The 68788-nt window shown below is 58.6% G+C and overlaps 3 protein-coding genes across 3 annotated transcripts; 1 reads left to right on the top strand and 2 right to left on the bottom strand.

Moving 5' to 3' along the window:
* Positions 1-43617: 43617 nt before the first annotated feature.
* LOC115641295 (calpain small subunit 1-like) lies at positions 43618-48598 on the bottom strand. Its single transcript, XM_030544342.1, has 5 exons — positions 48484-48598; positions 44810-44886; positions 44012-44090; positions 43793-43924; positions 43618-43670 (listed from the first exon to the last, which is right to left on the bottom strand). Exons 1-5 carry the CDS (start codon positions 48596-48598, stop codon positions 43618-43620), a joined length of 456 nt encoding a protein of 151 aa, XP_030400202.1.
* On the bottom strand, positions 47835-59008 carry MED29 (mediator complex subunit 29). Its single transcript, XM_030544441.1, has 4 exons — positions 58793-59008; positions 53618-53676; positions 51616-51700; positions 47835-50416 (listed from the first exon to the last, which is right to left on the bottom strand). The coding sequence occupies exons 1-4, from the start codon at positions 59006-59008 to the stop codon at positions 50189-50191; spliced, it is 588 nt and encodes a 195-aa protein (XP_030400301.1). The 3' UTR covers positions 47835-50188.
* Positions 59009-59568: 560 nt separating this feature from the next.
* On the top strand, positions 59569-68328 carry PAF1 (PAF1 homolog, Paf1/RNA polymerase II complex component). The gene is made up of 14 exons (XM_030544424.1): positions 59569-59669; positions 61147-61176; positions 62185-62277; positions 62425-62546; positions 62870-62936; positions 63179-63280; positions 63746-63851; positions 64048-64116; positions 64540-64643; positions 65282-65398; positions 65658-65786; positions 66149-66254; positions 66855-66942; positions 67552-68328. Exons 1-14 carry the CDS (start codon positions 59620-59622, stop codon positions 67956-67958), a joined length of 1590 nt encoding a protein of 529 aa, XP_030400284.1. The 5' UTR covers positions 59569-59619; the 3' UTR covers positions 67959-68328.
* The last annotated feature ends 460 nt before the right edge of the window (positions 68329-68788 follow it).

Raw genomic sequence — 68788 nt, 5'->3', positions numbered from 1 at the left:
GTGTAACTTGCAATGTTGTGATTTCTGGGCAATCTGAGACATTAGCCCAATGCCGTGATTTTCTCAACAGTGGGAAGGGCCATCCCCTGCTTCCACCTCGCCAATAGGGGAAAAGTCATGGCCTCGGGCTAATGTGACTCTTCTCACACACCTGCTGGGGAGTGGGGCCAGGCTGGGGCACCTAATCGCCCAGTTTCAATACCCCTCAAGAAGCAACATTGGCAGAGGCATCTGGTGACACTCCCCATCCCAGCCCACCACTTCCCTACTAATGGACGCTGGGGGGGGGGGGGCAGAGAATAGTGACAGCTCAGTGTGCCCCAGCCACACCCCCAGCCTACCCCCTACCCTAGGGGCTAGGTGCGCTGGCCTGAGTTGCGTCAGCCTTTCAGTTCTCAGTTAGCTCACCAGAGACTGTTCACGGTGCCCCTCGCCCTATAAGTCGGGGCTGCGTCAGCACCCGGGAAGCGGGCAGTTTCCGGAAGCAGCCCGGCACACTCAGCGCAGCAGCTGCTCCGGGTTCCCCTTTCTTGCAGCGAGGCGCATCGTCAATGCAACGCTTTTGGGAAACAAACCAACGAGCAAGCAGGAAGTTTCCCACGCGCCCGCTCGCGTGCCGGCGCACCCCTCTGCAGAGAGACAGCAAAACTGAGTCGGCCCCCGAGCCTCAGGAAATGACAAACCTCAACCAACCGGCAGGGCAAACCTAGACCGTCCTGTGCAGTCATTGCAGTGTTATGTCTCTTTCCAGGGCTTTCACCCGTCTGCTTTCAAACAGGCCTAAGCCAAGAGCAGCACGGTCCAGTTCCTGCTGTAGGTGGGGGAGTGGGGTCTAGGGGTTAGAGCACAGGCTTGTGAGGCAGGACTCCTGGGTTCTATTCCTGACTCTGAAAGGGGACTGTATGGCCTGCTGGTGACCGCAAGCATCCCAGGACTCCTGGGTTCTATCCCCAGCTCTGGGAGAGGAATGGGGTCTGGTGGTTTGAACTAGGATGACCAGGTAGCAAGTGTGAAAAATCGGGATGGGAGTGTGTGTGGCCAGGGTAATAGCTAAAACAAAGCCCCAAATATTGGGACTGTCCCTATAACACTGGGACATCTGATCACCCTAGTTAGAACACAGGGACTCCCGTGTTCGATACTTGGCACTGGGAGAGGAGTGGAGTCTAGTGGTTAGAGTGGGAGGTGGGCAGGTAGACAGGATGCCTGGGTTATTTGGCTTCTTTGCTCATCTGTGGCATAAATAAGGCAGAATCTAGCCTCCTGTATATTCAAGAAGCCATCCTGGCAGTGTTACAGTGCAGCTGTCTCTGGGGAGGAATGTAGCAGAGGTGAATAACAGCAAGGGGTGAGGACAGGTCATGGCCACGAAACCTGGTTTCACTGGCTACCCGGGAATCCCCAACAGCATGTTCCACAGCTTCTGTTTATGCTGGCTGCACCCCAGCTATTCCTCGATTCTGGGAAAGCCCCTTGGGGCTGTGGGCAACTGGGCGTATCTCAGAGCAGCCACTGGGCTGTTCTATGTCAGGTAGCAGACGTGAGGGAGATCCCCATAGCTGAGCCATTCTTCTCAGATGACACATCTGAGGAACTGTCCCAGATTGAAGTGTCGATAGAGGAGGGTTTGGAAGAAATAGATAAATGAAACACTAATAAATCACCAGGACCAGATGGCATTCACCCAAGAATTCTAAGGGAATTCAGATATGAAATTGCACAACTACTAGCTGTGGTATGTAACCTGTTGCTGAAATCAGCCTTTGTACCGGATGATTGGACACTAGCTAACATGAAGCCTGTTTTTCAAAAAGGCTCCAGAGGAGTTCCTGGCAATTACAGGCCCATAAGCCTAACTTCAAGTACCAGCCAAATTGGTTGAAACTATAGTAAAAAGCAGAATTATCAGACACAGAGATGAACACAATTGTTGAGGAAGAGTCAACATGGCTTTTGTGAAGGGAAATCACGCCTCACCAATCTACTAGAATTCTTTGAGGGGGTCAACAAGCATGTGGACCAAGGGGGATCCAGCGGATATAGCGTACTTAGATTTTCAGAAAGCCGTTGACAAGGTTCCTCACCAAAGGCTCTTAAGCAAAGTTAGCAGTCATGGGATAAGAGGGAAGGTCCTCTTCTGGATCAGTAACTGGTTAAAAGACAGGAAACAAAGGGTGGGAATAAATGGTCAGTTTTCCGAGTGGAAAGAGATAAATAGAGGGGTCCCCCAGGGATCTGCACTGAGACCTACCACTTTGCACGGGCATAGACGATACCCGGGGGGTGATCTTGCAGGGGGACCAGTGATGGGGGGAACATGTCAAAGTAGGCCGGGAGGGGAGCCTGCACGCCCTCTCGCGCCCCTGGAAGGACGGAGAGCCCTGACGGGGCTAGGGCTTCTGGTCTGGCTCTGCATCAGGATCCCAGGTGTGAATCACTGGCACCGTGCCCCAATAAACCGGGAAATCCCTGCTGAATCAGCCGCGAAAGTCCAAGGGTAAATAACAACAAGGCACTAATGAGACAGCCCCGGGGAGGGGATACTCCAGCCCTACAGGGGAGTGCGGGACAGGGATAACCCAGATGGGGCAGGGAGATTGGGATATCCTGGGTTAGAGGGGTGGGGGCGAAAGGGGTTATTCTGGCTCTGAAGAGAGATGGGGATTTCCTGGCTCTGAGAGGCTGGGGGTGGGGGGGCATGGGATGGGGATTGTCCCAGGTCTAAGAGATCCGGGATGGGATGGAGGGGGGGATGGGGATTGTCCCAGGTCTAAGAGATCCGGGATGGGATGGAGGGGGGGTTGGGGATTGTCCCAGGTCTAAGAGATCCGGGATAGGATGGAGGGGGGGATGGGGATTGTCCTGGCTCTGAGAGGCCCAGGATGGGATGGGAATGGGGGAGGGGAATTTCCCAGCTCTGAAATGGCCAGGATGGGATGAGGGGATGGGGCTTTCTCTGGCTCTGAGAGGCCGGGGATGGGATCGGGGGATGGGGATTGTCCCGGCTCTGAGAGGCCCAGGATGGGATGGGAACGGAGGAAGGGGATTTCCCAGCTCTGAAATGCCCAGGATAGGAGTCGGGATGGGCGTTTCCCTGGCTCTGAGAGGCTGGGAATGGGAGGGGAGTGGGGATGGGCATTGTCCTGGCTCTGGGAGGCCCAGCCTTGGGTGGAGTATCAGGGCTTCACAGCTGCTGCCTTCTCACAGTCTCGTGAATGTCCCAAGACCTGGAGCCACCAGGCACCTCACGCCAGGAGTCTGATTCCACTCAGGTAATTTCCCCAGCACTAGAAAGGCAGCAGGGCCCAGAGGTTCAGGCCTCCACTGCAGCGCCAGGACGCCTGGGCTCTATTCACAGCCGCTCTGTTGATGACCTTCCACAAGGCTGGACCCCTGCCTCAGTTTCCCCTCCCACCCAGCTGTAAGCTCTCTGGGGCTGGCGTGCTCTGTGCTGTGTATTTGAATGTTCTATTTTAAACCACCATGTTCAGAAATCATTTGAAATCTTGTGTTTAACTTCCCCTGACTTTTAGGAGCACGAAGCCACAGTTCTGATTTGTTTTCCTGGGAGTCCAGATCCTCTGCTCTGACCTGTCATTCGGGGGAATTGGCTCCATTGACCTCAACTCAGCAGCCAACCCCAGCGTGACGGTGTTGAATCGGGAATGGTTTCTAATGGCACTCGCTTGCTGCCCGCGGCCTGGGAGGAGGGTCTGGCTCCGGTTTGGGGGAAGAGTGGGGGGAAGCCAGCAGCCCTCGCGCACTTCCCCTACTGCACCTTCTGCAGCCAGACGGTTGCACAATCCACCCGCATTCCCAGGAATCTCCCAGTGCCAGAAGGCGATGAGGGTGGCCCCCAATCAGGCAGGCCCCAGGCTGGGGATGAGCAGTCTCAACAGGATAGGGGAGCCAGGGGCTGGGGAGGACCAGGGTGAAATGTCGCACTTTGGAGATGGGCTGCACGTGGCTTCGCTAGCCTGAAGTGGGTCTCCAGGGCCAGGGAGAGAACTCAGGAGTCCTGAATCCCGGACTGTCTCCCTGCAACCTCAGTCTAAACCAGTGGATCTCAAACTTTTGTACTGGTGACCCCTTTCACGCGACAGGCCTCTGAGTATGAACCCCTTATAAATTAAAAACACTTTTTTATATATTTAACACCATTATAAATGCTGGAGGTGAAGCAGTTTGGGGTGGAGGCTGACAGCTTGCAACCCCTCATGTAATAACCTCACGACCCCCTGAGGGGTCCCAAATCCCAGTTTGAGAACCCCTGATCTAAACACTAGAGTCCATTCCCCTCCCTGAGCTGGAGTGACACCTCAGGAATACTGACTCCCAGCCCTCCCTGCTCTAACCACTAGATTCCACTCCCCTCCCACAGCTGGGAACAGAACCCAGGAGTCCTGATGCCTGGTGTCATCTGCTAATGCTAGTCCCAACTCCATCTCGCCAGCCAATGTTCCACCAAGTCCAACATCATGTGCCAGGGCACGGCCGATTCCTGGTGCTTTGAAGAAAAGCCACCCCCTCACACACAAGGCAGCGGGCCGGCTGGCGTCTGTCCTGCTGAACATGTTGTCTGAAGATATGACCTAGAGATGATGGGGCTGGTAGGGGCATCCAAGCCACGTCATTTGCCGGAGGGCAAAACCACGCAGGGAGGGGACTTCCCAGCTAGCAGGGGCGTGGGGAGGGGGGAGTGCTATCACACTCAGGATGGGATGCGGCTCTGGGCTGATTTTTTTGTTTTTTTCAGACTAAACAAAAAACCCTTCCGTTTATAAGAGGGGCGGGGGCAATTGTGGGTTAACTAAGACGCCTCGAGGCAGATTTATCTTCCTGATTCACAGCTGCTCAACTCAGCCCTTCGCCCGGGAGTTGGGGATTTCTTGAGTTCCCACATCTCTTGCTGCCCTTCTCTGCCAGCTAGGGGCTCCGTCCCGTCCTGGCCAACAACGATCTGACCTTGTCTCCTCAGGGCTTCTGAGCGGGGCTACAGTGAAGTCACCCACCTGTGAGTCCACGCGCCCAGCTTGCCCATCCTCCGCTCTCCGCATCGGCTTCCGTGCCCGTGTCAAATCAAGTCTCCAATATACACGCATGGCAATGGGCCTAGTGAGCGGCAAACCAAAGCAACAACCCTACCAAAACAAGACCCTCCAGCACGCCACGCGAGAGAACAAAGCACCCACGGCACACGTGCGGTCCCCCTGCATAACGCCCGGTTGGGGGGCGCTCGGATACTGTGAGGATCAGCGGGGTATAAAAACCCACATGGAGTAGACAAGGCCGCGCTGAGACAATGGCTTGGCTGCCCTCAAACATGGGGATAGACTGATCAGCATGAATTCAGGAGGTCCGTCTATACCACGATAAAAGACTCACCGGGCCATGCCACACAGCCCGGGTCAGCTGACTCAGGCGTACGATATGGTGGCTAAAAATTGCCACGTAGACGCAAGCCCGAACATCTACACTGCAGTTTTACAGCCCCAAATCCTGAGAGTCCAAATCAGCTGAGCCGGGCCAGTCTCTTATCGCAGTGTAAACGTAGCCACAGAGCTAAAGGCCAGAAAAGACCATTAAGTTGTCTACTCTGATCTCCTGTACAGAGTGCCCAGAGGATTCAGGGGGCCTGGGGTCTTCGGCGGCGGGGGGCCCCCACTTCGGTGGTAATTCAGCGGCGGGGGGGTCCTTCTGCTCGGGACCCGCCGCTGAAGTGCCCCAAAGACCCGGCACTTCAGCAGCGGGTCCCGCTTTGGCGGTAATTCAGCGGTGGGGGGTCCTTCCGCCACGGGGCAGAAGGAACCCCCACCGCCGAAGACCCGGAGTGGAAGAAGCTCTGGGGCTCCCGCAGCGAGTGCAGGACCCCACTCCAGGGGCCCCGAAAAACTCTTGTGGGGGACCCTGTGAAGGCCCGGGGCCTGGGGCAAATTGCCCCACTTTCCCCCACCTGAGCAGCCTTGCTCCTGTATAACACAGGCCATTAAATACCCCAGCTGGATCCCAGTAACTTGTGTCTACACACAAATCGCGCTAACCCAGAGTCCCAGGATCCATAGGCGCCATCTTCCTCCGGCACCGGTTGGTGCTCGCGGCCCCCTGCCCCTGGCCCCGTTCCAACCCGACCCTTTCCCCACCCCTGCCCCGCCCCCATTCCAACCCCTTCCCCAAAGTCCCCACCCTAATTCCTCCCCCTTCCCAGCCTCTATTGGACCCCTTCCCCAAATCCCCGTACCGGTCCTGCCTCTTCCCCAGCACGTCACGTTCCCGCTCCTTCCCCCTCCCTCACTGCTGCGCAAAACAGTTTTTTCGCCACGCAAGCGCCAGGAGGGATGGGGGGGAAGCAGGCCCATGGCACCCAGAGGAGGCAGAGGCGGAAGTGAAGCAGAGGTGAGCTGGGTGGGGAGCTGCTGGTGGGTGCAGACCCTATGCCAGGATCCCCAGAAGGTGAAGCCAGGACCCAAGTTTCAAGCCCTGTTGCTTGGCAGGGTAGACACAGCCCCATTCGGAGTCCTCTGGTTGAGCATTGGCCTGCTAAACCCAGGGTTATGAGTTCGATCCTTGAGGGGGCCATTTGGGGATTGGTCCTGCTTTGAGCAGGGGGTTGGACTAAATACCTTCCAATCCTGATATTCTGTGATTCTAAGTGTCCACAGGCTGAATTTCTTGGTCCTCCGGACAGTCAAGTCTGGTGGGTTCTCAAGTTTCCCCACACTGCACCAAGGGCTAGAGCGGGCACATTTAGGGAGGGCGCTAGGAAGCCCAGGATATGGCTGGTTGGACCCAGGCCCCCATAACGCCGTGTAGATGCTGGAGCCCCAGGTTGGGGCCCAGGGTTTGACAATTCCTATCCGAGGGTTACCAATGAGTGTAGATGCTCAGGCTCGAGCTTAAGAAGCCCAGGGTCTGCTCGCTCCAGTTCTACTAACCCTGGACTTACTTTTCAGTGTAGCCAGCACCTATGACTGTCCCGTCCTCGGTATTGACTCTTCTGCCAATCTTTCCTTTTCAAATTCCATCACCCACGATTTTATATTGACTTCCAAATCATTGATGAAAATGCTGACTAGAGTCAGGCCTGGTGCCGAGCCCTGGGGAACCCCGCTAGAAACACCCGCAGGGACGGCTTCTTTTCGAGATCTGTGTTTGCTTGGTCTTCACCCGTTTAACGTGGGTACCGTATCCTACTCCTGGGCAGAGCAATTGTCGGCAGCGGCTGCACTCCTAAGCTCTGCAACAAGGTTGGACTGAAGGGTGGAGCGCCCATCCAGGAGGCAGAAGAGCTGCCTCGGTCCTGATTCACCTCTGCGAATGGAACCACTTTTATTCCGAATGAGAGCGTTCACATGGGGGCTTAATCCGGTTTAACTAATCCAGTTTAATGATAGTCGTGCTGGTAGATTGCCCCGTATACATCAGACCACAGCCTAACACCCTTTTGTACCTCTGTTGCATTTTGAGGGGCCAACCAGACCAATGAGAGATTGCGTCACCACCCGGCCCATGACCCTGGGTGCGCTGAAATTTCCCCCAAACTCATCTGGGCCATGGCAACTCTGAGACATAATCAGGTTCGTTTGCTGCTTTCAAGAGACAGCTCGCCCCGTTACCCAGCCTTGCACGTGACTTTCACTCCAACACAGTGCTGGGTGTGCTTTATTAACAAGAGGACAGAGGGGCAGCGATGCCAAGTAAGTGAAATCAAAGCAGAGACGGTTACAAGTGAATAAAAGTGAGACGCGCGGTTAAAATGTTTCAGATAGTTTCGCTCTCTAGTTACTCCTGCTCCGTCAGGACTTGCCATAGGCGTTTCAGGGCCCGGTTTCCCTTGTCTCCTTGGATGAAGGATAACTTGGGGGTTCACTGCCCCTGTCTTTATAAACTGGCTTCTCTCTCTCTCTCTCAAAGTTTAGGGTGTGCAGCTTCCACTCCCCCTTGATACTCCAGCCCAGCTTGGTTTAGCTGTTATGTAAATATCCCTTCATTGTCTCCAGCCAGAGGACCAAGCTGGTTAGCGAAGCCAACCCGCCGTTCTTTATGATCTAGTCATAGGATCATCCTGCGGGAAGAGACCTCGATAGATCATCTAATCCAGTCCCCTCTTCTGATGCAGGACTAATTATTATCTAAACCAGGGGTGGGCAAACTTTTTGGCCCAAGGGCCACATCTGGGTATAGAAATTGTATGGCGGGCTGTGAATGCTCACAAAATTGGGGTTGGGGTGTGGGCGGGGGCAGGGCTCTGGTTGAGGGTGTGGGCTCTGGGGTGGCACCAGAAATGAAGAGTCCAGGGTGCGGGAGGGGGCTCCGGGCTGCAGCGTGGAGTAGGGTGAGGGTAGGGGTGAGGGCTCCGGCTGGGGTGCAGACTCTGGAGTGGGGCTGGGGATGAGGGGTTTGGGGTATAGGAGGGTGCTCTAGGCTGGGATCAAGGGGTTCAGAGGGTGAAAGGGGGATCAGGGCTGGGGCAGGGGCTTGGGGAGAGGCTCAGGGGTGTAGGCTCTGGGCAGCGCTTATCTCAAGCGGCTCCCAGAAGCAGCGGCATGTCCCTTCTCCGGCTCCTGTGCAGAGGTGCGGCCAGGCGGGTCTACAAGCTGCCCCATCCACAGGCACCACCACTGTAGCTCCCATTGGAGCGCTGGAGGGGGGGCATGCCACAGCTTCCAGGAGGCACATGGAGTGGCCCCCGACCCTGCACCCCGGCTGGAGCGCTGGCCTGTAGGCCATAGTTTGCCCACTCCTGATCCAGACCATCCCTGACTGGGATGCTCTTAAAACCTGCAGCAATGGAGATTCCACCACCTCCCTAGGTAATTTGGTTCCAGTGTTTAACTATCCTGACCACTAGGAAGTTTTTCCCAATGTCCAACCTAAACCTTCCTTGCAGCAATTTGATCCCCTCATTCTGTGGCCTGTCCTGGGTGGTTAAGGAGAACAATTTATCACCCCCAACCCACCCTTCATAATATTCCTTTATGTACTTGGTAACTTATCTCAAACCCCCACACCTACACCCGCCTTCTCTTCTCCAGACTAAACAAACCCACTTTTTTCAATCTTTCCTCCTGGGTCACATCTTCCAGACATTTCATCATGTTGCTCTTCTCCGGACATTCTCCAATTTGTCCACATCCTTCCCAAAGCCTGGTGCTCCAAGCCAGGCCCAGAAATCACGCCGCAGCCTAATCGACGTGGAGCCGAGTGGAAGAATAATTTCTCGGAGTCACGGCTTGCTTACCACATGCTTGCTAATGCAGGCGGGAATCATGCTTGCTTGTGTGTGTGTGTATGTGTGTTTTGCAACGGGACGATGCGGTTGACTCACACTCTGTGTGTGACTCCATCATGAGTTCCTGTGGATCTGTTATCACATAGGTAGGGTGAGCAGATGTCCCGATTTTATAGGGACAGTCCTGATTTTGTTGATCTTTTTCTTATATAGGATCCTATTACACCCCCACCTGCGTCCCTATCGGAGGACAAGCCAGCCCCTCTCCCAGGGCCGGCGCTTCCATTTAGGCAGCCTAGGCAATCACCTAGGGCACCAGGATTATTGGGGGGCAGGCGGCTCCAGTGGACCTGCCGCAGTCGTGCCTGCGGAGGGTCCCCTGGTCCCGCAGCTCCGGTGGACCTCCCACAGGCACGGCTGCAGCAGCTCCACCAGAGCCGCGGACCAGCGGACCCTCTCCGCAGGCACGACTGCGGCAGGTCCACCGGAACCGCGGCACCAGCGCATGGGGCGGCGAAATGGCCGTGCGCCTAGGGCGCTAAAAACACTAGCGCTGGTCCTGCCCTCTCCTGCCCCGTTGTTACACTATATCCAGTGATGAGCTGCCAAAATGTTAACAACCAGTTCCCTGCTCCTCACCCCGTGAGGGGGTCATGCTCCCACCGGGACTCCTGCCCCATCCAACCCACCACGTTCCTTGACAGGCCCCCCTGGTCCCCTGCCCCATCCACCTCCCTTCCCTGTCCCCTGATCATCCCCTGCCGCCCCATCCAACCCCTGCTCCGTGTGGGGACCCTTGCCCCCATTCGATCCCCCTGTTCCCTGCCCTCTGACCGCCCTGACACTAAGCCACCCCCCCAACTCCCCTGCCCTCTATCCAACTCCATGCTCCCTGCCCCCTTACCGCGCCGCCAGGGATGGGGTCGGGGGGCCAAGCCAGAGCCGTGTGGAGCCTGGAGCGCGCCTCACACCCACGCCCCCATGCCCCAGCAAACCCGCGGGAAGCCGCAGCTTCCTTCGCAGCTCTCCCAGGCTTCCTGCGGGAACAGCTGATTCACGGGAAGCCGGGGAAGGAGAGGAGAAGCCTCGGGAGCCTTCAGCGGAGTAGGCAGAGGCGGAGTGAGCTGAGCTGGGGCCGGGAGAAGGGCAGGGAGCTGCTGGGGCTTTTGTTAAAATGAAAAGACCTTTTCGAATCAGTTGTGCCTTGTGGGGCTTACAAATTTAAAAACCGGTGGCTGCGAAACGGTGGGAACCGGCTCCAGCTCACCACTGCCTAGGGGTAGGGCACTTGGAGCTAGGATTAGGGTTCTTATGGGTACGGTTTCCCACCCTAGGTTTAGGGTTCCTAAGCGTTGGGCACGTGAAGCTAGGGTTTGGGTTCCTAAGGGTAGGGCGCCATGCCCTAGGGTTAGGGTTCCTAAGGATTGGGCACGTGGAGCTAGGGTTTGGGTTCCTAAGGGTAGGGCGCCGTGCCCTAGGGTTAGGGTTCCTGGGAGTAGAGCACTTGGAGCTAGGGTTAGGGTTCCTATAGGTAGGGCACTTGGATCTAGGGTTAGGGTTCCTATAGGTAGGGCACTTGGATCTAGGGTTAGGGTTCCTATAGGTAGGGCACTTGGATCTAGGGTTAGGGTTCCTATAGGTAGGGCTTCCAGCCCTAGGGTTAGGGTTTCTAAGGTTAGGGCACTTGGAGCTAGAGTTAAGGTCCCTAAGGGTAGGGCACTTGGAACTAGGGTTACAGATCCTATGGGTAGGGCACCCTGCCTCAGGGTTAGGGTTCCAATTGGTAGGACACTTGGTGCTAGGGTTAGAGTTCCTATGGGTAGGGCACCCTGCCCTACATTAGGGTTCCAATGTGTAGGGCACTTGGAGCTAGGGTTTAGGTTCCTATGGGTAGGACTTTCTCCTCTAGGGTTAGGGTTCCTATGGGTAGGGCACGTGGAGCTAGGGTTAGGATTCCTATATGTAGGGCTTCCCTCGGGTCCAATGGGTAGGGCTTCCCGTCTTAGTGTTAAGTTCCTATGGGTGGTGCACTTGGTGCTAGGTTTAGGGTTCCCAAGTGTAAAGCTCATGTAGCTACGCTTAGGGTTCCTAAGAATAGGGCATTTGGAGCTAGGCTTAGGGTTCCTATGGGTAGGGCTTCCCGCCCTAGGGTTAGGGTTCCCATGGGTAGGGCACTTGGAGCTAGGGTTAGGGTTCCTAAAGGTAGGGCACTTCGAGCTATGGTTAGAGTTCCTGAGGGTAGGGCATTTGTAGCTAGTGTTAGTGTTCCTGTGGTAGGGCACTTGGAGCTAGGGTTAGGGTTCCTATGTGGCGGGTTTCCAGCCCTAGAGTTAGGGTTCCTATGGGTTGGGACCTCGGAGCTAGGGTTAGGGTTCCTAAGGGTAGGGCACTTGGAGATAGGGTTAGGGTTCCTATGGCAGGGAATTGGAGCTACGGTTAGGGTTCTTATATGGAGGGCTTCCCGCCCTAAGCTTAGAGTTACTAAGAGGAGGGGACTTGGAGCTAGGGTTAGGGTTCCTAAGGGTAGGGCACTTGGAGCTAGGGTTAGGGTTCCTAAGGGTAGGGCACTTGGAGATAGGGTTAGGGTTCCTATGGGGAGGGTTTCCCTCCCTAAGGTTAGGGTTCTGAAGGGTAGGGCACTTGGGCCTAGCGTTAATGTTCCTATTGGTAGGGCACTTGGAGCTAGGGTAACGGTTCCTATAGGAAGGGTGTTTCGCCCTAGGGTTAGGGTTCCTAAGGGTAGGGCACTTGGAGCTAGGGTATGGGATCCTATGGGTGGGGCTTCCTGCCCTACGGTTAGGGTTCCTTGTCCCTTTGCCGGCTTTCACCTCTGCTAGTCCTAGAGGTGACCGAACGCAGAGAGGAGAGAGATCAGCACCTTGAGCAGTGGGGTCATTATGAACTGCGAGATCAGAGCCCACTCGACTGAGGCCCCCATACCCTTCTCCCCCAAGCCCAACGTCCCCTGCCGAGCCCTGCACACCCCTCTCCCCCTCTGAATCCCCGCCCTGCTCCCCACAGCCCAGCGCCCCCCACCAAGCTCCCACCCCGCTCCCCTCAGCCTGGTGCCTCCCGCCAAGCCACAGCGTGGCACCCCTTGCCAAGTCCCCGTCCTGCTCCCCCCAGCCCGACATCCCCTGATGAGCCCCCACCCGCTCCCTGCAGGCCGGTGCCCTCTGCTGAGCCCCCAACCCGCTCCCTACTGCCCAGCACCCCCCGCCGAGCCCCCACCCTACTCCCCCCAGCCCAGCTCTCCCTGCCGAGCCCCCCCTGCTCCCCACTGTCCAGCACCCCCCACCGAGCCCCCACCCCATTCCCTCCAGCCCAGAGCTCCCTGCCGAGCCCCCCCTGCTCCCCACTGCCCAGCACCCCCCACCGAGCCCCCACCCCATTCCCCCCAGCCCAGCTCTCCCTGCCGAGCCCCCCCTGCTCCCCACTGCCCAGCACCCCCCACCGAGCCCCCACCCCATTCCTCCAGCCCAGAGCTCCCTGCCGAGCCCCCCCTGCTCCCCACTTCCCAGCACCCCCCACCGAGCCCCCACCCCATTCCCCCCAGCCCAGCGCTCCCTGCCGAGCCCCCCCCTGCTCCCTCCAGCCTGGCACCCCCTGCCGAGCCCCCACCCACTCCCTGCAGCCCGGTGCCCTCTGCTGAGCCCTGACCTGCTCCCCACTGCCCGGATCCCCTGCCGAGCCCCCAGCCCATCGCTCCCTGCTGAGTCCCCCCTGCTCCCCCCAGCCCAGCGCTTCCTGCCGTGCCCCGCACCCCCCCTGCTTCCAGCAGCCCAGCGTCTCCTGTACCCCCCACCCTGCTGCCCCTAGGCCAGTGCCCCCTGCTGAGCCCCTGCCCCACTCCCCCAGCACAGTGTCCTCTGCTGACCCCCGCCCTGCTCCCCACAGCCCAGCGCCCCCTAGTGTCAGGGCCAGCGCTGACTGAGGAGAGCGCCCCCTACTGAGCCCCCCAACGTCTGGCCAGGTACAGGCTATACCCGAGTGAGGACTGGCCATCACAGCACACGTTCTTTCTTGGCTTGAGGCGGATGGAAGCTGCAGGGGCTGGGGTGGGGTGGAAACCACAGCCCGGGGTGCAGCGGGTGAGAAGCAGCGTGAGAGGCCATGTAGCTGCAGCCCGGGGTGATCCTTGAGGCAGGAGAGGGGGCTCAGGAGGGGAGGGCGGGCGGCCTGGTGGGTGAGATTATGTAAAGAGGGCAGCCAGGAAAGGAAGCGTCAGCCCCTCGGCTAAAAGTAGCAGGGCCTAGCGCGGCTGAGAGAGATCTAGGAGAGCGCAGGGCTGCAGGGCACTGATCTGCCACATGTGGGCTAGGGGCGAGCAGGCCTGAGGGGGTGCACAAGTGTATGGGTTTGGGGGCAGGCCCCGATCTCTCACACACAGGGGCCATATTCCTTTGGCAGTCTATATGTCCTGATCCCCACCTCATGGCTGAGAAGCCAGGCTCCCCTTTCCCCCACAGGCTGGGCTCGGGCACCCCCTCCCTAACATGGAAGGCTAATTTTAGCCAGGAATGGCAGGAATGTGCTGATAACAATAGGCAGCTGTGGGGCGGGTGTGTGTGACAGGGTGGATGGATTCCCACCCCTCCCCAAGCCCCCAGCTGGCTTCTAGCAGCATCCAATTGCCTAGGGCTGAGTCAGCATCCGGGTGATTGCACAGCTGGCCTCCAGATGTGCATCTCTACCAGGAGGAGAGCTGGGTAAACAGCCCACCCCTTGCCAAGCTCTGGGCCCTCTGCCTCTGGATGTGTGTGTGTGTCTTGCATTGCAGCATGGACGCCAATCCTTACGGCCCGGCTGGCGCCATTGTGCCTCTCTCTCTCAGGCAGGGAAACTGAGGCACAAAGAAAGCTGGGGACTCGCCACCCCCCAGGTTACATTAGATCCCACCAGACTAACTCACTAATCATTAGAACTCTCCCCACTAATCATTAGACTCTGCTGCCCTCCCCGAGCTGGGCTAGAACCCAGGAGTCCTAGCTCCCAGTCCCCTCTGCTCTAAACACTAGGCCCTGCTCATCTCTGAGCCAGGAACAGAATCGAGCCAGCAGGACTGTCGATCAGGACTCCTGGGTTCTATTCCCCAGCTCTGGGAGGGGCATGGGGTCTAGTGGCTCGAGTGAGGGTGGGGGCTGGGAGCCCAGAACTCCTGGGTTCCATTCCTGGCTCTTCCGCTGACTCACGAGGTGACCACAGAGGAGTTCCCCCTTCCCCCGTGCCTCATTTCCCCCCTCCATCTAGTTAGGGCTGATTGTAAGGAGGGTTTCCATCTGTGACAGGCATTTGGGGCCAGGGGCACTCACCTGCAGGGATGGGGGCTGCATCCAGGTGAGTCAGTTCTCAACCCCCTCTTCATCCACACACAGCCCCCCCCCCCACACACACATGGCCTGCCCCATGGGCAGGGATCCTGGCCTCTGCCCCAGCAGCCCCACCACCTCCGGCAAGAGAGGGTAAAAAGCGTCGGATCCGGTCTGTTTCCTTGTCATTTTCAGGTCACGCAATGACATTACTAGAGAGTGTGTGTGTGACATTAATAGTGGGGTGTTGTCTGTGTGTGTGAGACACTGATAACATGATGTTGTGTGTGTGTGTGACATTAATAGTGGGGTGTTGTGTGGGTGTGACTAACAGTGGTGTGCGTGTGACATTAATAGTGGGGTGTGTTAATAGCGAGATTTGTGTGTCTTACATTAATAGTGGAGTGGGTGTAGGTTTGGGTGACATTACCTGTGGTGTATGTGTGTGTTACATTAATAGTTGGGTGGGGTGTGTGTCTGTGTGTGAGAGACATTGACAGCGTGATGTTGTGTATGTGTGTTACATTAATAGTGGGCTGTTGTGTGGGGGTGTGTGTGAGACATTGACGGCGTGAAGTGTATATGTGTTACATTAATAGTTGGGTGTTGTGTGTGTGTGAGTGAGAGACATTGACAGCGTGATGTTGTGTATGTGTGTTACATTAATAGCGGGGTGTTGTGTGTGTGTGACATTGACAGTGTGATGTTTGTATGTGTGCTACATTAATAGTGAGGTGTGCGTGTGTGTGTGACATTGACAGCATGATGTTGCATATGTGTGTCACATTAATAAGGGGGTGTTGTGCATGTGAGTGTGTTTGTGACATTGACAGCATGATGTTGTGTATGTGTGTTACATTAATAGTGGGGTGTTGTGTGTGTTCCATTAAGAAGTGGGTGGGTGTATGTGGGTGTGACAGTAACCATGGGGTGTCGTGTGGTTGTGACATTAGCAGTGTGTATGTGTGATATTAATAGTGGGGTGTGGGGGTGACATTTACAGCAGAGGGAAGGTGTGCACACATCCATCTCCGGGTTTGCCTGTGTCTAGATGTGTCTCTGCACGCGGGTGTTTGTGCGACTGTGCACCTGATTGTGTCTCTACTAGTGTGCTTGCCTGCACACATGCCCGGCCACCATCACTGGATGGACTCAGAGCGGCTCCGCTGTGTTTCCTAGCCCCCACTCCGGCTGGCCCCCAGGGAGATTCCCGGAAGGAGCTCTGTGGTCTAGCCGTGGTGTGGGTAGGCGGTGAGGGGCGGGTGGGCTCTGGGTTGTGGGAAGGTCTCTCTGAGTCACTCGGAGCAGAGGGTGATGCCAGCTGGGTTCCCTCAGCCAGGAACCAGAGACGCTCAGCACTGTGGACGCGCTGGGCCTCCTGCCCGCCCCGCCGCCCGGGGAGCTTCTGCTGGCGTTGCCTGGCCCCCGCTGCCTACAAGCACGTCCCCCACGTCTGGGGAAGGAGGCAGAAGGGATGAGTTCAGGCCTCTGGGATGTCAGACAGCACAGTCAGTAACCTCAGTCCTGACCCATATCGCCCACTTATACGGAGCCCTGCCGGTGCCCCTCAATCCTGGCCCGCAGCCGCCTGCTAGCCCAGTCCTGGGCTCCCCCCAATCTCAGCCCTGCCGGTGCCCCTCAATCCTGGCCCGCAGCCCCCTGCTAGCCCGGTCCTGGGCTCCCCCCAATCTCAGCCCTGCCGGTGCCCCTCAGTCCTGGCCCGCTGCCCCTGCTAGCCCAGCCCTGCGCTCCCCCTAATCTCAGCCCTGCCAGTGCCCCTCAATCCTGGCCCGCAGCCCCCTGCTAGCCCGGTCCTGGGCTCCCCCTAATCTCAGCCCTGCTGGTGCCCCTCAATCCTGGCCCGCAGCCGCCTGCTAGCCCAGCCCTGCGCTCCCCCTAATCTCAGCCCTGCTGGTGCCCCTCAATCCTGGCCCGCAGCCCCCTGCTAGCCCAGTCCTGGGCTCCCCCCAATCTCAGCCCTGCCGGTGCCCCTCAGTCCTGGCCCGCAGCCCCCTGCTAGCCCGGTCCTGGGCTCCCCCCAATCTCAGCCCTGCCGGTGCCCCTCAGTCCTGGCCCACAGCCCCCTGCTAGCCCAGTCCTGGGCTCCCCCCAATCTCAGCCCTGCCAGTGCCCCTCAATCCTGGCCCGCAGCCCCCTGCTAGCCCAGTCCTGGGCTCCCCCCAGTCTCAGCCCTGCCGGTGCCCCTCAATCCTGGCCCGCAGCCCCCTGCTAGCCCGGTCCTGGGCTCCCCCTAATCTCAGCCCTGCCGCTGCCCCTCAGTCCTGGCCCGCAGCCCCCTGCTAGCCCAGCCCTGCGCTCCCCCTAATCTCAGCCCTGACAGTGCCCCTCAATCCTGGCCCGCAGCCCCCTGCTAGCCCGGTCCTGGGCTCCCTCCAATCTCAGCCCTGCTGGTGCCCCTCAATCCTGGCCCGCAGCCCCCTGCTAGCCCAGCCCCGGACTCCCCCCAATCTCAGCCCTGCCGGTGCCCCTCAATCCCAACCCGCAGCCCCCTGCTAGCCCAGCCCTGGGCACCCCCCTCCCCGCCAAGCTCTGCCAGTGCCTCTCAATCCCGATCCACAGCCCCTCTGTTATTCCAGTCGGGGCACCCCAGAAATGCACTTACATACCAGGGGAGGATCTTTCCCTCTCCTCCAGGAAGGGCTGGGTGGGACGCGGGGCAGGTCTGACTGCCAGATCAGACACTAGAACCTACGGGTCCGACCCACAGCTGGTGCAGATCAGCCCCACTCAGCTCAATGGAGCCGTGCCAATTTACCCCAGGTGGGGATTTGGCCCCATTGATGGATACCGATTTATGCCGGCCAGATATCTGGCCTCATCAGTTCAGTTGGAGCGACATCGATTTACACCAGCTGGGGATCTGGTCCCATCATCTCCATTGGAGTGACGCCGCTTTACCTGCGGTGGGGATTTGGCCCCATTGATGCCATTGGAGCAACACCAATTTACCCCAGGTGGGGATCTGGCCCCAAAGACTCCATTGAAGCAAAGCTGATTTACCCCAGGTGGGGATTTGGTCCCTTTAGTTATTTCATGCCCTCCACAGGTGTCTCAGTTCAGCTGCTGGGGGCAGCTCCGGGGCTGGGTGGGGGGAGCGGAGGGGGGCGATCAGAAGGGGTTAAAGGAGCCGGGAGGTCAAGGCCCTGCACTGGCTGGTTTGCAGGAGGAACCAGAAACATTTCCCAAGGGAGAGCCAGGCCCCAGCGCCCCGGGGGAGACGGGGAAATTGAAAGCCCCCCCTCAGCCGTGCTCGTTTCCCCAGTTACATTGAACCCCAGTGGCTCGTGAATTTGACCCTACGTGAGCCTTTGAGGAGTAGGGGCGGGCTGGCTTGGGGCTGGCCTTTCGCAAGAGTTTGATGCAGTTCTTGGGAGTCTGGTGGGGTTACCTGCCCTGCTGAGAAATGCCTGGGCTGTGTCTCCCTGCTGGAGAGGTCTAGTGGGGGGCAGCTGGGTTCTGTTCCCAGCTCTGGAAGGGGAGCAGGGTCTGGTGGTTAGGACAGGAGAGGTCTGGGAGCCAGGACCCCTGGGTTCTGTCCTTGGCTCTGGGATGGGGGTGGGATCTAGGGGTTTAGAGCAGGGGGTCCGGGAGTCAGGACTCCTGGGTTCTGTTCCCAGCTCTGGGAGTGAGGGGGGCTAGCTGGGGCATGCACCCAGCCCTCTAACGTTCCTCAGAGTCTCAGCTTTTGTTTCTAGCAGACAGGAAGCCTCCAGTGGTTACAGTTGCCCTCCCCCCAAAAAAACTCTCGAAAACGTCTCATGAGTGCGGCTGAGGAAGTCACGCACGCCTGAGTTTGCAGAGAGCCTGAAGCAATAGTGCAGAGAGGTGAACTGTCCCTTTCATGTCAGACTAGATGGGTCCCGTGGGCTGATCCGGGCTGGCTGGGGGTGGGATGGGATGGAGTAGGGGAAATGCAGGTTCTGTAATGTCCATTTCCTGGGTAATTAATTAGTGGCCACAGTGAAGCTGCAGCACACAGCCCTGTGCGGGTATCAGACTATGGTGCAGGGAGATTCACATTGTGGCTAATCCAAGAGCTTCTCACCCATTTGTCACCTGTCCCCATGGCGCGTCCGGTGAGGCCGTTCCCTCCACCCAGGGAATGTCCTGTAATATTTTGATGATGCCCGTGTGTGCCTCAGTTTCCCTCTGCCCTTTGCATTGCTCCCCTGTGGTTGCAAAAAACAGGTTAAAAAGTTGCTCCTGGCCCACAGCGGGAGACATGAGCCCTGTGTGTCCCACTGACTGTTCGGCTGGAACAACTGACACCCAGAGCAGGAGGAACGCGTGAGCTCCGTGTGGGCTGGCAGCTCTCCCGTGGGACTGAGCCACGGACGGGCCCCACGGTGGCTCAGCTGGTGGGGAAGACCCCCATGGCCCTGCCCCCTGCTACATTCCGCCGGCTGACAGACCCTGCTCGGTTTGGAAAAGGCGGCCTGAGGTCACTGCAAATCCTCACGGGGGTGCCGGGGTCTGAGAAGAGCCTAAACATGTCAGAGCCGGGGGCGTCTCTGCTGGTCGCGCCTGGCAGAGCTCACAGACCAGTAATTGGCACTTATAGAAAATTCATTAACTAAGCTTCAGAGAGCCTGGGAGTCCTGGCACCACTCCCCTGCTCTACCCCACTCCCCTCCCAGAGCCAGGATAGAACCCAGGAGTCCTGACTCCCAGCCCCCACTCCCCTCCCAGAGCCAGGATAGAACCCAGGAGTCCTGACTCTCAGCCCCCATTCCCCTCCCAGGGCCAGGATAGAACCCAGGAGCCCTGACTTCCAGCCCCCCCCTCTAACCACTAGACCCCACTCCCCTCCCAGAGCCAGGAGTCCTGACTCTCAGCCCCCATTCCCCTCCCAGGGCCAGGATAGAACCCAGGAGCCCTGACTTCCAGCCCCTCCCACTAGACCCCACTCCCCTCCCAGAGCCAGGATAGAACCCAGGAGTCCTGGCTTCCAGTCGCCTAACCCACTAGACCTCACTCCCCTCCCAGAGCTGGGATAGAACGCAGGAGTCCTGGCTCCCAGCCCCCACTCCCCTCCCAGAGCCGGGATAGAATCCAGGAGTCCTGGTGGCTCCCAGCTCCAGTCACTAGGAGATCAGACTGGCTCCTTTTGGCCTTAAAAACCTCTAGGGCAAATCCCCAGCTGAGGCCAATCAGCATTGGTGTGATCCTGATCCACACCGGCTGCGGACTCCGGCCCTCCCAGCCTGAGCCACAGAACCCAGGAGTCCTGACTGCTCCCTGCACCCACTAGACCCCACTCTCCTAGCCCATGTGGATAACTGTGGCCAGTGCCCCTCCCCAGCTCCCCTGGCGCATTGTGGGTCTGCCTGCTATGGCCCAGCGTTAGGCCCTTGCCAGGAAAATGCTGACGCCGGCAGGCAGGCAGATGTGTTTCTGATGACCCGGCAGGCCGCCAGAAAAGCAGAAGCTGATGAATTGCACAACGCGAAGGAACGTAAACCCGGCGCTGAGCTCCGAGCTGCAGCCCTGCCAGGACAGGCACGACGTCCCCAACCCTGCGGGCGGCGGCTGGAAACGCATCGCCAGGTCTAGCGGCCTCTGGCTCAGCCCTCTGAACCCCACAGCAGCGCCAAGAGACCCCCAGGCAATTCCTGCCTCTGCTACAACGGCCTTTGGCTTCAGTCCCGTCCTCTGACTGTCTGTATTGCTGCTTGTGTAAAGGCAGAGGCTAGAGACCCCGAACCGAGAGCGATCAGGGCCCCGTCGTGCCGGGCGGTGCTCAGACCCCGTCCAAGAACAGGGCCCTGTTGTGCCGGGTGCTGCCCGGACCCCAACCGAGACCAGGGCCCAGTTGTGTCAGGCGCTGTGCAGAGACAGTGATAGACAGAGGCACCAGCATTAAAAATCACACCCCGGGTTCTTTAAACAGTCAGTTACACTCACCCCACCCTGAATTCCTACCTATCAAATATGCTGATAGTTAGATAAGGGGCGAGGGGGGGATACACAGAAGGGTGTGGGACGGGACAGACAGGTGGACAGAGGAGTGTGTCTGGAGATCGAAGGATAGATGGGGGTGTGTATGGGGACAGAGGGGTGTGTAGGGGGATAGATGATGGGGGTGTGTGGGGACAGACAGGTGGATAGAGGGGTGTATATGGGGATGGAGAGATCACCCAGCACTAAGATGCAGCCACTTCTGGGGTAGGACGCAGCAGCTGTTTATACATGGATCCCAACCCATGTACAAGGGGCACCCTGAGCCAGCAGCAAGCAGAGCCCAGCTTGCAATGGGCGCCCTGGAGGCGACCTGGCCCATCTCCCATCCCTGAGCCCTTTGCTCTCTAGGTTTGCAGCCCCTGCCAGCTCTACCTCGCCCTACACTGGCAGGGTGGTAGCCACACCCCCCTCCCCGATGCCACAGCTCTCCCCGACCTGGCCTTTCCCTGGCCAATGCCCACTGCCAACTGAGACCAGGCCAAGCTGATTTCGCCATCTCATCCGAGAAGCACCACCCGCTTTCCCGGACAGCATCGCTGCTGGAGCCCGGCAAGTCAATCAGGAAGTGTCGAAAGCCACTGGCAGGATCCACCCACACGTGGGTGATTCCACAGGGCTTCCTGGTTCATGCCAGGCCCTGGTTGTCCCTCCAGACCCTCCTCTCCCCGGATGTGACTGAAGGTAGTTGTGGAAGAAGGATGTCGGTCACCGAGCCTGCTCGGGAGCTCCCCCCACACTCCCCCAGCTTTACTGCTTCGTGAGTCATAGCCCCTGCGAGCTGGGCATCGCTATGCCCATTATAAACCCTAAGGCAACTTTGCAGCCCGCTTTCAGGCCGGTCGGCATCACCTCCCCCGTTTTACAGATGGGGAGAAACTGAGGCACAGAGCAGGGGAAGCGCCCGCCTGAGGTCACGGAGCTGATCGGTGACAGAGATAGGAACACCCCTGGTCCCCAATCCCACGTTCCCACCACTGGACCCCACTCCCGTTCCAGAGCTGGGGAGAGAACCCAGGAGTCCAGACACCCAGTCTCCCGTCCTAAACACTCCCCTCGCAGTGAGAACCCAGGAGTCCTGCCAGGTGTACAGAAATCATCTGGGGGAGAGGAGAAACGGCACAGGCAGGGGCGTGCAGCAGGCTCAGACAGCCAAGCACCCAGGGGTTGGCGGGGGCAGTTCCAGGAAGGGATGACAGGGTTTCCCTCTGGTTACATAAGGGCTCACGCGGGTGACCTCAGCGTCACGCGCTTCTCCCATGGCCCCCGCCCGCCCTGCTGAGTCACCTCCCAGCAGGGCACAGGGTTGAGACAGGCTGTGAGGCAGGTGATCAGAGCTGGCGCCACCTAAGCTCAGTCTTTTCCCCTGGCACCTGGAGCCGTGAGCCGGGTGCGTAACCGCTTCTCAGCCAGGCCCCCCTGGGCCGGGGACCAATGTGCGCCACACAGACTGGCACCCGTTCCTCCTCAGACGTGCCCCCGGACAGGAGGGAGTTACCATCCCCCCTGTGCAGATGGGGAAACTGAGGTACAGAGCTGCTAAGTGATTTGCCCACGGTCAGACTGGAAGCCAGTAGCAGAGCTGGGAGCTGAACACCAGTCTCCCAGAAGAGCCACCTAACCACGGAGCCAGCCTTCCTCTCCAGTGAGGGGATGGATCGACACCTCGTCCCACCCCGGCCCTGCAGTCTCTTATTCGTTATAATACGCTAGCACCCCATGGTCCCAAAATAAGATCAGGCCCCAATTGTGCCAGGCGCTGCACAGACCCCAACCAAGATCAGGGGCCCAATTGTGCCAACCGCTGCACAAACCCTGACCGAGATCAGGGCCCCCATTGTGCCAGGCTCTGCACAGACCCCGACCAAGATCAGGTGGGCACTGCAGGTGCTGAGTGAGAGACAGTCCCTGCCCCAAAGAATGTCCAGGGTAAATACAGAAAGGCAGGGCTATGCTCCCATTGCACAGATAGGGACACTGAGTCCCTCAAGGGCTGCTCTAACTCTTGCTTTGCTCCCTATGGGGGGCAGAGGATAGCCACTGTTCAGTGCACCCCAGCCAAGCCCCCGATCCGCCCCCTATGGGCGAGGGGGGGCAGAGAATAGCCACAGCCGGTTGCAGGTGGTGGGGCGGGGAATGAGTCTCAGGGGGTTGTTTGCAGCCAAGAGGTGCCCGAGAACCAGTGCACCCTCCAGGCGGCCGCCCCAGGATCCCCCGGCCTGGCTCAGGGTCGCGGGTGGGCAATGCACAGCCCCTGGGGCAGGAGAGGGTTAAGAAATCAGCGGTGGCAGGTGAACTCAGGAGCAGGGGGGGAGAACAATGAGCTCATTGTGTGCTGAGGCCCAGGTGAGCCCAGAAGTAGCTGTTTACCTGCCTGCTCCAGGCAGCTCCTTGGGGGAAGGGAAATGGTAGTGAGTTAAATCCCACAGGGAGGGAGGGAGGCCCCATTGGGGTTATAGATGAAGCCATTATTATGGTAATTACGGTATCAGCTAGAGACCCCAGATGAGATCAGGCCCAGGGCCCCCAACTGGCAGGCACTCCAGACCCCAAGCATAAATCAGCCCTTGCCCCAAAGAGCTTCCTGTCCTCTAGACCAAGGCAGGCGCATTTGCCCATTTTACAGGTGGGGAAACTGAGGCACAGAGCTGACTCGCCCATCGTCCCACATGGAGTCAGGGGCCAAGCCGGAGTAGAACCCAGCTCACCCGAGACTCAGCCCAGTGCCTCGACCCACCCTGGGGTTGGCTTCTGGACAGATCCCTTGGCTCGGTCCTGCACCCTGATCACAGAGCAACCCAGCCCCACTGTGTCACTTGTGGAACTCCGCGACTCAGAAGACGTGTCACCCGAGGGGTGGGGTTAATCAGATCGACAGACTGATACCGGAGCTGGCCTGCCATTGGCTAAACCCACAACAGCAGATGGAGGTTGCCCCAGCCGCGCGGCTCCACTCCCAGTGCCTGCAGTGAGGGTACTTCCCGCTGAGCTAATCCTTAGGGGCTGTTGGGATGTGAGGGGAAGGGGCAGATTTATGAAGGGAAGGGGCAGCATATGGCTTCTGAATGGACATGTCTATTTCTCTGTTACCTCCCATGCCAAAGTCCTTGTAGACTATGCACGGAGATCACTTTGCTACTGCTAAAATGCAGCCCCAGGTGTTTGTACAGCTCACTCAGCAGTGAAATGCAGCCACCTCTGGGGTGGGGCACTGCAGCTGTTTGTACAGGGATCTCCCATTCAGAAGTGAAATGCAGCCACCTCTGGGGTGTAGCACGGCAGCTGTTTGTACAGGGATCGCTCATCTGAGTCTGAGACGTGGCCCCAGTCTTCAGAAAGGCCTGGCTGCCGTATAGCACAACAAGGAGTGAGGGTGACGCCTGTATCCGACTGAAAACGTGGAAGGATCTGGAAAAGTTTATCCTCATTTGAGCGCTGGCAGGGGACGGATCACCCCAGCTCTGGTGGAAAACATCCTGGGCTCTTTAATGGCCATAAGGGGGTTTCTATTGCATGGGAGAGATAGCACAGTGCCTCCTAGGGCGTTGGGTTCGGCACTGACTCTGTGGGGAGAGCGCCTCCTACTGGGCCCCACAGCTCGCCCACTCCAGTACCCAGCCACGCCCATGCCAGCTGCTAGCCCTTCTGGAGCCAGCCCCGGGGGGATTTTTCCGAGGCCCTGGTCGCCCGGCTAACCCAGCGGAGCCGCCACCCTGGTAGCTGCCTCTTGCATCAGCCTCACCCGGCACTGCTGGTTTCGCAGCCGATAAGGGTGCCTGGAGGGAAGGACCGGGCTGGAGACCTGTCAGCTGATGATTGCTCATGCCCTAAGGCAAACGTGGGATGTGAGCCTCCCTGCGGAGACATGGGGGATGGGGTGGACAGTTCCCGATGGAGCCACCCCTTCCACCTCCTCTCCCTCCGGATCAGAACCAAGCTAGAACTGGCCTCCGAAATATGGCTGCTGCTGAAACCCTGAACCTGGGAAGTTGGGACTTTGGATTCAGGTTGGCGCCAGGGTTTGGAATCTTCCCTTCCAGGGGAAGGCTGGCCTGGCGGGACTCAGGACTCCTGGGTTCCATCCCCAGCTCTGCCTGGGCAGCCCTGGGGAAGTCACAAATCTCCCTGGGCCTCTGAAGTGAGGTAGTCACCCTGTCTTCCTCGGACTGGACTCGGAGACAGGGTCTCTCTTGCACAGTGGCTATGGTGCGACGGAGCCCCAATTATGGCTGAGGGCTCCACAGTACCCCCTAATAACAATAATGTTTGCTGACCCTCTGTCAGTACCAGGCGGAGTCAATGGCTTTTGGTCAGGCTATTGGTCAGAGGCAAATCTCCCAGGCATACGGAGAGAGATTTCCTTCCTGACCTCTGTGGAGGACAAATGGGGGCCTTGGAGCATGACCTTGATCCCTCCCATGTTGGCACCTCAGTTCAGAGCTGCAGGGTTTGCCAGGCCTCTCTTGAACCCTGTTTTAGCCCTGGTGCCCCCCAGCTGACACCGGAGAGGATTGGGATGCCCGTGCCCCATGGGCAAGGATTTGCACAAGCAGCCACCAGCCACTGGCATGAGTGGATTGGCTGTCAGCTGTCCATTGCTCCAGTGACTGTAGCGGGATGGTATCTGTGGAACAGATGTGCCCTGCATCCCCTGAACTGGGGCCCAGTTCCATGCCACCGGGTTGCCTCCCCCGTGTCACCTGCTCCCAGGCGCTCACGCTCGGCTACAGGAGCAGAGCATCTGTATACAGCCAACGGGGACTGTCAGGATGGAGATGGAAGCCGGGCCCGGCTGGTTTCTCCAGCACTGGTGTGCACAGAGGCTGAGAAAAAGCTGCAGGCCGGGCTGACCTGTGTCGGGCTGGCCTGGGGGACGTGGTTTTGAGGGGAATCCCAAAACACGGAGGAAACGACGCAAGTGCAGATGGATTTGTCATGCACAGACTCACCACTGCACACACACAAAGCCACAGTTAGGCACACCGACACAGTTACACGCAGACAGATGCACAATTGCAGGCACACAATTACACACTTGTACGGGTCGACACACACACCCAGAGACACCGTTACGCACACCCCAAAAGCGGATATGGGCCCACACAGATGAACCATTACGGACACACAATTGCACACCAAAATGATGCTCACGCCCACACAATGGCTCACACGCCCAGCAACACAATTCTGCACACAGGAATCTACACACTTTGGCGCATAAGCACAACTAGACACTCACATCATTGCATGCCCATACGTGAACCTGCACACAGACATGATGGCATACACATGCACGTGAACAAACACCGCTTTGCACACACACCCACACACCCCGTTTCACATGCCCACGAACAGATGTGCACGCATGCAAGCAGGAGTGCAGCTGTTCCCTGGTGCCATTCACCAGGGCTGCGTTTACACTCTCACATCCAGCTCATGCCATTCTCTTTTCACTATTGTGCACGACGACTCTTGCCCATGCTCGCTAGCAGCAGCACGCCCCCTCATTAGTGCTCACACCCGCTCACCGTGCCGACTGGAACATGCACAAGGCCACACGTCTTTCTGCACCCTCCCTCCCCGCCTCACACGCACTCCCTCTCCGCTACCTGTTTTGCACTACTGCCGCTGGCACTGTCCCAGCACCCCCGCACGCCCCCCCGCCATTGTCTGTAGCCCTGACCCAGGCCGCTGTGTCCTTTGGCAGCTGCTGATTCTAAGAAATTGGTCCCCCCGCCCATTACGCAATCCAACAAACAGCCCTTTGACAGAGAGCAAAGGGCACATGTCTCCACTCCAGCCGCCTCTCTCTAGGCAAGTCAGCCAGGGTCAGCCCTGCGTAGTGGGGGACTAGGGAGCCCTCCAGTGCACCCGTGCGAGCAAGACCTTCCTTTTCGGGGGCCTGGGGCTTTGTCTTCCGGCCTTGGAATCTGAATGGTGTTACACGACCGTGAGAGAGATCGTGCCTTGCACAACAGCGCCCCCAGAGAGGGGTCCCCGGCCTTGAATGCGCTCAGGAGCAGAGGAGCCTGGCTTGACAACGGGGCTCCTGGGGCTGGAGAGGGGGGATGAACGAAGGCACGCACGCACGCACGCACTCGGGGACCCCGAGTCTCCCAGCAGTAGGGAAGGTGGCTCCCAGCCAGGAAGCTCAGGGGCCTAGATCTCGGCTCCCAGCAGTCCCACTGGGGCCTCCTACCATGTGGGGAGGGCCAACTTCCCCTCCGAAACAGCCCCCCCCCCGCCACACAAGCGAGGCAGAAGAGGGTGAGTCATGCGAGCCGAAGGACTGATCCAGCTGCTGGCACTTCAGAGGAGGACGGGACAGTGTGGGGAGACATCCGGCCACAGCACAAAAGATCCTGCAGAAACCCCCCACTCCCAAATTGCCCCCACACAGGAAGCCTTGATCCCAGCAAGCTGTCACACCTGCCCAGAGGCCCTCAACCCCACCCCGCAAGCCAGGAACTGGGCACTGGCATGTGTGCCAGCTATCCCAAAACACTCCCTGCTCTGCTGCTCTCAAGGCCGTGGGGTGGAGATCAGGGGAATCTGGTGATGAAGGAGGAGCATAGGAAGGGGTGTTAAGGGGGTACTTTAAAAATGGCCTGGGGGGCTGGGACCTGCAAGGGGGGCTAGGGGGTTAACCACATGACACTTTTGTGAAGCAAGGCAGGTGGGCCTTGTGGGACGGGATTCAGAGGATCTGGGCTCTACCACTCTCTGGGGGATGGCGGGCAAGTCCCTACCATCACTTTGTGCCTCAGTTTCCCCATCTCACTCAGTCTGTGCAGCACCCGGCACAATGGGGCCCTGATCTCGGTCAGGGTCTGTGCAGCGCCCGGCGTGACGGGGCCCTGATCTCAGACAGGGTCTGTGCAGCGCCTGGCACGACAGGGCCCTGATCTCGGTCGGGGGCTGTGCAGCGCCTGGCACAAGGGTCCTGGTGAGATGGGGCTTTGGGGATAGAGGGGGGGAAGGTCCCCTGGTCCTGGCAGCAGGGGGAGGGTTGGGGATGGGGAGAAGGGTGCCCTGGTCCTGGCAGTGCAGGGAGGGTTGGGGATTCCCCTAGTCTCTTGAATCCTTTCCCTGGATCTGTCTATTTCCAGGAAGGAAGGGGCGGGCAATGGGGGCGGGCGAGACTGTTCTCTGCCAGGGCTGAGGCATCCTAGTGCCTGGCGGTCTTGCTGAGAAGCCAGGTTGGGGTGGGGGTGGCAGCATGGGGGTGTTTTCCCTCCACCCCTGGCCCTTCCAGGAATCCAGCGAGGAGCCTGGCTTTCCTTCCCCTTCCTCGCAGGAGGAGGGACCTGGCCTGGCCTCCTCCTCCAATAAACACGAGTGTGTGCGCCTGTGTGGGGGAATTCCTCCCGATCCAGCCCAGCTGGGCAGGGAGCCACACGCTCTGCGCTGGGCTGGAAATACCCCTCCGGAGACAGCCCTGCTTCTGGGTGGGGGGTACGGGCGGGGGCTCTCACGTCCATTCCGCTACTCGTGCCACTGGAAGCAACACGGGGCAGGTTTCCCCTGGTGCTCCCCCACCCTCCAAGTGTCCTAGGGGAGACCACATGCCCACAGCCCTCACCCCCCAGAATCGCTTGCTCCTGGGTGGATTTCAAAGCACAGAAATTAAGACACAGTCACGGAGATCAGGGCCCTGTCGCGCTGGGCGCTGCCTGGACACACAGTGACCGAGATCGGGGCCCCGTCGGGCCAGGGGCTGCCCAGACACACAGTGACCGAGATCGGGGCCCCGTCGGGCCGGGGGCTGCCCAGACACACAGTGACCGAGATCAGGGCCCTGTCGCGCCGGGCACTGCCCAGACACACAGTGACCGAGATCAGGGCCCTGTCGCGCCGGGCGCTGCCCAGACACACAGTGACCAAGATCAGGGCCCCGTCGGGCCGGGGGCTGCCCAGACACACAGTGACCGAGATCAGGGCCCTGTCGCGCCGGGCGCTGCCCAGACACACAGTGACCAAGATCAGGGCCCCGTCGGGCCGGGGGCTGCCCAGACACACAGTGACCGAGATCGGGGCCCCATTGGGCCGGGCCATGTAAACAAATGGTAGAGAAGTGCAAATTCTCTGTGCGTTTGTGCCTGTGTGTGTAGTGAGTTGTGTGTCTTGTTTGTGTAGTGGGTGTGTGTGTGTTCATGTGTCTGTAGTGTGTGTGAATTGTGAGTACTGTCTTGTGGGTGCAATATATCTGTAACGGGGGGGTAGTGGGTGTCTGTAGTGTGTCTGTCAAGTGTCTGTGTTTGTGTGTGTGCACGCAGTGAGTGTAGTGTGTATTTGTGTGTGGTTGTGTGTGTGTATATTTGTGTGTTCACGCAGTGGGTGTCTGTAGTCTGTGTTTGTGTGTGTGTGTGTGTGTATGTGCACGCAGTAGGTGTCTGTAGTGTGTGTGTGTCCGTAGTATGTGTTGTGTGTGTGTGCGCATGTGCGCATGCACGTCTGTAGTGAGTGTGCAGTGTGTGCGTGTGCACAGTGTCTGTAGTGTGGGTGTGTCCGTAGTATGTGTGCAGTGGGTGTGTGCATGTGCACAGTGGGTGTAGTGAGTGTGCAGTGTGTGTGTGCAGTGTGCACAGTGGATGTCTGTAGTGAGCGGGTGCCCCACAGCCCCGGGCAGTTCAGGCTGGGGGCATGGGGGATGGGAGGGGAGGGTCGTGTCCTGTTGCCCAGCCCCAGCCCCTGCTAGCTCCCCACGTCTCTGGCCTCTCCTGATCGCCCCTCCTCTCCCTGGCGCTACCCCGCGCCCGCTAGCCACACGGAGGGCTGTGGGGCATCCCCCCACTTTGTTCCATCTGCACGGGGACCTCGGCCCACCCCGGGGTGTGGTTTCCCAGCCCCCTGCTCCCCGATGCGGTTTACCTACCGAATTCCCAAGCCTCAGTCAGCCTCTGAGCTCAGGGCCCCCAGAGCCGGGGCGGCTGGCGAGGCGGGGGATGAGGCCGAGGGGCATCGAAGGCCCCCACCTGGGGGGGGCAATGACAACCCTCCACCCACCTGGGACCCAGGCCCAGCGCACACAGCACCCAGGACCCCCACCCGGGCCCCCTCGATCCCCAGCAGGGCTCCACATCTGCTGGTCCAGCTGCCCCCCAGGAAGCCTGCACCCCAATCCTGGAGACACCCCAGTACATGCAGCCTCACCCCCTGCCCCAGGCTAAAGGCAGCGGGGACTGAGCGGCTCCAGGGGTTTCTAGTCTAGTCTGAATAGGGTCTTACCCCCGTGCCCATCACCGGAGCATCTGGCCAGGCATGCTAACCACAGCCAACCGCTGGCAAGGCGACGGGGGGGAGGGGCGCAAAGTTGTGCCATGAGCCAGGGGAAGGGCTTAGCGCAGGGGCTCTCCAACGTTTGTACTGGGGACCCCTTTCACCCAGCAGGCCTCTGAGTGCGACCCCCCGTAGCAATTTAAAACACTTTTTTATACATTTAACCCGTTATAAATGCCAGAGGCAAAGCGGGTTAGGGGTGGAGGCCGACAGCTCGCGACCCCCTGTGTGAGAACCCCTGGCTCAGCGGTAACAGCCCCCCCCGGCAGAAGCAGGAGGATACGGTCCCTTTCACTTCCCTTCCCCAGTCCCTCTCACTTCTTGTTTTGCAGGTTTATCAGTGTCGAAACCGTCACAGGCGCCCCCATGGAGTACAGGAAACTGCGTCATTCCCGCCGGCCGGCCAGCCGGGGCGGGGCTGCATCTTTGTCGGGCCTGGCTGGCCCCACTGGCTGAAAAGTCCCCCCATAATCCACCATAACCCCCCCAAAAGGGACAGCCATGAAATCAAAGCAAGGTGTGATGTCCGGACACAGGGGCTGGCCAGGAACCGCCAGGGATTCCCCGAGCTCCACCCCACCGCTGCCCGCCAGTCACTTGGAAACAGTGAGGCAAGACCGGTGTCTGTTTGTAAACAGGCTGAGTGTGTGCGTCGACGTGGCTTGGGTGCCGCCGTGTGTGTGTGTGTGTGTGTGTGTGTGTGTGTGTGTGTCTAGAAACCCCCTGCCTCAAACTGCCGTGACGCGTATCCCCTCATGCAGGCCCCTCCACAAGCATGTGCAAACACAAACACAAACGTGCATGTACACACGAGTATACACACACACATGCCTACAAGCACACGGCAGTTAGCCATTTACCCCCTTCCTCCCATCAGTCTCTTTCAGACCGGGACATCCCCTGGGAGCCTCACTGGACCTACGTGGCACTCATATCGAACAGCGGGGGTCCCAGTCTGTACCCCAGTCCTCAGCCCCAGCACAGCATCAGGGCCTGCTCCCTTGGCTGATCCTGCCACGTGCAGCCAGCCCCCATGCTTCAGGGCCCTCCATGATTTCACTGGTGTGGTCAGGAAGGAATGCCTCCCTGATGACACAGAACAGCTGGTGCCATTGAAGGGGGGGCTAGGGATGGGTCCCGCCTCTACAGTGCCCAGCACCAGGCGCTGCTGGGGATGGGATGCCACAGGGAGCAGCGGTGATGCCCGTCCATCTCGTTAACCGTGTGTGTGTGTGTGTGTGTGTGTCTTTCTCTCTCTCCCCCTTCGGGGTGATGAATGAAACTTGGTGTATAGCTTGTGCTCAAGATGCAGCAGATTCCTGCCTAACCCATCAGCCAGTCTGGACTGCTCCACCCCATCTCTGCATCAGTCCGTCACCCTATGTGCCAGCCAACCAGTCTACAAAAACACTTCCTGTCCCAGCAACCCTCAACGCTGAGGTGTAACAAATCATCCACCCCATGCAGTCAGCAGAGTGTGGAAGGACGCTGGGAAGAAGGGGAAACCCCGGTGAAATTCCAGGGTGCCATCCAGACCAGTGAGGGGCAGTGTCACCCTCTGCCCTGCAACCCTAGGGGCCTCCCAATGCTTTGTAGTATGGCTTCCAAAGGGTCGCTCACAATCAGCCCGCCAGCAAGCAGGTCCCCCCCTGAGCATCTGGGTATAGCCACCCCTGGTCCAGCCCTCCAGTCCCAGCAGCCGGCCAGCAACACGCCTCCTGCCTCCTCTTTGCAGCGTGACCCCAACACCCTCCCGGTCCCGTGTTCTGCTGTGTCCAGCCCCCTCCCGGACAGTCCTCTCTCCGCTGGCCCTCTAGGACGATCGGTGCACTATCGCTTGCTGCCTTAAATGGAGTGACCCAGCCTATTCCCAGCTCCGGATCTATTCTGCTGAAAGACCAAACCAAGTTGATTTCAGGCCAAAGAGGGAGGTTTGACGTGAGGCCGGGCCACGAGGCACTCAGGTCAGGAAGGGTTAAAAGAAAAACAAACAGAAAAGGCTTTCTCCACTCGGGTCCAGGTGATGGCCCCAACCACCAGCGCGCCAGACACTCAGGCCAGGATCTGCTCCCTGGTCCAGGGGCTGGTTCTGTCTCCCTAGCTGAAAGAGAGCTGGGTGGGGAGCGATCATGGGGGCAGGGGTGGCTTTTCCCCTCGCTTTTACAGTCACCCATTGAAAAGCATCTTCCTGTGCGTATCCTAGGGAAAGTTCTTCCCAGCCGAGCGCAGGGAGGCCTGGAGTCCGGGGAGCAAGCGGGGTCCCACTGCTTCTTTTCACCTGCCTATGCTGAAATGCAGGTTTTCTTGGGTTGTCTTTCTTCCCCCTCTGGCTGGCTGAGGAGGCGGTTACAGCTTCCGTGCAAACTGCACCCACGTCCCTTTGGGTAAGCCAGGCCGGCTTGACCAGTTCCACCTAATGGGACTACGGGAGTTTGTACATGTGCCTTTAACATCATCGGCCGGCGGGGGTGCGGGGGATTTCATGGCTTTACGCACAAGGTTGCTAGGCACATTTCGCTGGGATTGTAGTGACCAGCCAGTGATTAGTTTCCAAGGCCTGTTTTGTGCAACAGGGTGTAGAGTGCAGGGGGGGGTAAATACAGGAGTGGGAATGCAGGGGGTGTGAATACAGGAGTGGGAATGCAGGAGTGAGAATGCAGGGATGGGAATGCAGGGGGTGTGAATACAGGAGTGGGAATGCAGGGGGTGTGAATACAGGAGTGTGAATGCAGGGGTGGGAATGCCGGGGGTGGGAATGCAGGAGTGGGAATGCATGGGGTGTGAATACAGGAGTGGGAATAAGGGGTGGGAATGCAGGGAGTGGGAATGCAGGAGTGGGAAAGCAGGGGTGGGAATGCAGGGGGTGTGAATACAGGGGTGGGAATGCAGGAGTGGGAATGCAGGAGTGGGAATACAGGGGGTGTGAATGCAGGGGTGGGAATGCAGGGGGTATGAATACAGGGGTAGGAATGCAGGAGTGGGAATACAGGAGTGGGAATGCAGGGGGTGTGAATACAGGAGAGGGAATGCAGGGGTGGCAATGCAGGGGTGTGAATACAGGAGTGGGAATACAGGGGGTGGGAATGCAGGGGTGTATTCCATCCCAGCCCGTGACTAGCACATGGCTTCCTTTGGGTCCTTAGACCTCCAGGCAGCTGGGCAGTGACACCCGCACCCCATACACCCCCCAGGCATGGTCTCTGACTAGTGCAACGGAACAGGAGCCTTCTGTCCCAGCCAAGAGTATCTACCAGTTCCAGATTTGCTCCCTAGTGCCCCCAAGTGTGCACTGCACCCGCTTGCTCCAGATTTACCCTTCTAGGGAAAGAACAGACCTGGGGCGGGGTCCATCGAACCCGTCTCCAATGGTGACAGCACTAGCTGCTGCAGAGGAAGGGATGTGATGGCCCCCAATACATACATGGGGGTGTAGATAGACAGATAGATAGATAGAGGGGGTGTACAGGGATAGATAGATAGGAGGATCCCACCCGCCTTGGGGGGCATGGACTGGAGGCAGGACCGGTGTAAGGAAGTTTCGTACCCTAGACGAAACTTCCACATTGCACCCCCCCCCCAGCTAACCCCCCCCCACGGCAGCTAACTCAGCCCCTGACCCGGGGAGCCCCCCCCCCCGCAGCAGCTACCCCCTACCGCAACAGCTAACTGCTCTCCCCCCCGTCCACTCACGGCAACTAACCCCGCCCAGGGAGACTCCCCCCCCCCGCCACGGCAGCTAACCCTGCCTGAGGAGACTTCTCCCCTCTCCCCCCGCCCCACGGCAGCTAACCCTGCCTCCACTCCGCCTCCTCCGCTGAGCACGCCGGCGCTGCTCTAATTCTCCCCGCCCAGGCTTGCGGCGCTGATAGGAGGAGACTTAGAGCTGGGCTGCGTGCTCAGCGAAGGAGGCAGAGTGGAGGTGAGCTGGGGCGGGGAGTGGTTCCCCTGTGCGCCCCCTCCCCCCCGGTTACTGCGGGTAGCCCTCCCTGCACGCCCCCCCCACCCAGCTCACCTCCACTCCACCTCCTCGCCTGAGGGGACTTTTAGGCGCCCCCAACCACTAGGCGCCCTACGCGGCCGCCTAGTTTGCCTAAATGGTTGCACCAGCCCTGACTGGAGGGGACAATCCCACCCTGACCCATGGCAGGAGTGTGGGGGTGGGGGGTGGATTCAAGGTGGATTTGGTCTGTCCAGCCTACACCCTGTGGGCACATTTACCGCCCCTTGCGGGCAGCGTGGGGTGCAGGTCGAGGAGCTGGTGCTGGGAATGAAGGGAGGGATTCCTTATGCAGCCTGCTGGAAACAGCCAGGGGATGCCGCTCTCATGGGCTCTGCTGTTCCCAGCTCACAGATTTCCCAGGCTGGAGCTGGGTTTGGGCATGGAAAACAGGAGAAGCAAAGGGCTCCCCTCCCAAGGGCTGGCTGGCCGAGCCCTGCCTGCCTCCGGCCTCCCCGGGCCGCAGAACGGAGTCTGCAATAGCCAGCCAAACCCAGCTCTGAGCTCACATGGGCCAGGGCTCCCGACATCAGCCACTTCCTGGCCCTGGCTGGGGATCGGACCTCGCCAGGGTCAGGGAGGTGAACTGGGAAATCCATGGGGGGGCCCAGGGCTGGGCTAGCAGGGGGCTGTGGGTTGGGGTTGAAGGGCACCGGTAGAGCTGGTGGCAGGGAGCCCGAGCTGGGCTAGCAGAGGGCTGCGGGTCAGACTCAGGATTGAGGCGCACTGGGCTGGGGTCACTTCCCCTTTCCAGGTGGCTCAGGGCTGGTGCAGACCCGAGTCCGGATTCTCCCAGCCTGGAGAGCCCCAGAAGGACCCTGCAGGCGGACAGCAGGCCCTGGACCCATTTTGCACTGCTCCATATCTAGTGCATAGTTTAATATGAGCTGGTGCATGTGCCAGCGTGTGCTTGTGCGTTTGCATGTGTTAGCATGTATGTTTGAATGTGTCTGTGCACACATTCCCGTGTACCTGCATGAGGGCACATGTGCTGATGTGCGCATGCAACATGCATGTGTTTGCGGGCCTGGGCCCATATTTGCACACGCGTGCGCTCAGGTATATTTGCACCAGCGTGCATTTGAGGGCGTTTGAATGTGTGTGTGCACGGGTGTTTGTGTGTGCATATGTCTATATGCACCTGCACGCACGCGTGTTACGTGCATGTGTTTGCACGTGTGCGTGCAGGTGTGTTGACATATATGCACGTGTGTGTACATTAGTGTGCACGGGACCACAGCACTGCCAACCCTGAGCAGCCCGATCTGTCTATGGGCAGGGAGGGAGAACCCCAATAGGACAGAGGGGCTGAGTGCTCCTTGGCCCCCACTTCCAACCCAGAAGGGGCCAGAGGAGGGCTCCCGCCCCCTCCCTAGTATGACACTCCATTTGGGGGTGGGGCCCTTCCAGGAAACGCAGGGGAGGAGAAATGGGGAGGTGTTTGGGGGAAGGGTCAGGAAATCACTTTCTTCCTACTGACTCATTCCCCGCAAGGCAAAGCAAAACAAACCTGGCCCAGCTGGGGCGGGGGGCTCAGGGGCATTCACTCTGGGGATTACGATAAGTAGCTGCACCTACGCCAACCAGCAGGCCCAATGGCCCCCGCAGAGCTGGGAAGGGAACCCAGCAGTCCTAGCCCAGCCCGCCACTCCCCCAATTTCTGGGTCAGCAGAAGGGGCTGTGGGGGAGGAGGCCCTCGCACTGAGGTGAGATAAACAAGGGGTCTATGCCTGAAAATGCATGGCCGGCCCCCACTGCACACCCCAGCCTGCCCCCCCCCATGCACCCCATCTACCTCACCATGCACCCATCTATCTCCTCAGGAACCCAGCCTCCCACCCACCCCCCGCCTATCCCCAGTCTGCCTCCCAGCCTGCCAGCCGCTGGAGTTAAAATATCACTGCTTCATAATTAGCTGATAATTGTTCATTAATCCCACGCACCCCAGTTCCTCTCTTGCATCTCACACACAAACCCTGTTCCCCCCTCTTTCATATGCACACCACACATTGGGCCCTTCACTCACACACACACACACACACACACACACCGTTCCCCCCTCTTTCCCATGCACACCACACATTGGCCCCTTCACTCACACACACACACACACACCGTTCCCCCCTCTTTCCCATGCACACCACACATTGGGCCCTTCACTCACACACATACACACACCGTTCCCCCCTCTTTCACATGCACACCACACATTGGCCCCTTCACTCACACACACACACACACACACACACACACACACACACACACACACACACACACACACCGTTCCCCCCTCTTTCCCATGCACACCACACATTGGTCCCTTCACTCACACACACACACACACACACACACACACACACCGTTCCCCCCTCTTTCACATGCACACCACACATTGGCCCCCTTCACTCTCACACACACACACACACACACACACACACACACACACACACACACACACACCGTTCCCCCCTCTTTCACATGCACACCACACATTGGCCCCCTTCACACACACACACACACACACACACACACACACACCCCGTTCCCCCCTCTTTCACATGCACACCACACATTGGTCCCTTCACTCACACACACACACACACACACACCGTTCCCCCCTCTTTCACATGCACACCACACATTGGCCCCCTTCACACACACACACACACACACACACACACACACACACACACACACACACACACACACACACACTCCCCCAACACCGGGGCTCACACAGTATTTGGGAAGACCCTCCCTCACAGGCAGGTCACCGCATCACTGCCCACCAGGGGTGTCCTTGCAGCTCCCTTTGAAACAAGGGGCCCTGGCCCTTGGAGGAGGCAGGAGGCCAAGGCAGACAGGCCCCAGTTTCCCCCGTCCCTATGGCCCTGCTCAGGTGGCTAGACAAGCCCCAGGTTGGCTAGCAGTTTGCACTGAGCGAGCTGATCTGGCCTTAATCTTGTCTGAATTTAAGGATCAGAACTGGAGGCCGAATGGTGCGTAATAGCAATGCAAACGTACAGCGCCTGGCACAATGGGGGCCAGGTCCATGACTGGGGTGCCTAGATTCTACCGTAATACACCTAAAAGCAATGCAAACATACAGCACCTGGCACAGTGGGGGCCAGGTCCATGACTGGGGTGCCTAGATTCTACTGTAATACACCTAATAGCAATACAAACGTACAGCGCCTGGCACAATGGGAGCTGGGTCCGTGACTGGGATGCCTAGATTCTACTGTAATACACCTAATAGCAATGCAAACGTACAGTACCTGGCACAATGGGGACCTGTTTCATGACTGGGATGCCTAGATTCTACCATAAAACACGTAATAGCAATGCACACCCACAATGCCTGGCACAATGGGGGCATGGTCCATTACCAGGGTGTCTAGATTCGACTGTAATACACCCAGTACCAATGCAAACATATAGCGCCTCGCACAGTGGGGTGGTGGCCTGTGCCTGTGAGACATCACAGCCCCCAGAACAGTACATGATCACGAATAACAATCACAGTCGTCACCGTCTAATGAGAACATCAGCGAGAAACCACCACGGAAGAGAGTGGAACAAAACGTGCCTCCCGTCAACTGCTGAATCAAGGTCACCGGGTTTGCAGCTGCCGCCGCACCCCAGCCCGTGACAACACCACCACTTTGGAAACAGAAAGAGAAAGAAGAGGCTACTCTCCGATCCCGCCTGCCCCCGTCCCATCGTGTGTCCTTCCCTCCCTGCTCCCACCTTTGGCCCATCTCCAGGGCACACTCAGAATTTCCCGACTTGGCTGCTCCCAGGGAGAAGACGCTGCAGCCAGGGGCTTCTGGGAGGAGGAGGCGTGTGGCCCGAAGGAGGAGGAGTGCAGCTGTTTGGGAATTAAAAGCTGACTCCTGGATCAGGGAGGGGAGTGGTGCTTATTGGTTAGAGCAGGGGGGCTGGAAGCCAGGACTCCTGGGTTCTATCCCCATATCTAGGAGGGGAGTGGGCTGTAGCGGTTAGAGCAGGGGTCTGGGAGCCAGGACTCCTGGGTTCTATCCCCATATCCAGGAGGGGAGTGGGCTGTAGAGGTTAGAGCAGGGGTCTGGGAGCCAGGACTCCTGGGCTCTTTCCCCAGCTCTGGGATGGGGTGTGGCATGTAAGGGGTTATAGATGGCACTTATTGGTCAGCACTCTGGGGCTGTGCTCCTGGCTCTGGGTGGGAGCGTAATTGGAGGCCAGGTCTCCTGGGTTCTACCGTTGTCTTTGCCCTCTGTGACCTTGGGCAAATCCCCTCCCCTGCTCTTGCCTCTGTTTCTCCTGCTGCGCAATGAGGCAGTGACCCAGCTTCTGGAGACTCTGCCACGACGCCAGCCTCACTCGTGTTGCCAGGGGACTTTGGAATCCTCACACGGAAGGTGCAAAGGACACACAGAGCGTCACCGTCACTATAGTAATAACCATGTGTTTTGTAAACACTAATTAAGCGTGTGCGCTGGAGTAATTACCCTGACTTAACAGATGGGGAAACCGAGGCATAGAGCAGGAACAGCACAGAATGAGTCAGTGGCACGGCTGGGATTTCTGGTTCCATGTGCTATTTGAGGTCACTAGAGTACGCTGCCTCCCTGAGCTGGAGAGAGAACCCAGGCGTCCTGGCTTCCAGCCCCCTGCTCTAACCATTAGACACCACTTGCTTCCCAGAGCTGGGATAGAACCTAGGTGTCCTGGCTCCCAGCCTCCCCCACAACCAACAGCCCGCATTCCCCTCCCCGAGCTGGGATGAGAACCCAGGAGTCCTGGCTCTCAGTCAAGGGGTCCACTCTCTAACTCTCCTGCTTCCGTCCTTCCACGTCCCCCAGCTTGGGAGACCCTCTGTCAGGTGCCTCAGTGTCCCCTTAAATCCAAGCACCCTTCGGGTGTGTCTCTGGCCATGGGCCTGCTGGGCCAATTGCTCACACACACACACACACACACACACACACACACACACACACACACACACACACACACACCCCGCCCAAGCTGCAGATCAGCTCAGCCCGCTGCCCCTAGCCTGGGCCCAGACTAGAGCACCTGGGAGCTACCGTAATAGCGCTAAAATGATACCACATCCCCCCCCCCCCCAATGGACCCCTGGTCTATAACTGGGGCTTTTCCATGCTACCACAATACATGTAATAGCCCCAGCCTCCAAATGCTAGCATCATCAGTTTCCAAGCATATACAGCTGCTTGGCTCCTGTCAGTCGCAGAGTCCCGGGACCCCTCAGCCCAGCCCTCACGCTGCACCCTGCAGTCATCTGGCGCTCAGCTCTGGGTCCACACGAGTCTCCAGGACCGCGGGGGCACAGCTTGGCCTAAGCCCTCCCCTCACCCTGATCCCAATCACAAAAACACATCGGGAGTTGAGATGTGAATGGAGTCTAGTGGTTAGAGCAAGGGGGCTGGGAGCCAGGACTCCTGGGTTCTCTCCTCAGCTCTGGGAGGGGAGTGGGATCTAGTGGTTAGAGCAGGGGGGCTGGGAGCCAGGACTCCTGGGTTCTCTCCTCAGCTCTGGGAAGGGAGTGGGGTCTAGTGGTTAGAGCAAGGGGGCTGAGAGCCAGGACTCCTGGGTTCTCTCCTCAGCTCTGGGAAGGGAGTGGGGTCTAGTGGTTAGAGCAAGGGGGCTGGGAGCCAGGACTCCTGGGTTCTCTCCTCAGCTCTGGGAAGGGAGTGGGGTCTAGTGGTTAGAGCAAGGGGGCTGGGAGCCAGGACTCCTGGGGTCTAACCCCAGTTCTGGGAGGGGAGTGGGATCTTGGGGAGGGGGAGGAGCTGGGAGCTAATGGTTAGAGTGGGGAGGCTCAGACCCAGGACTCTTGGGTTCTATCCCCAGCTTAGGGAGCACAGCGGAGTCCAGTGGTTAGCGCAGGGGAGTGGGCCTCACACTCACAATTGCTTGGTGTGCTGTTTACACTGTTCCTGACGTGCCCTGGGCACATTCCCAGCTCTCGTGCTGCCCTCTGCAGGCTGTCAGAGGCACTGGCCTTTGTCATCTAGAGGCCCTGGAAGCCTGGGGAGGGGGTCAGGGCTGCTTTCTGGGCCCGCCTGAGCTGCACATGCTGAGCCGGAGGGAGGCTGAGCCTGGCACAGCCAGGGCCTGTGTCATGAGGGGTGTGACGTGCTGTGGCTGAGCTGCAAAGGAAGAGCCCACGCTGACACGGCTCACACACAGACACCGCCACAACCACACACAGCTCACCAGGGCCAGCTTTATGCCGATTCCACCGATTCCCCAGAATCGGGTCCCGCTCCTGGGGTCTTGGGCAGCATTTCAGCGGTGGGGGGTCCTTCGGTGCTGTGGAAGACCTGGAGCGGACCCCCCCCACCCTCCCCCTGAAATGCTGCCAAAGCCCCAGACTGCCGCCGAGTATTCCAATCAGGCCTCGCGGGTCATTAAGCCGGCCCTGCAGCTCACAAGCACACACGGACACTGACGCAGCTGCACAGAGCTCACAAATACACTGACACACACGCATACTGCCACCACGACATGCAGCTGAGACACACACCGAGCTCACAAACACACACGGACAGTGACACAGCTGCGCAGAGCTCACAAATACACTGACACACACGCACACTGCCACCACGACATGCAGCTGAGACACACACCGAGCTCACAAGCACACACGGACACTGACGCAACTGCGCAGAGCTCACAAATACACTGACACACACGCACACTGCCACCACGACATGCAGCTGAGACACACACCGAGCTCACAAACACACACGGACACTGACACAGCTGCACAAAGGTCTCAAACACATTGACACACACACACTGCCACCACATGCAGCTGAGACACACACCGAGCTCACAAACACACACGGACACTGACGCAACTGCGCAGAGCTCACAAATACACTGACACACACGCACACTGTCACCACGACATGCAGCTGAGACACACACCGAGCTCACAAACACACACGGCCACCGACGCAGCTGCGCAGAGCTCACAAATACACTGACACACACGCACACTGCCACCACGACATGCAGCTGAGACACACACCGAGCTCACAAACACACACGGACACTGACGCACCTGCCCAGAGGTCTCAAACACATTGACACACACACAGAGCTAACACACACACATGCAGAGCTCACAATCAGAGACAACCACACAGAGCTCACAAAATCTCACAGCGCTTACACACACACAGAGCTAAAAAACCCAGACATACGCAAAGATAACAAGCTCACACACCTAACCGGGACACACTGAGCTAACACACACACACAGCTAACAACCCCACCCAACTCTCAGACACTCTCAGCTCCCCAGACACAGATTTCTCTCTCCCACCCACTCCCAAACAAACACAACACAACACATCCCTCCCCCCTCTTCCAAAGAAAGGCGGGGTTCACACCTCACCCACAGCAAACACACAGCCACCGCTCCCCACCCCTGCCCAGACTGCCACAGCGCCCTGCCACGCACATGCTATAACCCACAAACCCTCTCAGTGACGCACTGACTGGAGCGCCCGGAAACCCACCCCGCCGGCACACCTGTTCTCGCACGCACACCCAGTGCCTCGCTCACACCCCCTCGCACTCACACCTTGACAGTGCACACCCGTCCCACTTGCATTCTACAGTGCACACCCCCCGACAGCCCGAACTGAGCCGGAGAACAGCCCCAGGGGCCTTTACCAGGGCCCTGTATGGTGCCCTGGCCCAGTTCCCGCTTCCCTGGAGCTCAGAGGGGGCCTGGCCCATGCTCCGACGGTCCCCAGGAGGGGGGCAAGGCACAGGGGCGTGCCAGGGTTGCAGCATAGGGTGCTCCCGCTAAGAGGGGTCCCCTTTTCCCCACCCCCTGCTCCCCAGCTGTATCACCCTCTGCCCTCCCTCCCCCAGGGGGTCGCCGGCCAGCTCTGTGAGCCACAAACGGGCCATTCTGCAAAGCTGGGGGAGAGGGCTGGGTTGCAGGGGGCTGGGGAGGCAGGACTCTCGGGGGGAATCAAGGGGCTTCTCCCTCACCCCGCTTTGAGCCCCCTCTCCCCGCTGGCCAGACCGTCCCCACAGCAGGGGTGGGAAGAGGTTGCGTAAATCAGAAACAATGCAGAGAATTCCCCTCCTGCCGGGCAAAGAACAGGCTGTTCTCTGCGAGTTCATCCCTCAGCCTAGATCAGCCACTTCCCGCCCCTCCACCGCCCCCCCCGGCCACAAGCACAGCCCCCCCTTTCCTTTCCACCCCCACCTCTCCTCCCCCCACCCCCACCCCCGCACTCTCAGCTGGAGGGCTGAAAATCTGAACCAGGAAATGAGCTCAGAGGCTCACGCAGGAACTTCGGGGGAGGGGAGGTTGATTTTGGGTTTGCAAACAGCCCCCCCCACCCCTCCATCACTGCCAGGCAATGGAGGCTGGTGCAGCACAGGGCCAGTTACACCCAGTGGAGTGGTTAGAGCCGGGGGGTGGGTGTCAGGACTCCTGGGTTCTAGTCCAGTCCTGGGAGGGGAGTGGGGTTCAATGGTTAGAGCAAGGAGTGGGGACTGGCAGTCAGGAGACCTGGGTTCCATTCCCAGTTCTGGGAGGTGAAGAGTGGTCTAGTGGTTTAGAGCAGAGAGGTAACAGTCAGAACTCCTGGGTTCTTCTTCTGGCTGTGTGACCTTTCCCCTCCCTGTGCCTCAGTTTCCCCACCTATAAAATGAGGAGAATGCTACTGGCCCACATGCCAGGAGGCCAGGACAGGCCTCGTTAGTTATTAACATACAGCACAGAGAGGAAGGGTATGTGAATGAGATGAGCACCTGGCCTTTGCTCCCATGGACTCTCTCTAGGTTTACACATGGGTACACCTCAGATCAGGATCTGCCCTGGTGGAGTTAATCCAGCTTTCACACTGACATAAACAGGATCAGAAGCTATAGTCACTCCGCTGAGTCTTGTTCACACAAAGGCACAAATGAGATCAGAATCTGACCTGGTCTGCACTGAAGCTACTTGGGGAGTGACTCTAGATTTACACCACTGACTGTGATCAGAATCTGGCCCAGGCAGCACTGAAGCCAGTCGGGAAGTGACTCCGGATTTACATCACTGTGATCAGAATTTGGCCCAGGTGGCACTGAAGCCAGTCGGGGAGTGACTCCAGATTTACACCACTGACTGTGTAATCTGGCCTGGCCTGTCTCCGAGGCGGCTTGGCTCCTTGTTCCCGCCCTGCTGATGGGTTGGAGCTTGGCAGCTGGTTCCTGTTTCCAAGAGCTCACTACCCTTCCCGGGTTTGGCCACGCTGGCCTAGGACAGAGCGTTCCCTCTCTGCGAGGGGCTCATCCCTCCTTCCCTTCCCCCCCCACAGCCACAGGATGCAGCTTCCACCTCCCTGACCGCGACCAGCGGGAGCGGGGGCCCCTGGTTCCGAGGCTTCGGCACTAAAAATTCTGCTGTGATGCAACCTGCCTTTTTCAACCGCAGGAACCTGCCGAGAACTGGATGTCCTCTTCCCAGTCCTACCGCTGCCGCCTCATTGCAGGAGGGGTTATCAGCACAGCCCTCCACAACCGCCTGGGGAACCCCCCACCCAGGGGTGGCTTTGATGCCGGAGGGATTTGAACTCCCCTCCCAGCTGCTCTAGGAGGATATTCATCAGCTGTTAGCAGCAGAGGGAGCTAAGAAACACAGCTGAGCGGTCTCGATCCCAGCGAGAAGGGGGCAGCAGTGCGCACACCCCTGGTGCCAGGCGCTGTACATTTTTATGGCCATTAGTTGTATTATGTAAGCATGTAGGGGCCCATCATGGCACTAGTACCTTCTAGCGCGATTAGTTGTATTACGGTAGCACCTAGGAGCCCGTGTCATGGACCAGGCCGCCATTGTGCCAGGTGCTGTATACATCTGGAGAAAAACCCAGAATGGAGGGGACCAGCTCACACTAGAGGCAGGGGTGGGAGCAGCGGATGAAGGGGGAGAGGGGGGCAGAGGACTCCAGAACCCTCCCCCACATCCCCAGGGCCGACCTGCAAGCCACTTACGAACCATGGCATCCAGGCAAACCAGGCAGCTGATGAAGTTGTCGAAGTCCATGTGGCCGTTCTCGTCCGAGTACCTGCGCACGATCATCTGGTACAGCTGCTCGTTTAGCCGGAAGCCTGAGGGGGAGACAGTCACTCCTTATCCACCTGAGACAGCCCTTGTGGGTCCCCCCCCGCCAATCCCACCCCTCAGCGGCTCCTTACCCGTCGCCTCGAAGGTGCCTGGCAGCTCGCTGCTCCCGATGGTGCCGGATCGGTCCGTGTCGTACTGTTTGTAGACACACTGGGGGGTCGGGGGGGACAAGTTGGTTACGCGATAAGAGAGTCTCCCCCCGCAGCACAAACACACAGCCGCAGATTGAGCCTGGGCAGGGAGGGGGACCACAGGCAGAGAGATGGCAGATATGGGCAAGGGGGGAAGGGACAGTAGCCGAGATTCCTCCCCTCACCGCCCCCCGCCAAGAATGGCAGAGGGGGGAAGGGAAATAAGAAACCACCATCCCACTGCTCAAGTGGCACATGGGGGGCAGGAGGCATATGAGAGAGATCCCCCCCCACCATTAAAATGGCAGCCCTCCCTAGAACGCTGGGTGGAGGGAGCGGGGGTGAGGGGAACATCACAGGCAACGCAGCTCCTTAACTCTGCCCCCAAGGAGGGGACTGTGTGGATCCCAGATGCCTCCCCTCCCCCGCCCCTGAGATTCACAGCTGCCCCCCTGACGGACACCCCCGGTACCTCTGGCAGGTAGGCAAGGGAGCGGTGCTGGGAATTCTGGGTACCCAGAAGGCAATGTAGCAGCAAGTGTGCCCCCCCCAAGGCTGAAAGTGACACACGTCAATTCCAGCCGGGAAGGCTCCTTGGAGTCCAGTGCTCTTAAAAAGGGCCCCCCCAGGCTGGGAACCCCAAGGTCTCTCGTTCCCCCTCCTGTTCCCATGCCCAGAGGGGGGGTACAGTCGGGTCTCAGCCACACGATAGCCGCCCCCCTCCCCCCACCTCTCTACCTGCCACTTCTTGATGTTCCCCCACAAATACTTGAACTCCTTGAAGCCCAGCTCCCCGGTCGTGTCGCTCTGACGCGCTCGAGGTCAAGGAACAAAGACGTCGGCCAAAGCCACCCGGGGCCCCGCCAAGCTGCAGGGAGGGGATCCGGCAGCACAGGGGCCTTCAACGTGGGTGGAAACAGCCCCCCCCCCCCCGAGACTCTCACCTGTGCAGGGATCTCCCCAGACAGCGTGGAGCTGGGTGTACAGGCCCCAGCAGAGGGGGCGGATCGCGGGTGTGGCCAGAGCACACTGCCCAGTGGCTATTCCCTGCCCCAGCACCCATAGGGGGCAGGTCGGGAGCATGGCCAGAGCGCACTGCCCCGTGGCTATTCCCTGCCCCAGGGCCCATAGGGGGCAGGTTGGGGACGTGGCCAGAGCGCACTGCCCTGTGGCTATTCCCTGCCCCAGCACCCATAGGGGGCAGGTCGGGAGCATGGCCAGAGCGCACTGCCCCGTGGCTATTCCCTGCCCCAGCGCCCATAGGGGGCGGATCGGGGGCATGGCCAGAGCGCACTGTCCTGTGGCTATTCCCTGCCCCAGAGCCCATAGGGGGCAGGTTGGGGGCGTGGCCAGAGCGCACTGCCCTGTGGCTATTCCCTGCCCCAGAGCCCATAGGGGGCAGGTTGGGGGCGTGGCCAGAGCGCACTGCCCCGTGGCTATTCCCTGCCCCAGCGCCCATAGGGGGCGGATCGGGGGCATGGCCAGAGCGCACTGCCCTGTGGCTATTCCCTGCCCCAGGGCCCATGGGGGGCGGATCGGGGGCGTGGCCAGAGCGCACTGCCCTGTGGCTATTCCCTGCCCCAGGGCCCATAGGGGGCGGATCGGGGACGTGGCCAGAGCGCACTGCCCTTTGGCTATTCCCTGCCCAGGGCCCATAGGGGGCAGGTTGGGGACGTGGCCAGAGCGCACTGCCCTGTGGCTATTCCCTGCCCCAGAGCCCATAGGGGGCAGGTTGGGGGCGTGGCCAGAGTGCACTGCCCTGTGGCTATTCCCTACCCCAGGGTCCATAGGGGTGTGGCCAGAGCACACTGCACTGTGGCTATTCTCTGCCCCCTTCGGAGGCAGGTCAACCAGCTACCTTACATTACTGGGCATAGAATCAGAGCATATCAGGGTTGGAAGGGACCTCAGGAGGTATCTAGTCCAACCCCCTGCTCAAAGCAGGACCAATCCCAACTAAATCATCCCAGCCAGGGCTTTGTCAAGCCTGACCTTAAAAACCTCTAAGGAAGGAGATTCCACCACCTCCCTAGGGAACCCATTCCAGTGCCTCACCACCCTCCTAGTGAAATAGTGTTTCCTAATATCCAGCCTAGACCTCCCCACTGCAACTTGAGACCATTGCTCCTTGTTCGGTCATCTGCCACCACTGAGAACAGCTGAGCTCCAGCCTCTTTGGAACCCCCTTCAGGTAGTTGATGGCTGCTATCAAATCCCCCCTCGCTCTTCTCTTCTGCAGAGTAAATAACCCCAGTGGTCCCCATAACCTTCTCTTGCATCTAGGGCTATGCCCTTTGTCCCAGGAAGCCCAGACACAGTTGATCCTGCCTAGTTCTGGCAGATCAGCTGCTGTGAATGGACATTTGCACCAGCGGCCAGCAAGAGCATAGAAGATCCTGACCCGAGCACAGCCGGCTGGGGACTTGGTGACCGCTGGCCAAAAGCCAGGGGCAATCGCTCCCAGGAGACTCATTTCCTTCCGGGGTCGCAGGGAGGACTGAAACGCACCCTTGTTACAGCAGATCCACAAAGGGATCCGGGTTCTAGGCTTGTTAAGAGTCTGGCTTAGTGAATTCAACTCTGGGCCCAATCCCTGATTGTCCCTAGCCCCAGGGCCTGCTCAGGCTAGCCCACGCCCACTTCCTGGAGCAGGCTTAGAGCAGAGTTTCCTGAAGCAGCTGCTGATTTTTGGGTGCTGAAGGTGAGCAGCCCTGGGCTGGATTCCCAGAAAACACCAGCTGCAGCTGAAGATGAGGGAAGCTGGGGATGGGTGGACTTTTCCCAAGCCCTTATTACCAGGGGAGACCCCTTCCTCTTTCCATCCCTCATTAAGAGCCCTGGAGCTGCATCCTTTTGAAGAACACAGGATTGGCTGGCTGCCCAAATGGCCTGCCAAGCAAGGAACACAGAGATCCTCCAAAGATATTTCAGCACTGGACCTGCAGGAGCTGATCCTCAGAGTTAGCTAGGTGCTTAACTCCTACCGATGACAGCGGACGTTAAGGTCCTAAATACCTTTGAAGATCTCGGCCCCAAGCTGCTGCAAAGGAGTTTCTTAACCCAGTCACCTTTGTTTGCAGGATATGACCATTGCTTGATAGACCAGGCAGACAGGCCCATCCTGCCCTCTGCAGGCTGTCGCCAGGTGCAAAGTCCCTTGCTTTGTGGGCCTCATGCTCCCCAAGGGGTTAAACTGTAACCAAAGCCCGCCTGGGTAGGTGGAACTCCGGGGGAGCGAGCATGGGACAGTTCACCCCAGTTTTTCAGGGCCCCGGGCATTTGAACTACAATCCCACATTTCAAGGAAGGGTGCTAGGCCAGGGCTCTGCCCCCAGCAGTGACAGAGCATGAGAGAAGCAACATTACGCGTCAGTTTTTTGAAACTAAACCTCACACCCATTGCAAAGAGACAGGTCAGAGCTTTTATTAGAACAACGATAACAAGAAACCTGCGGGCTAGGTTCCGATCTGTTAAGCGCAAGAATAAATCCACCACATGCCTGTTGATTTCAATGGGAGGCGGTGGATTTACCCCTGGGGGCTAAGAACGTGGCCGCTGTCAAATCCACGTCATGGTTTAATTAAAAAAAGGTTTTAGAAAAACCCGAATAGGAAACGTTTGATTTCTTTAAAAAAAAAAAATAGGCCCAAAGTGTGTGTGAAACTCCTTGCCCTCCTTGATTTAAATTTAAAGCCACACCTTGAAATCTGAAGAGCCCAAATTCTACTCTGCAGCAAAAAATGAAAAACGCTGCGCACAATCTTTTAAAATTCTGCATATTTTATTTGTCAGAAATAACACAATACAATCCTGCCAGTTTCAATGATTTGAGGGGATTTATTTCAAAATCCCTGCCAGAAAGTATGTCTGTAACAATACAGAGCAAAGAGCAGAGTTACAGAACCCCCTGCGCCCGCATGGATCTTCACTGCAGGACCAAGGTCTAAGTCATCCTGGAGGAGGCGAGGTGGGAAGGAAGGTAGAGAGCAGATTGGTCAGCTGGGCGAAGGCATCAGTTGGGGGTGGGGGGTCCCAGGTCTCATCCCAGGAAGAGGTGAAGGGGCGCCCTGCTTCCTTGAGAACAAACAAATCCCAAGACCCACTTAGCGGCTCCTAGTCCCCCATTCTTCTTCCGCTCCCTCCCCCTCAGGCTCCTTGCCACAGGGACTGTGCCACCTCAACTGCTCCTCTTATGCTTACTGCCCCCCTCCCTCAGGGCCCAGCCCTTTGCCTTCACCTCTCTCTTCCCCTGGAGATTGACTCCCCTTCCCCCCGGTCACTGGGAGCCCTGTGCACCCTCTGCTTCTTCCCCCCTCCCACCACCACCTCTGGGGACTTGTGCTCCCCCCTCCCACTCTCTTCTTTGCTTGCCCCACCCCCCAGAGGCCCCAGGGCAGTGGAGGAAACTGACCACGGGAGTTGCAGCCAGAGAATTCCGGCTCCTGGGGGAGCTCCGCCTGGGGCTGGGGCGTGTGCCGCGAGCTGACCTCCAGTGTGAAACTCGGGGGGGAAAGGTGCCCCCCCATCCCCCCTAAACAGCACCCCAGCCAAGGCTCCTTGCAGTGTCCCACAGCTGCCTGTATCAGCCCCATGCCTCTGCAGGGCATGTGCGGCAAGGGGCACACAGTGGGGCTGCACAGAGATGGGGCATCACCCTGCAGCCCGCCCCCCTCCCCCGGACACAGTGCAAGGGCCAGACCTGCCCCACAAACAACCCGGTGCCTTGCCCTGCCCCTCCCCGCTGGGCGCATTGCGATAGTGAGCAACTGGATCAGCGTCTTGCAGGCACACCCAGCCATGCACCAGTGATTTACATCTCTCCCAGCTGCTCCCATGTGCCCGCATGGGACTGCTGCCAGGGAGGGGCATGTGACCCCCCCTGTGGCTTCCTTTTCAGAATCTATCATTCTGCAGGGAAACAAAAAATATTCAGGGAATAGGAATTCTGCATGTGCTCAGTGGTACAGAATTCCCCCCAGGAGTAAAATTCAGCTCCCTGGAGCAAATTGGGAAAGGAGAGAGAAAGTGAAACTGACTAGAAATGGAAACTGAAACTGAGCAGGCTAGATTTAGTCTGACAAATAAAGGGAAACAAACTGAATCAAAGCTGTTTTGCTTTAATTCATTCTTTGGATCTGATTCTCCTTTATGTTTTATGCCAGTCCGACGCAGAGATAATTCTGTTCATTACTTCTGCTCCATGCTGGTGTGAATGTAATCACAGTCCAGCCCTCTGTTTTGAATGATCCAAGGCGTTATCATTAACCAGCTTTAAATGAGCTGGAGTCCGATTCCCCTCTCGCTCCATGCAGGTCAGGAGAGAAATGTCTCAAAGGACAGAAGGGTTACAGTGAGGCAAAGTCAGTGTGGTGGCTGGGGGAAATTAACACCTGGGCTTGTTTTAACTCAATGGCATTTCTCTGAAATGATTATTACTGTTTAAGAAAAATAAATAATACACCCACCAACCTGGAAAGCTACAATCTAACCCATTCGCCTGGGGTAGGGGGAAGTTTTAATTTGATGGCAGAGAAAGATTCTGTCTGATCCTCCTCACTTCATTAGCAGCACAATCTCAGGTCTCCTTGGCCCCTCCTGAAGTCAAAGGGGAGTGGAGGGTGCTTAGGCCCTGGCATGAGAGACTTCAGCAAATAGATCCTGTGCTGGGTGAGTCAGTTTTAGCCAAGCTAATGTGTCCTGAATGTACGTGGGCCAAGCCAGCAGGTGGCATAGGCTAGCGTCACAGCAGTGAGTTCGGTGAAGGTCTGACGACTGATGGCAGCTGAGGATCAGGCCTAGGAGATGCGAGAAAGATGAGGGGGGAAAGGAGGGAACATGAGAAATGGGAGAGCGGGGAGGGAAGGAGTAAGACCAGAGGGAATTAGAGGAGAACAAGAGGGGAGGAGGAAGCGGACCAGGGATGTTCGTTTCACTCTTGATACAAATGAGACCATCTACCCACGCAGGGAATTCAGAGGACATGAGACGGGCCATGGGTCAGATGCAAGTTTGTAGAGTTTCACCACCTGACACAGCGTCAGCCTGGAAACGATCCAAGTCTCCTTCAAACCACGCTGGCCGCGGAGCAGGAGCAACAACTGTGCTGGCACCATGGGCTACGGCCCCCCTTGGGCGGGGATCTTGCCGGTGATCTTGTTGGAGCACTCCAGCAGGGCATTGTGGATGTCCTTGGCACAGGAGATCTGGGATTTGATCATGCTCAGGTACTGGGTGTAGGGCAGGCTCTCTGTCTGCACCGCATCGGGTTTGGTGGCCGTTGGCACCAGGTTGGGGGAATGCTTGGTACTGTCGAAGCTTTGGGACAGGCATTCATAGGCAAGCCGCTGGAAGGGGAGGGAAACAATGAATGCACTGGGTACGGCCACTCGCTCTCCGGCCTTGGTCAGAGCAATTGTCCCTCTAGCCTCTAACCTGCCCCTGGAGAGATCAACATCAATGACTCCTTTCACATCACATTTAGCCTCTTTGCATTCGCACTCTTGCCTGTACCCACAGTGTATCTGTGCTCATTTCTCCAAGCCCCACAGCTCCCACCCCCTCCCTTCCCCTTGCTCTCAGCCCTCCCATCACCCTACTCCCTATGCCTGGGACATCCTAACACATCATCTGACAGACGCTCTTCCTTCAAAGCCACCTCTCCCAGCCCCCTGAGGCCATTTTGTCCTGCTGCCCCAGAAAAGGCCCCCTTCAGTAGAGGGCAGAGTGAGCGCTCAGTCTCTATGGGCTGTTCAGGCCTCAGCCTCCCCACTGAACTCACCAGGGCAGGGCCCACGTCTTTGTTTATGGCTGCAGAGCCCTGTGTCAACGGCTAAGATTGATATTCCCTAAAGGGACGTGTAGTGACGCTCCTGGCAGGGTCCCCTGTAGGGACCAAACCTACAATGCCTACAGCTAACAGTAGAAGACTTCACTGTTTGAACTAAAAGGACCATTAGCCTGGAGACCGGGGCTTGAACTGCTCTGCCTGACCCAGCCACAGGAGGGAGACAGAGCCACATAGACAGAGATGGGCAAATGATGGATTTTTTGGCTCTCTGGCAATTCTGAAGTAAAATAAATTAAATAAATAAAATGTAGGTCAAACCAAAAACGATTTTTTTTTCCAGCAAATCAACAACTAAAAAAGGTTAGTTTGGGGTCGAACGATGCAGTTTTTAGTAAAATTAATGGAAATTTTCAGACAGCCATTTGGAATAAAAAACATCTGAAACATTTCAGACGGGGTAGGACTACATCTCCCATGAGGCACCATGTCTCTTGGCGTGAGGTGATTGCATCACTGCAGTAGCGGGCAACATGGGAGATGCAGTTTGGTTGCTTCATAGCCTCCTTCTCTATGGGCCAGGCTTTCCAGACAGCCTCCATCTCCCATGATGCACCACAGCCAGCAACCGCAGTGAGGGTGGGAGCATCATGGGACACTGAGTCCAGCTGGGGACCCTGGCCTATGGAGGAGAATGGGGACATGACACCATCAAAACTACAACTCCCATGAACCACTGTTGACGAGGGGCTAACTCACCAGGCACAGCTCCAGCTGGTCGCACAGGGCGTAGAACTCCTCCAGGCTCTTGTCGAAGCGCTGCACCAACCCGTCGTTGCTTTTCCTGAAATGACAGGAACCATGACGACCCAGCACCTCCTGGGGCAGGCATTACGCCCCACAAGAGAGGCAGACAGAATGGGGCTGGACTGCAGGCTGGGAGTCCCCCCTGTGACCCAGGAACCTCAACGTCAACTGGCAAAGGAGACACAAGAATTTCTTGAGTCTGGTATGTACATTCTGGTTCACCAAAGAGCATCACGTGAGCTTCCACATGAAAGCTGGTGTCCCAGTGCTCATCAATATCATTGGGAAAATGTACGTGCAGATTCTATGCATCTAGATCTACTCCAAATACATTCTTCAAGTCTGGATCAAGGAACTGGTCACCAGCAAAGGTGAAAAACAGGTTTCCTCTCAGACAGGCCCTCTCTATCCATCTACCTGCTGACAAGTAAATTGTGCAGGGTCCCAGTGGGCCTCCCATCACTGGCTTGTGGGGATTTAACAGGAAGAGAAACACAGCGGGGGGGGGGACCTTATCTGCTGGATGCACATCAAGGGCTGCTTGACTATCTTTGGGGGCAGGGAGAAGACAAGCAGGCACCCTTCACCCAAGAAGAAAAAGGATGGCAGTTTTGTTCCATGAAAAGGGGCCTTTTCTGGCAGCTTGGTTGAAAACGCTGCAGAGAACTTATGGGGAGATCAAACTTCCGCAGACAGAAGGTTTAACCTGTTGAGTTTAGACTCTCCGAAGCGCGTTAAGATTTTATTTGATACGTAACCATGTTTTCAACATCCTCTGAGCTTTGATGATAAACTTCTTCTCGCCCGAGTTGCATCTTATGAGCTGCTGTGCACAGTTCCTGTGGGAACGGCAGGCCTGGGAGTCTGGGAGTCCTGGGCACCCCAGGGCACACGCTGAGGACTTGGCAGTTGGCGTGTGTCTGCTGCTCCAGAGAGCACGAGGAGGGCAGGGCTTGTGCTGCCAGAGGCTGGTGGATTCAGGGAGCTGAGCCATAGCAGGGCCTGACAAGCTGCTTCACACTAAGGGCAGGTGGTGCTGAGGTGCCTCCCAATCCTGGGTATGCTGGGGAACATTGCCCTGCCCCAATGCACAGCAAGATGGGGCAATGCCTCTGGATTCCAGAGTATTTACAGTGAAGGGGGCGGGACAAGCAGACATGGAAGGGGCGGAGTCTCCAGCAGAGCGGGCAGGAAGAGAAACAAAGTGTGTATAACCCACCTCATCTTTAAAGGGGACATGCTAAAAAGTCTTGGGGTGACCCCTACAAAAGAGACAGCTGCAGGGCAAACCCTCCCCTCTTCCACGCTCCCATCAATATGCCTCCCCTACCCCAGAGGGTCACCTCTTTAGCAGAGGCAGCTCAGTCGCTGTCCCTCATTCAGTCCTTGACCTCTCTGTAACACCTGCCCATGATGGGGTGAAGTGCCAGCAGGGAGAGTGGATTTTGCCCATGCAGGTGCCCCTTCCAATTAGACCCAGCCAACTCCTGTCACGTGGGCCTCCCCCGCCCCGCAGCTGTCAGGTGGGGGTGGCATTTGGCCATTACTCAGCTGCGCTGGGATCGAATCAGCACTGATTTGGGGTGCCCTATTCAAGTCACCCAGGGCTTCATTCTCCCAGACAGGAGCCATCGGGAGCCCAGAACCAGGTGCGCCTGCCATCCATGGCCACTTCGGGAAGTCTGGCTGCTAGACACCAGAGCAACGTGGGCTCCAGAAAGGCACCGAATGCAGGCCTGGCTCTGATCTCACTGACGCAACAGAGCTAATCCCTCAGCCCAGCCTATCTCAAGATGGCTCCATGAACTCCACTGGAGTCACTCCTGCTTTACACCGGGGGGTGAGCTGCAGTGTCCTTTGAAGTTGAGAAGTTTAAAGACACGGGCGAAAGCCTTCTGGCTCCGAGGTTAGAAGACAGCCCTGCCCGGAGAGAAGGAGGAGACAGAATACTCACTGCCCATTATCGATGTTCGTGTTCTGGACAAAATTCTGAGCCGCGATTTCCATCAGGTTCTGGAGTGTGAGAGAAAGCAAGAGTCAGATGGTGCAAGGTAAGCGACAGGTGCCTTTGCTTGGCTAGCTTTGGGAACGGAGTTGGGACTTGATGCCGCCTGTGCCCGGAGAGGCCATGTTAGGGACCCTCCTTGGGACCTTCTGTCACAAGAATCCTGGCTTTGGCAGGAAACAGCCATTAAACACCACACCGCACTGTGGCCCTTTAGGATCTCAAAGCAAATCACAGCTGCGGGCTGGCGTTACACTGAGGCGGGGAGCCACGAAGCCATTCACACAAAGCCACCCATCCCAGAGCTGTGAAAAGGACTGAACCGCCAAAGTCCTCTGCTTTAACCACTAGCCGCCACTCTCCTCCTAAAGCCAGAAACAAAGGCGTCCTGGACCCCCAGCTGCCTGCGCCAACCACTAGACCCCAATCAAAGCATTTTACAAACAATAATTAAACCTCACTGCCCCATCGAGGTGGTCAATATCAGTCTCCTCGTTTGAAAAAGACACGGTCATACAAAGAATATATGAACAATACCGCTCCTGTGGATTTGTTCCTGCAATTTACATCTAGGGGCTCTAAGTTGGGAAAGACTAACAGGAACTGGAATCAAACTTAGCCCAGGAATTTGCTGAGTCAAATCAGGCCAGATGGCACATTGACAAGAGGAATCTGGGCTAAAGTTCTGTTCCATTTTATTTGAACGTTGCACTTTCTGAGATGTTGACATTATTATCTAACCCAGTGCTGAGTCATTTACCAGAATCTCAGTCACAAGTGCCTTATGACATGACACATTGATTCTGCACTGGTTTCATTCTCCTGGGTTTCTATTTTGGGAGAAGGATGACTCACTTTGCTTTAAAAGTAAATATTTTGTTTTTAAAAAGTACTTTTTATAAGATAAACCTTTTAAAAAAAGCCCCGTGATTCTGGGCAACAAACTCCCTGACTCAGATAGGGGCTGAGAAACGGATGTGAAATCTCGAGGTCGGTTTTAGTTTTTAAAACAGGCGTTCTCTTAATGTTGATTAAGCCTGGAAACTGAAACGTGACATGTAGCGTTTTCCCATGCTGGGGCTCTGGTCAGGCAAGCAAAAGCTACCTCAACCTTCCCATTTCAGTCTCGTTGTTCCATGTCAACACATGGGTTAGAGCTTCGTAAGATGAGCCTCCATTTCCCCGCTCAAAGCACAAGAAGTTGCCGATGGGCAGTTTTAAAGGACATCCATTAGCACCAGAGACAGGAGCCACTGACATTAACAGGGCAAGTCACCCACATAAGAACGGCCAGATGAATGGTCCAGCTAGCCCAGTATCCTGTCTAACAGTGGCCAATGCCGGATGCTTCAGGGGGAATGAATAGAACAGGGCAATCATCCTGACATCCAATCCCAGCTTCTGGCAGTTTAGGGACACTCAGAGCATGAGGTTGTGTCTCACACCGTCTTAGCTAATAGCCATTGATGGATCTATTCTCCGTGAACTCGTCTAATTCTTTTTTGAACCCAGTTCTACTTTTGGCCTTCAGAGGATCCCATGGCAAGGAGTTCCACAGGTTGACTCTACATTGGGTGAATAAATACGTCCTTTGGTTTGTTTTTGCTGCCTATTCATTTCATCAGGTGACCCCTGGTTCTTGTGTTATGAGAAGGAATAAACAACTCTGCCCTCCCTAGTCACTTTCTCCACACCAGTCATTCGCTCAACCCACCCCCGCACAGCAATTGGCTCCGGCTTTCTGCAGACTGAGGAGGACTTCACTAAATTGGCTGCACTTGCTTCCTGTTCTGAAGGTTTTCTCAGCAACTATAGCAGCTAGAGACTTACTTTGGTCAATTAAACATAAGAATGGCCCTACTGGGTCAGACGAAAGGTCCACCTAGCCCAGAATCCTGTCTGCCGACAGTGGCCAATGCAAGGTGCCCCAGACGGAATGAACAGAACAGGGAATCATCAAGTGATCCATCCCGTCGCCCATTCCCAGTTTCTGGCAAACAGAGGCTAGGGACATCATCCCTGACCATTCTGGCTAATAGCCATTGATGGACCTACCCTCTATGAACCCTCTATGAACTTCTCAAACTTTTGTACTGGTGACCCCTTTCACATAGCAAGCCTCTGAGTGTGACCCCCCCCCCATAAATTAAAAACACTTTTTTATATATTTAACATCATTATAAATGCTGGAGGCAAAACAGTATTTGGGGTGGAGCCGGACAACTTGTGACCCCCCCATGTAATAACCTCGTGACCCCCTGAGGGGTCCCGACCCCCAGTTTGAGAACCCCTGATTTATCTAGTTCTTTTTTAACCTGTTATAGTCTTGGCCTTCACAACATCCTCTGGCAAAGGGTTTCACAGGTTGACTGCATGAAGACATAAGTCCTTTTGTTTGTTTTAAACCCACTGCTTATTAATTTCATTTGGTGACCCCTAGTTCTTGTGTTATGAGAAGCAGTAAACAACACTTCCTTATTTACTTTCTCCACACCAGTCATGATTTTATAGACCTCTGTCATAACCCCCCTTAGTCATCTCTTTTCCAAGATGAAAAATCCCAATTGTATTAATCTCTCCTCATACGGAAGCTGCTCCATACCCCTAGTCATTTTTGTTGTCCTTTTCTGAACCTTTTCCAATTCCAATATAATTTTTTTGAGATGGGGTGACCACACAGTATTCAGGATGTGGGCGTACCATGGATTTATACAGAGGCAACATGATATTTTCTGTCCTATTATCTATCCCTTTCTTAATGATTCCCAACATTCTGTTAGCTTTTTTGACTGCTGCTGCTCATTGAGGAGCTGGAGAAAAACTGGGAGGGATCTCTAGGTCCCACTCCTAGCTAGTCCTTCATACCCCTCCAGGGGGCACACCCAACTCCTTGGGAAACAATGCAATAAGGAACAGACTGTTCCGACTCTCAGTCCACTTATATATTACAACACAGAACGCTCCACTGTGTAACCAGTTCTGGCACAACTGCCTCCAACGTCAACATTGACGAGAGGCAGGCTGGCTTCTGGCCGTCTTTTACCTGGATCCTTGCCAACCACCTGGAACCATGGTATTGTGATCTCGCTTTATAAGGGCAAGGGTCTGCGCAGCGAATGTAAGGGCTACAGGCCGATCACCTTGCTGTCCGTGCCAGGGAATGGGGGTGTGCACATTCTGCTGGCGTGTTTGGAGCCCCGGCTATATCAGAAGCGTTGGCCCAAATAGTCAGGATTTACGGGGAACAGGTCCACATTAGACGCCATTTTCACCATCCGCTTGTTGTCGCAGATACACTGCGCGTTCGAGAAGCCCCTGCATGTGGTGTATGTCAATCTTAAGCCTGCGTTTGATTCAGTTGACCAAGTCGGGCTATGGAAGGCCTTAAAGGGCATAGGTGTCCCAGCCAATCTACTGGACTTGATTAGCAAGCTACATAACGGAATCACTGCCCATGCACGTCTGGGGGAATCGGATGTTGGCACCTTTTAAATTGGTATCTGGTGTCAGGCAGGGCTGAGTCTCGGACCTTGCTCTCTTTTGTCGGGCAATGGATCTCAAAATGCAGCTTTCCATCCAGTCCCTGAGCATTCAGATCAGTGATCTCTCGCTCTCAGACCTTGCCTTTGCGGATGACGTGGTTCTCCTAGTCTAGAGCGAGGCACTCCAGCAAACAGAGTTGTCAGTCAATGTCAGCCTCCGTGTTTCGTGGGCAAAGACTAAGATACAAAACCTAGGAACAGGTTCACCCATGACTCCAATCGTTTTGAATAATGAAACTGCCAAAGTAGTTTCCGGCTTTTGGTATTTGGGTTTGATGCTCAACAGTCCCTCCAGCTCTCACTCAGGGGTTCTTCACTGGATTGGCATTGCAGCATCTGCCATAGGTCATTTACGACGAACAGGGAATCAACATCACCTCAGCGTGACAACCAAGTTTAGATCTATTCGAGCTGTATCCTCTCCGTACTGCTGAACAGTTGTGAAACATGGACACTATATCTCTCAGAGCAGGCAAAGCTGGAGTCTTTCCACACAAAATGCTAACATCATATATTGTGCATAAAGTGGAATGACTTCATTTGTAATGCAGACATTTACAGTCACTCTGGTTTAATAACTACTGGGGCCATTGTCCACAGCCAACGTCTTACACTTTTCGGACATGTTGCCAGAATGCCATGAGACATTCCGGTGAACGCCATTCTCCGGGAGGCTTATAACATCCGGGACAAAATCCCACCAACCAAGGGGTGGAGGCAGCTCACAGGCAGAGCACCTATTAAATGGGAGCATTAGGTCTGTTCCGACATTGGACTTTCAGCCTGTCAACCCTTGTGACCACACAGGAACAAACCAAAGGGCAAATGATTGCAACGACCAACTGTTTATCTAAGCATTGTAAGTGGCCGGCTTTCTGGTTCAGGCATTGGGATGAATCTGGATTCTCTTCCTGCCTCTGCCACAGATGCCCTGTGTGCCTGTAGACAAGTCACTTCCCATCTAACTGGGCAAACACACCCCATGTATTTTGGACACCGAGGAAATGCCTTGCCACTGGAATCAAGGGGGTTATTCCTAGGTTTATAGTGAACCACGTGCCTGCAGCATCAGGGCATTAACTGCGCTGGGCCTCGCTCCACCATCTGCTGGACTGAGCTGATAATGCTCCTTTCCTCCTACCTCTTGTCTCTCTAGTCAGACTGGGAGCCCTTGGGGGGCAGAGGCTGTCTCTCACTAAGTCTGTCTGGCACGATGGCAGCCTGGCTATGAGTGAGGGTGACTCTAGACACGACTGTAACACACCGAGTGAGTTACTGTTTCATCAGACACACAACATGGCAGGTTAAAGGGCCCCGCAGCCATGTTCCTACCCTGTGCAACAGAGAAACGGCCCCTACCGTGCTCATCAGCAAATACCCCCCCATAAACAACCTTAACTCTGCCCCTCCAACCCTACCCACAGCGCCCCCCCCCTTACACCTCAACCACCGCCCTGTAAAATCCGGCCCCGCCCCTTCAGGCCACACCCCCTTCAGGTTAGACCTTCCCCCTCCAGTCAGCTGTAGGCCCCGCCCCTCCCCAGCCTCCAGGCCCCGCCCCTTCTCCTGGCCCCGCCCCCACCTGCAGACTCTCCTTCAGCTGCGGGATCAGCATCTTGTAGCGCTGCACGGGGTCGAAATCCTGCGCCTGCGCCTGCGCGGCGGCCTGGGCCTGGGCCTGCGCGGCCGCCTGGGCCTGCAGCTGGGGCTGCGGCCCCGGGCCCGCCTGGAGCGTGAGCTGCGGCCCGGGCGCCGGGGCCTGAGACGGGGCCTGCGGCTGCTGTTGAGGGGCCGCCATCTTCCCTAGCAACGACGGCTTCCTCCCGGCATGCACCGCGCCTACCTCCCCTCCCCGAACTACGATTCCCAGGGTGCACCACGCGCGTCCGGCCCATACACGGACTATAATTCCCAGCATGCATTGCGCGCGCCCCGCCTCGTCCAGCTGGCCCCTCCTCACGGCTAGAACTACGGCTCCCGGCATGCATCGCTTCCCATTGACGAGACTCCCGTTTCCCGTCGTGCACCGCTGCTGCAATTCCCGTCACACACCGCGCCGTTAGCGTGCATGCGCAATACGTTCCGGGAGCGCTGTTCCCGGGACTACAACTCCCAGCATGCCCTGCTCTCTCCCCGGAAATGCGTCTTTCCGAGCCGCGCTTCCTGTGAGACTGCCCGGCAGCGGGGCCCTGTGAGCCCGTTCGTAGGTGTTTACCCCGGTGCCTGTCCCCGGGGCGGAGTCTCTGCCCGCCCGGGGTCCCGCCGCCTCGCCTCCCCGCATCATCGAGCTCCTCCTCCCGAAGCCGCTCCTCAGGGCGCGGCCGCCTTTCCCGTCAGGCGGGCCCCGGCCACCCTCGCCGCCCGCAGGCCCCGCGGCGGGGCAGCAGCGATCGCAGCAGCGGCCCCGCCATGGCCCCGACCATCCAGACCCAGGCGCAGCGGGAGGAGCCGGGGCACAGGTAGGGCCGCCCCCCGCCGCACGTCACGGGCGTGACCCCAGACCCCTGTGACGTCATGGGGCCCGGACTCCTGGGTCCCTTCTCCCCCACCAGGGGTGCTGGGGAGAGTTGGGGTGGGGAGCTGAGAGCCCGGACTCCTGGGTCCCCTCCCCGCCAGGGGTGCTGGGGAGAGTTGGGGGGGGAGCTGGGAGCCCGGACTCCTGGGTCCCCTCCACCAGGGGTGATGGGGAGAGTAGGGAGCCCGGACTCCAGGGTCCCCCCCACCAGGGGTGATGGGGAGAGTTGGGGGGGGAACTGGGAGCCCGGACTCCTGGGTCCCCCCCACCAGGGGTGATGGGGAGAGTTGGGGTGGAATCCGGACTCCTGGGTCCCTTCTCCACTCTGCCGGGGGTGATGGGGAGAGCTGGGGTCCTGGACTCCTGGGTCCCATCCCGCCCCCAGTCAGGGATGATGGGGAGAGTTGGGGGGGGAGCTGGGAGCCCGGACTCCTGGGTCCCCTCCCCGCCAGGGGTGCTGGGGAGAGTTGGGGTGGGGAGCTGGGAGCCCGGACTCCTGGGTCCCCTCCACCAGGGGTGATGGGGAGAGTAGGGAGCTCGGACTCCTGGGTCCCCTCCACCAGGGGTGATGGGGAGAGTTGGGGGGGGAGCTGGGAGCCTGGACTCCTGGGTCCCCTCCACCAGGGGTGATGGGGAGAGTAGGGATCCCGGACTCCTGGGTCCCCTCCCCGCCAGGGGTGCTGGGGAGAGCTGCGGGGGGGAACTGGGAGCCCGGACTCCTGGGTCCCCTCCCCGTCAGGGGTGATGGGGAGAGTTGGGGTGGAATCCGGACTCCTGGGTCCCTTCTCCCCTCTGCCGGGGGTGATGGGGAGAGCTGGGGTCCTGGACTCCTGGGTCCCATCCCGCCCCCAGTCAGGGATGATGGGGAGAGTTGGGGTGGGGGGCTGGGAGCCCAAACTCCTGGGTTCCATCTCCCGTGTGTGGACAGCCAGAGCCCTGTGGGGAGGCCCGTTCACAGTCACCTGAGGCCTGACCTAACCCCCACTAAACTCAACATAGCGTCACCGTGTGGCCACCGTGTCCCACCTCAGAAGTGGGCGCACAAAGTCCACAGCAGTTCTACTTGGTTGATCCTGGCCCTGCTGCTGGTCTTGCCTCAGTTTCCCCATCCGGCCAGTAGAACTGATGCTGCTGACTTGCCTCCCGTGGGGGAGGGGCAACACATCAATATTGATAAAGTGCTTTAAATCGGTTTCACTCTACGTGGAGAGTCTGGGCAGGGCTCTTACTTTGGTGCAGCCTCCAGGGGCCAGACCCATAGGCAGCTTCCCGCCCCCAACGCTGACCCTCATTCTGCTGCTATGTGCCTCAGTTTGCCCATCTGCAGAATGGGGCTAATGCTACCAGCACGTCTTAGTAAAGGGCATTGAATGAAGTGTTGTTATTATTGACAGTTGTTATTTATTTCTGTATCTTTGCAGGCCCAACGCTCACCGGACCCTGCCTGAGAGGTATGACCCCTCCTTGTCCCACGGTTCACAATTCCCCCACCGCTGTGCCCAGGCCTGTTTTTACAGCTCCCCTGCCCAAGCCCTTGGACTTGCTGGCAAAGGCTGCGAGGGGAGCGATTACTGTGGCTGCTTGTCACTCACGAACCAGACAGAGTCCCGGCAAACTCATTTCATGGCAGCTGGGCGTGATCGTAGGTCGCCGCTGACATAGGACATTGGAGATTCCAGTGCAGTCCTGCGATGGGGCGGGGGGGTGGCACATAACCCCTTCCGCCATCCCCCGCCCATAGCTCCCTCCTCATGCACTCTTTCCATCCCCCCCGGCTGGTGGGGGATAAGGAACCCAGGAGTCTGGGATCCCAGTCCTCCATGATGCCTGGCTCTAGATCAGGGGTGGGCAGCTTTTTGGCCCGAGGACCACATCTGGGTATGGAAATTGTATGGCGGGCCATGAAATTGGGGGGTGAGGTTTGGGGGTGAGAGGGGGTGAAGGCTCTGGCTGGGAGTGCAGTCTCTGGGGTGGGGTTGGGGGTGCAGGAGGGTGTTCTGGGCTGGGACCGAGGGGTTTGGAGGGTGGGAGGGGGATCAGGGCAGAGGTTGGGGCACGGGAGGGGGTCAGGGGGTAGGATCCAGGCAGCGCTTACCTCAAGTGGCTCCTGGGAGCAGCAGCATGTCCTCTCTACAGCTCCTTCGTGAAGGCACGGCCAGGTGGGTCTGCACACTGCCTTGTCTGCAGGTGCCGCCCCTGTAGCTCCCATTGGCTGCGGTTCCAGGGCAATGGGAGCTGGGGCGTGGCACCAGAGCAGGACAAGCCCCAGATCCCACTCCCTGGCAGGAGCTCAAGATCCAGATTAAAGCATCTGGAGGGCTGGATGCAGCCCCTGGGCCGTAGTTTGCCCACCCCTGCTCTAGACTCACCCTGTCACCCCAGGCTGGCTGGGTGGGTGGGATGGGGGATAAGGAACCCAGGAATCCTGGGGGTGCTGATGTCTCTCCCTGTGCTTCCAGATCGGGCGTGGTGTGTCGAGTGAAATACTGCAACAGTCTCCCGGATATTCCCTTTGACCCCAAATTCATCACATACCCCTTCGACCAGAACAGGTGAGAGAGCAGCCGCTGAGTGGGGCTGGGATCGGGGCCCGCTCATCTCACCCGCCCCACTGCCGCCCCTAGGGAAGAGGCTGGGGGAGGGGAGAGGGCTCTGCCAGGGGGCTGCCCCAGCCGGTGTCTCACCTGTCCCTCTCCCAGGTTTGTGCAGTACAAAGCCACCTCTCTGGAGAAGCAGCACAAACACGACCTCCTCACCGAGCCGGACTTGGGCGTGACCATCGACCTCATCAACCCCGATACGTACCGCATCGACCCCAATGGTGAGAGCTGGGCCGGGGGGTGCCCACGTGTGCATCCCTGACAGATCACGGGGCACCGTTTGTGTCTTGTGCTCAGTGGGGTGTGTGTCGTGTATACCCACGGTGGTGGGGGGGGTTCTTTTGCACTTCAGGGGTCCCTCCTTAAACCCTGAATCCTGGGAATTAGTTTCAAAGTGCCCCCCACAAAGCATGTTGCTCACCAAAGAGTCTCCTTTGTGCCTGTCCCCAGTCAGTCCTTCCCCACTGAGAGCTGAGTCCAGGAGCTTTTTTTGGGGAGGTGGGGCTGGCGCGGGTCCTGTCCCATCCTGCTCTGCCTCTTTCAGTTCTCCTGGATCCGGCTGACGAGAAGCTACTGGAGGAGGAAATCCAGGCTCCCACCAGCTCAAAGAGGTAACCTGGCCCCCAAAACACAGCACACCCCCTGGCTGCGGAGAGTAGCCCATCCCTGAACCCCTGGCTAGCCAGCTCTCCCAGCCCTGCTGTGCAGCCTTGGGGTCTCCTTTGCTCAGTCCCAGCTGACTGACCCCTGCCCTCAGTGGGAGATTCTTCTCCCCTACACACACATCGGGGGGGGCAGTTGGCAGCTCCCTCCGCCCCACAGCCTATAAGCCCCCCCGTCTCCTCTGCACTAGATCCCAGCAGCATGCCAAAGTGGTACCGTGGATGAGGAAGACGGAATACATCTCCACCGAATTCAACCGCTATGGCGTGTCCAACGAGAAGCCGGAGGTCAAGTGAGTCTGAGGGGAGCCGGCCGGGGTGACTCTCCTGGGCAGGGACAGCATCCTGGATTCGGGAAGGGGGGTGGGGGGGACCATACCCTTTCTGGGAGGGAGGTTACCCTCCCTCTGGGATCTCCCCTACCTCTTGGAATGCTGTGTGGCCCCCTGCCACAAGGAGCAGCTGCCCCCTCACAGCATCTGGCGGGGGGCATCGCAGAGTCTGCTCTGCTGCCAGTGTTGGGGCGCACGATCTTCCGCCACTAGGGGGAGAGGCATCCTGGCGCAGGACTGGTTGCGTCCAGCAGGGGGCAGCGCAGGCCTGGCGCTCGTGGCCCTACCCGCGGGTGGTGTTGGATCCAGTTCGATCCAGCGGGCGAGGGTCAGGGGGAACATCGCATCTAGCGATGCCGGTTGCATCCAGCGGGGGGCAGCGTTTTCCCAGCAGGCCTCACTCTGCTTACACCCCCCCGCAATCAGGATCGGCGTGTCCGTCAAGCAGCAGTTCACCGAGGAAGAGATCTACAAGGATCGGGACAGCCAGATCGCTGCCATTGAGAAGACTTTCGAGGACGCCCAGAAATCGGTGAGTCACCCCTTTAAATATCCCCCCTCCCCCACACAACGTGCCGAACCTTTAAGCCTTAAAGGGCCCATGTTGAAAGCACCCCAACAGAGGGGCTGGAGGGGAAGGGGATGTGGGGCAGCAGGAGGAGGAGGGGGTTTAGAGTTACCCCTCTCCTGCTGGCTTCTTACGGTCTCTCTGCTTCCCCCGTCCCCAGATCTCCCAGCATTACAGCAAACCTCGCGTCACCCCCATGGAGGTGATGCCCGTGTTCCCAGACTTCAAGGTAAGGCTGGGGGAGGGGGCTGGGCGCCGGCCCGTGGGACGCAAGGCCCATCGAGGCTCCTTCGCAGCCATTAGCGCCTGGGCCGGTCTAAGCACCTCCCAGTCTGGGGCTAAGCGAGCCTCGGGGAGGCAGTGTCGTGGTGGATAACGCGCCGGGTCAGGAAGCAGGAGACCTGGCTTCTAATCCCAGCCCATCCCGTCACCTCTCTGTGCCTCGGTTTCCCCATCGGCCCTGACTCCCCTCCCGCAGACGGAAGTGCAGCCTGGAGGGGGCTCCCCCTGTCCTTGCTGCTGAGGGAGATCAAGGGGCTAGTGGGAGGCTGGTGCCTGGGGGAGGATCTGCCTGATGGGTGGGCTTTGGGGAGTACGGGCAGGGGTGCACTGGGGGCAGGGATCACCCTGCTAACTGACTCCTTCCCCCCAGATGTGGATCAACCCCTGCGCCCAGGTCATCTTCGACTCGGACCCAGCCCCCAAGGACACCAGTGGGGCCGCGGCCCTCGAGATGATGTCTCAGGCCATGATCAGGTAATGCCGCACCCCTCAGCCTTGGGTGGGGGTTCACCCTCCCTCTCCCCTCCGCTAGGCAGAACCCTTCCTGTGGCCTGAGAGCTGGGCGTCCCCCGGCCCTGCCCGGCACTGCCAAGCGACCTAGCCAGCCAGGGGGTGTCCTGCCCCCCGGGCTCAGCCCTCATGGCCTGCTGCTGTAGGGCCGGGGGAGGGGATTCCAAGCTAAGCGGGGGACAGGTTGCTGTTTGAATGGGAGGTCCCCATGAGCTCGCTCTCATATTCAGTGGTGTCCCCAGGGTGGTGCTAGGGGGTGCTGGGCTGCAGGGAACGGGGTGGGCACTCTCCCCTCGATGCCAGGGTCTGACCCTAGTAGGGAGTTCTGTGCTGTGGGGTGGGGGCTCGTAGTGGGTGCTAGCCCCAGTGTGGCATTAGGGGGCGCTGTGCTGCAGGGAGGGGGGTGGGGGCAGTAGGAGATGCTCTCCCCTGGCACTCAGTGCTGGCCCCGGGGGGCCCTAGGGGCGCTGTGCTTCAGGGGGGCAGTAGGGGGCGCACTCCCTGGCAGTCAGTGCTGGCCCCAGGGCAGTGCTCCGCGGTAGGGAGGGGAGTGCTGTGTGGAGTGAGGGGGTTCCTCATTAACCCTTTCCCGGCCGTCTCAGGGGGATGATGGACGAAGAAGGGAACCAGTTTGTGGCCTATTTCCTGCCCGTGGAGGACACGCTGCGGAAACGCAAGCGGGACCAGGAGGAGGAGATGGACTACGCGCCCGAAGATGTGTATGTGGCGGGGCTGGCAGAAGGGTGGGGGGGGGGAGGCTGGGGAAGTGCAGGGGGGCTGTCCAGGGCCCAGGGGAGGGGGGACAGGGGCTGTGCTGGGGAATAGGGGATGTTGGGGGGGACTGGGGAACTGGGGGAGCTGTGCTGGGGGATGGGTGAGGTGGGGGGACTGTGCTGGGGAGTGGGGGGGTCAGCTCTCTGCTCAGGAGGGGGTGGCAGAGCTGTGGAGTGCTGACCCCTCTTCTCCCTGCCCCCCCAGGTACGACTACAAGATCGCCCGGGAGTACAACTGGAACGTGAAGAACAAAGCCAGCAAGGGCTACGAGGAGAATTATTTCTTCATCTTCCGTGAGGGTGACGGGGTCTATTACAACGAGCTGGAGACCCGGTGAGGCTGGGGGGGCTTGCCCAAGCGGGTGGGGGGCGGCTCGGGGCCGGTGCCCGTGGCCCGGCTCAGATCTCGGCTCTGAGAGGGCGGAGCTAGTGGCCGCTGCCTGTCAGCACCTGAACCAATGGGAATTGACGGGCCGAGGGTAAACCGAGGCTGGAGCTCGCGGCGGGAGCCGGGGAGGGTGGGGAAGAACTGAGCGGAGCTCGGTTGGTTTCTGAGCGGCGCTGGGGCTGTCCCAGGGAGCCCCGACCCCCAGTTCCTGGATGTGCCAGGAGGGGGCACGTGGAGCGGGTGGGGCTGTGTCCTGGGAAGAGGGTGTGGGGGCCGGTCCCCCCCGCCTGATGTTGCCCCTCTGGCAGGGTGCGGCTGAGCAAGCGCAGGGCCAAGGCGGGCGTGCAGTCGGGCACCAACGCCGTGCTGGTGGTGAAGCACCGGGACATGAACGAGAAGGAGCTGGAGGCTCAGGTAGGGCGAGGGCAGATCTCCGGGCGCTGTGCTGCGGGGGGGAGGGGGAGCCCTTTGAGGGGCCGTCAGTGCATCCGTCCTCCCCCGTAGCTTCTGTTTTCACCCCCTACGCTGGGATCTGGGAGTAGAACCCACTAGACCCCACTCACCAGTGCTGGGGACAGAACCCAGGAGTCCTGGCTCCCAGCCACCTCCCCTGCTCTAACCACTAGACACCGCTCCCCTCCCAGAGCTGGGGAGAGAACCCAGGAGTCCTGGCTCCCAGCCAACCCCCCCCAACCACTGGACACCCGCTCCCCTCCCAGAGCTGGGGAGAGAACCCAGGTGTCCTGGCTCCCAGCCAACCCCCCCGCTCTAACCACTGGACACCGCTCCCCTCTCAGAGCTGGGGAGAGAACCCAGGTGTCCTGGCTCCCAGCCAACCCCCCGCTCTAACCACTGGACACCGCTCCCCTCCCAGAGCTGGGGAGAGAACCCAGGAGTCCAGTTCCCTGCCCTGAAGGCCCCATGCCACCCACTCTCACTGCCTGAGGAGGGGCGCTGGGCGAGGTCCCCGCCTGGGCCCCCCCCATGGCTAACCCGGCTCCCTCGCCCCGGCAGGAGGCTCGCAAGGCGCAGCTGGAGAATCACGAGCCGGAGGAGGAGGAGGAGGAGGAGCTGGAGATGGACAAGGAGGCCCAGGGCTCAGGTAGTGGCTGGGGAAGGGGGGGTTGCGGCCTTGGGGGATGGCCTGGGAAAAGGGGCCCCTCTGCCTGTCCCCTCCCCCATCAGCTCCCTCCCACCCACTGCTGGCACAAGGGCTCGCGGCTCCCTCTGGTGGCTGCCCTTGGAGCTGCCGCGGCACTCCATCCTCGGTCCCTGTGACCCCCCCACAGACACCCCCGGAGATGGTGCTGCTGCTCCCTCCGCAGGGGGCAGCCCTGAGTCCTGCCTCCCCCATGGGCTGGTCTTGTGTCATCTCCCCCGAGTCCCCTCTACATCCCACCCCGAGGATGGCTCCTGTCGCCCCCACCCCCCCAAAAATAGGAGGGGCGGAGCCATCGCTTCTCCTTCCCCTTCCCCCTCTCATGGGGGGATGGTCCCCTCTCTTCCATCAGCCCCCCATCTCCCTGGGAGGGACAGTCCCCCTCTTCCGTCCTCCCTCCTCCTCCTCCTCCCCAGGGGTGGCCTCCCATCTCAATCAACTCTCAGCTTCCCTTCCATCACCCCCGCTCCCCCCAGGGGAGGGTGATCCCCTCCCTCGCCCCCCTCCACGCCGTCACCCCCCACCCCTCTGACCCCGCGGCTGTCCCCGCAGACGAGGAGCCGGAGAAGGGCAGCGAGAGCGAGCCGGAGGCCAGCGAGGAGGAGGAGGAGGAGGAAGGGCGCTCCGGCAGCGAGAGCGAGCGGGAGGCCAGCGGGCGCAGCGCCAGCGAGGGCTCGCCGGAGGCCAGCGAGGAGGACGAGCGGGCGGCCCGCGACAAGGAGGAGATCTTTGGCAGCGACGACGAGGACTCGGAGGGCGAGGGGGGCGGGCAGCGGCGCAGCCCCGGGGAGGAGGAGAGCGGCAGCGAGGAGGGGGGCCGGCGGCGCCGGGCCGGCCGCAGCCCCTTCCTCAGCGGCAGCGAGGGCTCCAACGCCGAGGAGGAGGACGAGGACGAGCGCAGTGGGAGCGGCAGCGAGGCCGCCTCGGACTCCAGCGAGGAGGGGAGCGAAAGCGACTGAGTGGGCTCTGCTGCGGGGGGGCAGCCCCTTGCCCCCCCCCGCCGCCTGGGCCGGATCCACCCACCCCCTTGGGGGACCATGGCTCCACCCTGCTGCCACCAGGAGGATTTGGGCATGATGTGGGGGATCACTTGTGCAGGGAGTTGCTGGAATCCTCCCCCAACTTGGGAGGAAGTGGCTCTGTCTGGCACCCCTGTGCTTGGTCAGGGACCTGCTGGGAGTGCCCCTCCCACCCCAGGGGATCCTCTCTGGCGCCCCCCGCAGACACTGGGGTGTTTTTATTTTTTCTGCTGTTTCTTTTGTCCCTTGTACATACCAGCCTGTACCAGAACCCCCTTTCTGTCCTCAATAAAAGGGTCTCTGCCTAAAACCGGGCGTCTCTCCTCACCCCTGTGCTCGGTGCCAGCCCTGCCAGGGATCTCCACCCTCTTGGTGCCAGGGGCAGCCAGCTGGCATCACTGCCTCGCTCTGGCTGCGAGCGGGGGGTCTGGCATCCACCGTCCAGCCCTCTCCTATGCAGGGCCTGTTTCTCTCTAGAGCGGGCGGTGGGTGCAGAGCCCCCACTCCCAGGGCCTGGGCCGGGAAGGTGCGTTGGAGGAGTGGGGGGACAGGTATCTGGGGGAGAAAGGGCTTGTTTATCCCCCTGTTCCCTGAACTCTGCGCTTTCCCCGCCAGGGGCTGGGCTCGAAGCTGCTATTGAAGTGTGGGGGAGGCAGGCTGGGTTCCCCACTCTCTGCGTTCACAGGGCGCCAGGGCCGGGATTCACCAGCCCTTTCGCTGTTGGCAGTGTGAGCGGGAGATCAGACCCTGCTTGGGGAGGGGGTCGGGCG

Source organism: Gopherus evgoodei, unplaced genomic scaffold (assembly GCF_007399415.2).
Source record: "Gopherus evgoodei ecotype Sinaloan lineage unplaced genomic scaffold, rGopEvg1_v1.p scaffold_34_arrow_ctg1, whole genome shotgun sequence".
NCBI classification, from domain to species: domain Eukaryota; kingdom Metazoa; phylum Chordata; order Testudines; family Testudinidae; genus Gopherus; species Gopherus evgoodei.
Note: the sequence above shows the minus strand (reverse complement) of the source record. Positions and strands in the feature narration are given on the sequence as shown.

Coding starts and splice junctions, on each gene's coding strand:
- LOC115641295 (XM_030544342.1), bottom strand. CDS start 48,598: ATGGGGGGGCACCTTTCCCCCCCGAGTTTCACACTGGAGGTCAGCTCG. Junction 44,091..44,809: donor GGAACATCAAGAAGTGGCAG/GTAGAGAGGTGG, acceptor CCGACCCCCCAG/TGTGTCTACAAACAGTACGA. Junction 43,671..43,792: donor GGTTCGTAAGTGGCTTGCAG/GTCGGCCCTGGG, acceptor GTTTTTCTCCAG/ATGTATACAGCACCTGGCAC.
- MED29 (XM_030544441.1), bottom strand. CDS start 59,008: ATGGCGGCCCCTCAACAGCAGCCGCAGGCCCCGTCTCAGGCCCCGGCG. Junction 51,701..53,617: donor ACGAACATCGATAATGGGCA/GTGAGTATTCTG, acceptor CTGTCATTTCAG/GAAAAGCAACGACGGGTTGG. Junction 50,417..51,615: donor ACCAGCTGGAGCTGTGCCTG/GTGAGTTAGCCC, acceptor CTCCCCTTCCAG/CGGCTTGCCTATGAATGCCT.
- PAF1 (XM_030544424.1), top strand. CDS start 59,620: ATGGCCCCGACCATCCAGACCCAGGCGCAGCGGGAGGAGCCGGGGCAC. Junction 61,177..62,184: donor CACCGGACCCTGCCTGAGAG/GTATGACCCCTC, acceptor CTGTGCTTCCAG/ATCGGGCGTGGTGTGTCGAG. Junction 64,117..64,539: donor CCGTGTTCCCAGACTTCAAG/GTAAGGCTGGGG, acceptor CCTTCCCCCCAG/ATGTGGATCAACCCCTGCGC.